This window comes from Eupeodes corollae, chromosome 1 (assembly GCF_945859685.1).
Source record: "Eupeodes corollae chromosome 1, idEupCoro1.1, whole genome shotgun sequence".
Lineage (NCBI taxonomy): Eukaryota > Metazoa > Arthropoda > Insecta > Diptera > Syrphidae > Eupeodes > Eupeodes corollae.
Window position 1 is genome coordinate 213,518,266 of NC_079147.1, and position 72,089 is coordinate 213,590,354.

At 35.7% G+C, this 72,089-nt stretch overlaps 5 protein-coding genes and 1 non-coding gene across 6 annotated transcripts; 2 read left to right on the forward strand and 4 right to left on the reverse strand.

Annotated features, from left to right (window-relative positions):
• Positions 1-5,830: 5,830 nt before the first annotated feature.
• On the reverse strand, positions 5,831-5,902 carry Trnae-cuc (transfer RNA glutamic acid (anticodon CUC)). The gene has a single exon. It is a non-coding gene; the product is annotated as a tRNA-Glu (tRNA).
• Positions 5,903-9,164: 3,262 nt separating this feature from the next.
• LOC129948458 (uncharacterized) lies at positions 9,165-10,094 on the reverse strand. Its single transcript, XM_056059471.1, has one exon. It carries the CDS (start codon positions 10,092-10,094, stop codon positions 9,165-9,167), a length of 930 nt encoding a protein of 309 aa, XP_055915446.1.
• Positions 10,095-12,551: 2,457 nt separating this feature from the next.
• LOC129948470 (uncharacterized) lies at positions 12,552-18,353 on the forward strand. The gene has a single exon (XM_056059481.1). It carries the CDS (start codon positions 12,552-12,554, stop codon positions 18,351-18,353), a length of 5,802 nt encoding a protein of 1,933 aa, XP_055915456.1.
• Positions 18,354-19,518: 1,165 nt separating this feature from the next.
• Positions 19,519-22,943, forward strand: LOC129940798 (uncharacterized). Its single transcript, XM_056049280.1, has 3 exons — positions 19,519-19,871; positions 19,934-20,069; positions 21,957-22,943. Exons 1-3 carry the CDS (start codon positions 19,679-19,681, stop codon positions 22,789-22,791), a joined length of 1,164 nt encoding a protein of 387 aa, XP_055905255.1. The 5' UTR covers positions 19,519-19,678; the 3' UTR covers positions 22,792-22,943.
• Positions 22,944-28,553: 5,610 nt separating this feature from the next.
• LOC129940173 (ras-related protein Rab-9B) lies at positions 28,554-39,861 on the reverse strand. Its single transcript, XM_056048428.1, has 3 exons — positions 39,231-39,861; positions 38,901-39,095; positions 28,554-29,893 (listed from the first exon to the last, which is right to left on the reverse strand). Exons 1-3 carry the CDS (start codon positions 39,420-39,422, stop codon positions 29,564-29,566), a joined length of 717 nt encoding a protein of 238 aa, XP_055904403.1. The 5' UTR covers positions 39,423-39,861; the 3' UTR covers positions 28,554-29,563.
• A 13,254-nt stretch (positions 39,862-53,115) lies between these two features.
• On the reverse strand, positions 53,116-55,662 carry LOC129948478 (uncharacterized protein K02A2.6-like). The gene has a single exon (XM_056059492.1). It carries the CDS (start codon positions 55,660-55,662, stop codon positions 53,116-53,118), a length of 2,547 nt encoding a protein of 848 aa, XP_055915467.1.
• Between the last annotated feature and the right edge of the window lie 16,427 nt (positions 55,663-72,089).

Below are 72,089 nucleotides of genomic sequence, written 5' to 3' on the forward strand. Positions count from 1 at the left end.
AAGTATCCGGATACCCTATCTGTGTGAGATTGAACGCAGCCAATATCTTGCCAGACCGTGCCTATAGGCTCCTTAGGTTGTTCATACTCCGCACAACCTACATCCCATCCCACAAACATCTAAAAAAATCTACTAACTTACTTACTTAAGGTGGCGCTACAGTCCGGGGCGGACCTGGGCCTCAACCAACATGCGTCTCCAGATAGCTCGGTCCCTAGCTAGCTTTCTCCAGTTTCGCACGTCAAGTTGGTTGAGGTCCTCTCCCACCTGGGTGCACCACCTGAGTCCAGGTCCGCCCCGGACTGTAGCGCCACCTTCCTCTACTGCGCCGCCGGCCCTCGGGATTGGATTCGAAGACCTTCCGGGCTGGAGCGTTGATGTCCATCCGCTCTACATGACCTAGCCATCTAAGCCGTTGGACTTTAATTCTGCTAACTAGGTCAGTGTCGCTGTTCGTTGTTATATCTTCTCCTCCATTCTCCATCTATGCGTACGGAACCAAAAATCACCCGAAGAATTTTTCTCTCGAAGCATCCTAAGACGGTCTCATCTTTCTTTGACAGGGTCCAGGCCTCAGCGCCATAAATGAGAACCGGGATGATGAGTGTCTTATAGATGGTGATTTTAGATTCTCGAGAGAGGAATTTACTTCCCAATTGCCTTCTAAGTCCAAAGAAGCAGTGATTTGCAAGAGTTATTCTTCGTTTGATTTCAGCGCTGGTGTCGTTGTCTGTGTTTATAGAGGTGCCTAGGTAGACAAAGTCCTTAACTACCTCAAAGTTATAGCTGTCCATGGTGACGTTTTGTCCAAGACGCGTCGTTCAGTGTCCTTTTTTGATGACAGCATATACTTGGTCTTGCCTTCATTGACCACTAAACCCGTCTTCTTCGCTTCCATCGCAATGCTCAAAAACGCTCCACTGACATCACGCTTTGATTTTCCAATTATGTCAATATCATCTTCGTATCCGAGTAATTGGATGGACCTTTGGAAGATTCTGCCTCTAGTGTTGACGGTTGAGTTTTGCACAATTCTTTCCAGAACGATGTTGAAGAAGTCGCATGACAGTGCATCGCCTTGTCTAAAACCTTTTTTGACATCAAATGCATCGGTAAGATCTTTTCCGACCTTGATATAGCAGCGTGCATTCTCCATCGTCATTCTGCACAAACTGATAAGTTTGACAGGGATGCCAAAACTTGACATTGCTCTGTAGAGCTCTTCCATATAGATGCTGTCATATGCGGCTTTAAAATCGATAAAGAGATGGTGGGTATCGATTTGAAGTTCCTGCGTTTTTTCCAAGATCTGCCGTAGTGTGAATATTTGGTCGATAGTGGACTTTCCTGGTCTGAAGCCACACTGATAAGGACCAGTCAGGTTGTGACGTTCACATAATAGGGCAGAGAGGATCTTATACGCAATGTTAAGGAGACTGATGCTTCTGTAGTTGGCGCAGTGTAGAGGGTCTACTTTCTTATGTATGAGATTCCCCTCATCGGGCATGCTTTCTTCCGACCATATTTTGCAGATGAGTTGGTGCATGCTCCGTACCAAGTCATCGCGTGCTGCTTTGAATAGTTCGGCAGCGATGCCGTCAGCTCCAGCTGCTTTGTTTGACTTCAGTTTAGATAAGCTATCTTCACTTCGTCATGGTCGGGTATGCGGAATTGTTGATCTGCGTCGCCTAGGTTGAGTGGTTCTATCTCCCTTTCAGCAGAATTCAGTTCGTCATCGCCGTTATATAATTTGAAGAAGTGATCTTTCCATATTCTCAGCATCAACTGCGGTTCTACTACAATGTTCCCCTGATCGTCTTTACAGGCTTCGGTTCCTGGCTGGTACCTTGGGAGGTTTTTTTTACCTTTTGGTAAAATTTACGAACCTCATTCCTGCTGTGACATCCCTCTATCTCCTCGATCGCGCGCTTCTCATGCTCTCTTTTTTTTCCATCTAAGAAGCCGGTGTTCCTCTCTCCTCTTCTGCTCGTAGAGCTCGCGAGCAGCTCTAGTCCTTTTCTGCAGCGCCGTTTTATATGCCTTTTGTTTCGCTGCGCGCGCTTGCCAGCGTTCGTCGTCAAACCAGGATTTTCGCTGTGGTGGCCGTGTGAAACCTAGCACTTAAGAGGCGACATCTCTGATGGCTGCAAGGCAATGTTGCCGTCTAACGTCGAATCTTCTCACAGTACTTCCTTGTTTTGGATTGGATCGGGATATCCGTAGCCATACCTTGGCTACAACGAGGTTGAAACTGAAGACTTTTTGCCTGAGTCTAGTTTCAAAAACAAATCCATACCCAAATAGACGCTGTCTTTGTTATCGGTAGCAGTTGCTGTAGTATAGGTATGTATATCGCAGTCTTTTAGTTTGCGTTTGCCCGGTCCATCCCATTGCACTTCTTGGATAGCGGTAATATCTGCCTTGCAGCAGTTTAGGGCTTCCGCTAATTGTTCGGCTGCACATGGTCTGTTAAGGGACCGAACATTCCACGTACATATCTGAAGTTCGTTGTCCTTATTTCGTTTGCGTGGGTTGTTAACAGTGAATCCGTCCGTATCCGAGGCTTGTTGGTGCCTCGCAACTAAAGGTATTTTTTACGTCGCCAGGAAGTTACCCCGACGGCACAACCCCCAACCTGGAGGGCCAGATCCTTAGTATAACTCCAAGGAAGGGGAGCCGGATAAACTGCTCCTTACAGGCCTGGGCTCCGAATATGTCGAAGAAGCCCTAGAAGGTGTTCACTAAGTAGTTCAACCTTACTAGAACTGTAGACGCCACCGTTTTTTCGATCTCGAGAATTCGTCCGCTGCCGCCTGGATAAGGAGAGGTGCCTTAGTGGAATCACCTTTTAAAAAATCTAACTTTTACTCGAAATCTTGTTAACTTCTGTTATTGTTTCCTGCCAATTAAAAATTGAATGACGTGGTTGGCAGAACATCGTCTCATATCCAATATTAATTGAGATTTGTCCCATTATTTGATGATACAAAAAACGATTGCGCGACTCGGCCAATTTCTGTTCTGACACTTTTGACAGATAAAATTAGGTGTTTACTTGGTTTATTGAAAATTGTCTAAATTGTTTTGCGAAAAATATTCCTTTTATTAATTATTTGTGTATTGTGTATGAATCTGTTTTTGTTATTCAATCAGACTTTGGATAAAACCGCATGGACTTTCCATATCTTAGTTATTTTCAAATTCTCAAGATTCAAGGCTACGAATAGCTATCATTGGTTTTCTTCATTGAAAACAAACATTGGAATTTTCTTGACAGGTCGTTTCTGTCATTGAACAAAATTTGATTGAAATCCACCAAACAACTTTTACTGATAAAAATCTGACATTGGAATTGTGTGAAATGAAAAATTTTCCCGGATCGATTTCAATGATAGCTGTATAACTGCACCCCAAGTGTCCCGACTGAAAATAATTTTTTCACGAGATGTCAGCGGGTAAAAAGTGGTATAGGTATTTTTAAAACAATGTAAATAATTTTACCATTTCGTTATTGAATAGTCAAAATTTGTATGAACAATTATTTAAGCAAATCGGATCAAATCTATCCAACTAATTTTCTTGGGAAATAGCTTGGTAAAATTATCCAAACGTCATCGTCTTCAGTATATCGTCATCTTTGCATGTAAAATCTATAAAACTATCATCGGAAGAATCATTTTTTTCATGATAGTACTAATGATTTACTATGTACAACTCCTTCATCTAAATAAAGCAAAGCTATACGGTTCAGAACCATGGACTATGTCAAAAGCGGTTGAAAGCACCTTGGGTCGGTTCGAGAGAAAAGTTCTTCGTGTGTTCTACGGTAACGTATGCAACGGAGGGGAGTGGAGGGGAAGATGGAACGACGAGCTGTACGGGCTATACAGCTACGTAGACTTAGCCAAAAGGGTAAAAGTCCTACGACTAAGATGGCTGGGTCACGTAGAGCGCATGGAAATGCTCCGATCCGGAAAGTCTTCGAATCCATACGCACAGGAGAGCGCAGTAGAGGAAGACCGCGGATCAGGTGGCGCACGCAAATAGACCTCAGCCACTTGGAGCGCGAAACTGGATACATCTAGCTAGATGGAGAAGTTTGTTGGGTAAGGCCCAAGTTCACACAGGACTGTAGCGCTATCTTAAGTAAGTAAGTAAATAAAGCAAAACATCGACCAAGAAGTTTATTGCTTTCAGAACTATGTAATTTAAAAATATAGTTTTATATCGATGTTCTGGTCAGCTTTGTATTGAAGATTATCATCGTGAAACTAAGCTATTCTAAAATTGCATGATCATTTTGTTTCTCTTTACTAAATCTTTTGTTTTAAAACAATTAGCGATTTTGTAAAATCAAATAAGCGAACCACGCTTTTTTTCCAAGTACACAATTCAAAAATAGTAAATCATTAAACGCAATATTCTTATATAATTGAACAAATTGATTTTTGAGCTTATAACTTCTTAAAATATTCTAAAATGAAATTGACTGTGTTTGGATTAATTTTTGTATGATGCTATCAATTAATAAATGTTCCTACACAAATATAGTATTTGATGTTTATTTTTTGACATTTAACAAACAGTAGTCTTTTTTTTGAGCAATTGTTGCTATGTCAAAAAACTAATCAAGGGTCATTTATTGGAAGAATTTGGGAACTATTATTGTAAGAAATGTTTGATATGTCAATTTATCAATATCAAAATTTGAAAAAAATCTATAATTTCAAATCACAAAATAAACAACGAATAAAAAAATTGTTACTGCTCTTTATTTGCTTTAAAATTTTAATGAAAATTGATTAGATAAATAATAAAGTATTTCCTAAATTAAATGTTTATTTTTTTAACAAAAGAATAAAAAGCAAGGAGAGTTGCGGATTGTTACAAATCCTAACTATTTCACAATTCAACAATAAGTTTACCAACGATGTAATGACATCTATCATTACAAATCGTTACAATCTTAACGTTTAGGAAAGACATTAGTTGACGGTTGTAAACAATGGCTGCGTTAAGTCAAAAAAGAAATTTAAAGGTATCCAAGAATTTTTAGTATGTGCTTGAATACTCTTGTTAATTTTCTAATGTTGTTAGTTTATAATCACTTCAAAACAAAAAAATGTGTTCCAACTAAACTGCTTTTTAACTATTTTTAAATTTGTTTTGCGCCCTATTCACCGCCACGAGCCGCCTCTGTTATTTCATCATTTTGATTTCGGAGTCTTTCTCGGTATTATAAGATACGGTACTGATTGAAAACTGATTTAGTAGGTTTTGAATGAAAAGAATAAAAACAAAAACTAGAAAAAAATTGTATTTTATTTCTCAATTCGAAGCGTAAAGCTATAAATGTGTAGTTTCAAAAGATTAAAGTTGTGTTATTAAAAAGGGCATCTAAAACTACAAATGAAATGATTTCATAAATTAAAAGAAAAAACTCTAAAAGTGGTGAACTTTGTTTTTTGAAGAACATCCTACATTTTTCCAATCAATGTCCAGTTTCCAGTATTGCAAAATAAACTCGGTAAGTGAACTTTTATTTACATATGAACATTTTATATTTATTTAAGTCATACAAATATTGAATCGAGGATTCGACCCAAAGCAATATGTTTTGAAATGTCCCATTTCGCGACTTCAGCGCATCTCAAAAGGCAAAAACATGTCTAACTATAAGTTATGTTGAACACAACATTTCTAAATTAGTTTCATCACATCAGGGATCTACCAAAAGTTCGCTTCGAGTGTAATGTTAAGCAGTTTAAGCTTTTAAACCAAGGATTTACTTAATTCTTAGACTAAGTTTTGTGAATAAGACCAAAAAAGTTTCCCGTACCGGGAATCGAACCCGGGCCTTCTGGGTGAGAGCCAGATATCCTAACCACTAGACAATACGGGATTTTACTAACTAAAGGTAATATAACATGATATTCCTTCAGAGCGATACATTCCTATCAACATGCAGTATACGTCATCTTGAACAATATTGTTTGGCAAGTTTTAATTTCTAAAATCTAGTGAGACTTCCATATTCTCTTATATGTGCATACATACATACTTTAATCATTTTCATTTTATATTTTACTGTCAGAAAATATAATACAAAGCTCAGTCCACTTATGGTTATAGAATTCTTATTATTGCTCCTTCAAACCTTCTGGAATCTATCTCAATATTCATAAATTGTTTGAGACCCAAAACAGCAAAACGGTCCATAGGACAAAAGAAACAAACATCATTTATAACTCAACAAAATAGGTACATATATTTTATTTGTATCAAAACATTTTCATTTCAAATCGATTAATTTAACTTGTAGAATTCATTTGGTTCTGGATCATCCATATCATCAAAATAATCCGAATCTTTTGCCCATAATAATCCGAGTTGTTTTGTTACGAACTCACTTTTCCACAAATCAAACAATTCACGTTTGATGATCTCATCCTTCACTGTCCGTATCCAATCATTGTATTCGAATGGATTGAAAAATGCAGCATCAGGACGTTCAACTTCCAAGAACTTCACGGCTAGTAAACGAGATTCAGGTGTTGCATCCGATCCAAATAAGAGATTCCAAATATGTTTATAGAATTTCTGGAATACTTTAGTCCGTTCTTCAAAATCATTGTCCTCAGATAATTCACTCAAACGATCCGACCAGTTTTTTTCGTATTCTTCCGGTGTAAATTGGGCAGTGATTTTGAAGTCATCACATGTCAATGGGGTGGGTTCATCACTTTCTGACATGATTTTTATAATTCTATAATGTTAATATGTTATGAAATTAAATTTTGAAATCCGGCTTCCTCGAAACTCCTTCTAACTTAACCAAAAAGAACAAATAAAAGTAAATAAAAGAATTCTGTTGACATTTCACTGGGTGTGGGTTTTTATAGTGACATCTGTGTGACAAAAAGTCTTTTCTTATAGACTGTTCACATGTCGTATATGTGTATAAATGGCTTAGATAATTATTTAAATTGAACTTTGATGCTTAATGTAAGTGGGGTCTTTTGTTGATACAGATACACAAATTAAAAGTTTCATTTATCTTTCAGCTTCTTTTATAATTTTTCGCGTTTCTTTTGCAATTGTGTAAGTTTTTGAATGTAGTAAAGCCTTAAGGGATGTTTCTTGTTTAAATAATAAATAATCGGCTTTATCACTTACCAACCATATCTACAGTGTTGATGCGGTATCCTTACGGCTAATTTAAGGAAGCTCTTTTAATAATACCAATAATTACTTTTCGATGATTTGTCAATGTCACATCTGGAAAACTGTTTTAAACCAAAACCTAAAAAGTCTATTTATAGTGACATGTGGTTATCACTGAGCTTTTCGTCTATTTAAAGGTTTCAAATAAGCTTCAAGCATAAATTGGAACACCAAAATAGCTGACATTTCTGGACAATCACCCTTCACAGTTGTCTCTTTTTTCAATTGTGGTTTTTAAACGTTGAGATGGTTAAGATTGTAACACAATGATGTCAGAATCACATCGTTCCTAAGCTCATTGCCAAAAAAGTGTCAAATAGTAACGTTTCTTAACAGTCCTCAACTCAGTCTGGGTGACGAAATGTCGAAATGATTTGGAGTATTCTCGATCTGATGCAATAGTTCTATTTTTGTTGTAAAAATGCAGAAGTGAAAATAAAATAATTTGCCAAACTCAATTTTGTATTTACTTCAGTGTTGCAAGCAAACTAAAAACAGAACTTTTACGATCTTTAAAAAAAAAAACCTATTTTTACTAGGCATATTGCCCCAGATCGGGAATACCCCTAAAACTGGACGTACACGAGAGAGCCAAATAGACTCGAGCTGATCCAAAATCGACTGTTTATTTGTGTTATTATACACTCAGACTTTCTGTACGCTGCGTGTTTCGCATATTTTCTTTTGAGCACTCATCCCATCTCGCATTTTTCGGTTTCTTGTTTTTGACACTTCTTTTCCATTTGTTGTTCTCATCTCGATGAAGAAATGTTGTTAGAATCGTAAGACCTTTGTGCTTTACAAATTTCCAAGCAAAAGAAAAAAGTGAATTGGAATAAAATCTGGAGAGAAAATAGATCTGACTTCGGGTCCTTCACTTTTTTGACAAAAGAATTAAAATCGAATGATAAACCATAGTTTTTAAATTATATAAAGAGGAATGAAGAAACTTTTAACCTGCTTTTGTTGTTCATTGAAAACGAAATTAAAAAAGAGGCTGAGATGCGACCAACACTGACATCCTGTGTCTGTCGATTTCTCTTGTTTAAAAGGTTTGTAGATTTTCGTGTTTTGTTAAAAAATTTGTTAATGGAATGATTCTAAGAAATTAAAAAATTAATGACAATATTTTGCATATGATAAAATAGTTTGATTTAAAAATCTGTTTTTTTTGTTTTAACGAGATTTTTTATTATTTTTACCAATTTTAGTAACATTTCTTAAAAGTTTTTATTTCTTATATAAACAAATTTAAATTGGATGAATGAAATTAATTTTAAGTCAATTCAATTCAATTCAATTAAGTAGGAACTTAAAACATCACATTTCATATTGAACTAAATAAATATTTACATACATAAAAAAATGTTCAAAATACTTTTACATGGGAATTTTTTGAAATCATTCTTTAAATTGAAAATGGTTGTAAGAAACACTTATGTGACATAAATTAGAACTCAGAACCGTCTGAACTATCCCAATGAAGAGAGTAGTTATGAAATGACGGTGGGTTGTATGTAACACTTCCAAGAATTTCGATAGAAAATCATACAAAATTCTTAAAAGTGTTACATACAACCCACTGTCATTTCATAACTACTCTCTTCATTGAGATAGGTTAGACGGTTCTGAGTTCTAATTTATGTCACCTAAGTGTTTCTTACAACCATTTTCAATTTAAAGAATGATTTCAAAAAATTCCCATGTAAAAGTATTTTGAACATTTTTTTATGTATGTAAATATTTATTTAGTTCAATATGAAATGTGATGTTTTAAGTTCCTACTTACTTTTTTGTTTGTTTTTTGTTTTTAATGTATGTAAATATGAAATGAAATCAATGATATGTGATGTTTTAAGTTTCTATTTACTTTTATTTTAATTATTTGTTTTTATATTAATAAAAAAATGTATTCAAAGAGTACAAGCAGTTTTTATTCTTTAAATTATGTGTCTATTGATTAAATCTTCCATTAACTGCTGCCGCCTTGAACTGCTTGAAGTTCCTGAATAAGAATCAAGCTCTGGAAAAGATTCATGCTGATGGCTTTCCTCTAACTCATCGTTGTTGTCTACACACATGTTATGTAGTATGCAAGCGCATGCCACTAAGTTCACGACAGAGTTAATATTCGTGTGCTCCGTAAAATGAAGTATTCTTCTAAAACGAGTTTTGAGCAAACCAAAAGTATGCTCAATTACTATTCGCCCAGAAGAATGAATTTCGTTGAATCTGCGTTGAGAATCTGTCATATTCCCATTGTCTTTGAAGGGTGGAATCAGCCATTCAAGACATGGATATGCCGAGTCACCAAGCAGGAATGAGTTGAAAGGAAAACGCTCTTCTGTCCTTTCGAATGAAACTCTATATAAATCCGATCTTCGGAGAAGTCGGCTGTCGTGCAAACTCCCCGGTTCTCCACAAAAGACATTTATAAACTTTTTCTTTGCATTAACAACACCTTGAAGTAAAATGCTGTAATAATGCTTCCTGTTAAAATAATTTTCTTTGTTCAGAACCGGGGCCTTAATTTTTATATGGGATCCGTCTATGCAACCCAAAATTCCTGGCATCTTTGTTTTTTCCTCCATTAAAGCAATATTTTGAGCAATTTCATCCCTGCTTGGCCACTTAACATATTCATGGCCAATGGATATTAGCCACATTGTCACTCTTTGAATAATATGCCATGCTGTGGACTGTGACACGCCAAATAAATTAGACACTTCGCGAAAAGTGTTGGTATTTGCCATGTACCACAAAAATATATATACTTCTTTTTCGGCAGAAGTTTTCGGCAGACCTCTTCTTGGTGTCGAATTGAACCGTGGTAAATGCTTGTACCGATCTGAAATACATTTTAAATACATTAGCTTCTAAACATAAATATATTATTCACTGACTGCATACCTATCAATATGTGGACGGTAGACCTATGAAGTCTGAAGTGTTTTTTAAAGTCTCCATCGGAATAGCTTTGAATTATTTCAAAAAAGTTTTTAATCCTTTGGTGATTTGCAGGAACATTTTCAGAAGTTGTAGAGCTACAACTGGAACTTGAATCATCATCGATAAGATTTAATAGGGATAAAATTGAATTGTTTGATTCTTCGCTTTCATCACTGTCCAATAAAATCTGCAAATTATAAAAGTTTTTAATAGATAAAAGAAATACAAATTAAAATGAATACTTACATCAACCACAGAAGCTTCCATTTTGGGTATTTGTTTATATTTTTTTTGCTTCGAAATGTCACTTTTGAAAGAAAGAATTTGACACTGCTACCAAACTTTAAATAATAAAAAATATGATGATCCAATGCTGTTTTATTATCATGATCTGATCCGGATCAGATCATGGTGATAATAAAACGCGGCTATTGTTTACGTGATATCTAGAAACGACAACAAGACAATATTTTATGTGAGTTTGAAACCATTTTTTTTTTAATTTTTGAGAATCTATTTGAATCGAAGGTAAATTTTTTGTGGGTTTTTATTTTTGTTAAAAACTGTCAATTCTATTTTTCTGAACATTTTATCAATTGTTGAAAACAGTAAATAAGTTAGATGCCATCATCTAAAATGTTTGAAAAGATATTTAAGTCAAAATTAAATGTTTACCAACTTTGAGTAATGTTTTTTTAGGTTTTTATTTTTTATAAAAAAAATCGATTTTTCTCAAAATTGTCCTTAATATCAAAAACGTTATTTTTAGCTCCACGAAATTGTTTCAAAGATGAAACCATTTTTTTCGTTTTTTTCGAGGTAACAAATTTTTTTTCAGTTTTTTGTTTTATAAGAAAACCGTGAGTTGTTTTTTTATTTTCAAAAATATACTTGTTTGGTATCTCGTTACTATATATTATATAAATGTTTATTTAAGTCTATCGTTTTTGGTTCATGAGATATTTAGGGTTAACCAAAATGTTCACCTTTTTTAAACTGCTATGGTAAAAAAAACACCCACGCAATTTTCTTTAGAGCCCTTCCTGCATCTTTCTGCGTTATTATCTGTATACACAAATTTATTTGAAGTCGATATCTCTTCTGGTTCTTCAGCTACAAACGAAGAAAAAAACGTCGCCAACGTACGAAAGTACTGATCTTTTATTTCGACTCTAGGGACCTTGAAACGTCACGAAATGTCAAAATTTTCAATTTGACAAATCAGGCTCATAACAAAACCTTCCTATGTTAAGAAAAAATACAATTTTGCAATTTTGAGAGACGCAATATTCTCAGGTGATAAGTTGGCTGCCACTTTGTTTCAACCGGTGAACGGGTAGTTTAAAATGCAAAGCTTAAACTACCAAGCTAGATTCTCTCAACCATTCCTTCATTTAAATTAATTCGTTTATAAGTTCTTTCCTCCACTTGAAATTGTCCGGTGGCATATTTATTGTTTTCTCGGAAACACTAAAAACAATAATAAAGCAAGGCCAAAAAACAGAGAAACTCAAGAAAGGGAAACGTCACAAACCATCCAAGACAATCCTGATCCCAAAACTGAGCGGGTTGAGACTTTTTAAAGTATTTCTAGTTCACCTACTTTCTCTTTCGCACTTATTTGCGTCTTTCTAAAAACGTCTGAGTGTAATAACACACAAACTAGCCAAGGCTCGACTCTGCCGTGATAATCAACTAGGCAAGTAGTTTCGTCTGTTTACGTATTTGGATCTTGTCCCTTAAGACCGTGTACAAATAGCTCGGAGCCAATTGGATCGGTCCTGTATGTCTAGCTAACATGGAAAATCATTCTGTTTGGCGTAGAAGAATAACATGAACCACAAAATTTCTTTCTACATTAATGAATTTTTTTTTGTTGATTCCTCTATAGAACTAATTATTTGATTTACGATATGATGATCCATTTTTATTAAATTTCTCAAGTAAGGTAAAAGCATTGTCAGAAAAACCTCGACTGAATATAACCACTTAAAATATTCTGCCTGGCTACGGCCAGTATTTGACATTAGTATTAGTTGCCAATTTTTATTTCACTTCCGTTCGCCTCTGCCTTTTTCGATTCCTCACTCATACATCCTTAAATACGTGTCTATTTACATACATACATATGTAATTTTCGGATAACGGACTAAGATTTAGAATTCTGCATTTGAATAACGGCGGCGTCGAAGACAACACGGATTGAGCGAGAACAAACTAAAATTTAAGCCAACTGGCAAAATATCTTTTTTATAAAATTAAATGAATAAAGTATTTTTTGTAAAGTTGTAAGAAGCTCTAAGTTTTATATTTTATTAAGTTGTCTGAAAGTTTGACAACATTCTTAAATTTTAATTAATAAATTCGTGCTCAAAAATATGCCCATCAATAGAACGCCACCGCCTGTGTCTCAAGGAAATGATAATGAGGCAGGCCACCCAATTCAAGATGATGACCAAAACGAGCTGCAACAACACCAGCAGCACAAGGAGCTGCAACAACATCAGCAGAACCAGGAGCTGCAACAACATCAGCCGCAGCAGGAGCAGCAACACCATCAGGCGCCACGAAATAAGACACCAAAGGCCAGAAGGAATCCAGCAAAGTGCAGGATTTGTGGAGAAGGGTATAACCAGGAAATGGTGTTCTGCGACGGGGTATGTAAACATTGGTATCACTATATTTGTGTAGATATAAGTCGTAGTCAGGCAGAAATTATTTCTAAGTGGTTTTGCGAGGAGTGCTCAATATTAAATCTGAGGAAAATTGATGCACTACATATAAAACTAATAAATCAGATGAAGGTAGTAGAAAAAAATGTTCTTGAGAAAAAACGTAAAACAGTTATAAATAATTCTTATAAGAAATGGTTAGGGTTTAAAGAGGATTATATAAATTTGAAAGGATCATTTGTAGATAGCCAGGGTGCTCCGCTTCCTGAGCCCAGGTTAGTTTCTGTTGGTTCGACAGGCTTGCACAATGAATCGGATAGACGTTCAGTGTCCTCCATAAGCAGTTCGTCAACACAAAGAAATTTGCGTTTGAATCTTATTCAACAACGACGTGACATACTAAGGGAACAGCGAGACAATCTACAAAAAGAGCAAGAACTTTTGAAACGCCAAGAAGAACTCATTGACGAAATGTCAGAAAGCGAGGACGATGTGGGATGGATCAATGACGAGGTGCCCATCCGTAGTAGTAGGAACCAAGCTATGAACCCATCGGCACCTGCTTTCAAACCATCATCTACGACTGCATTTAAGCGAATACCTACACCAATGCTGCATCAACCAACCGTATTTGAACTTCCAACACCACTGAGCCAGAGGGAATTGGCTGCCAGGAAGGTTTATAGGGAACTTCCAACCTTTACTGGCAATCCTGAGGAGTGGCCACTCTTCAAGAGAATGTTCGACCAGTCCACTCAAGCTTGTGGGTACAGCATTGACGAAAATCTTATGCGTCTCCAACAAGCGCTAAAAGGAAGGGCACGGAACCTGGTTTCCGGCCAATTAGCAGAGCCATCGTGTGTACCACAAATTATAAAATCTTTAGAAATAGCGTTCGGCCAACCAAACGTAATTTTAGAAAGTCAATTAGAAAAATTCGCTAAACTTTCTGTAGTCAAACCCGATAAATTAGAATCCATCCTAGAGTTTTCCACTGCTGTAACAAATCTCAATGCGGTGATGAAGGCTTCGGGACTCGCGAGCCAGTATGATAACCCACTTCTTCTTAAAGAGTTACTCAAGAAACTTACAAACGATATGAAGATGAAGTGGGCTACGTTCTCAATGGACAGGGAAGTTAAAGGTGTTATTGCGTTCGGTTCCTGGTTAGAGTTGGAAGCAAAAAAGGTGTATGAAGTACTTCCAATTTCTGAGTTAAGTATTAGTAGGAGGGAAGTTGTTCATAACGAAAAGTCGAATAGCAAAAGTAGGGTCAATGTTCACATCCAAGCTAAACCATATTCAACCTGTTTAGTATGTGCAAGCCAATGTAAGAGTCTAGAGGCATGTGATGTTTTTAAACAAATGTCTTCTTTAGCCAGGTGGGAAAAAGTTAAGGAGTTAAGACTCTGTCGCCAGTGTTTGACTGCCCATGCAATTAAATACCCTTTTGTATGTAAGAAGGCAGTCAAATGTAGTTTCACCGGTTGTACGAGAAAACATCATCCGTTAATGCATCAAGATGTCATCAGTACCACACCAATAGTAGTAACATCACAGAACAGTCATACCAATGAGGGTGACTGTTTTCAGTTCCAGTATATACCAGTCACACTTCGTAAGGGTGACAAAAGGGTTACTACATTGGCGTTCCTCGATGGTGGTTCTAGTGGAACAAGAATAGAAGAAAGTGTTGCAAATGAACTGGGATTAAATGGACCTAAAGTTGTATTGCACCTTAAATGGACAGCAGGCGTACGTCGACAGGAGGATTCTACTAAGGTCTCAATGGTAATTTCAGGGGTATACGAAGGTGCCAAGGAATTCGAAATACCTGTTGCTCATACAATAAAGGAGCTAGGTTTACCAAGGCAAACCCTAAAATATGATGACCTTGCCAGAGTACATCCTCATCTACGTGGGCTTCCAGTTAATTCTTATATTCAAGAACAACCAAGGATAATGATAGGCCTAAGCGACTGGCATCTTGCTGTTCCTAGTAGGACTCGACTAGCTGAGTGGAATGATCCTGTGGCAACAAAGTGTAAGCTGGGATGGTCAGTGTTTGGTTCAAGTAGCTCATCCAAAAGCCAGAATATAAATTACCACATTGAAGAGTATTCACATCCAGACGATGAAAACTTGGACGATATGATGAGGCATTTCTTCTCCGTGGATAGTTTGGGAGTAAAAATACCAAAATATGACCTGATATCTAAAGAGGAAAGTCGTGCTAAGATGATAATGGATGAGACAACAAAATTCGATAAAAATCGTTTCGAAACCGGCTTACTTTGGCGCTACGATGATCCTGTACTTCCAGACAGTAGACCCATGGCCAACTTCAGACTTTTGTCACTGAATCGTAGACTGCAGAAGAATCCAAAACTGAAAAGCGATATGCAAAATCAAATCGATGATTACATCAAGAAAGGATACGTCCGTAAGCTGTCCGCTGAAGAGTTACGACAAAACCACAAGCGAATTTGGTATCTTCCATTGTTTCCAGTGGTTAATCCGAACAAGCCTGAAAGATTGAGAGTGGTTTGGGATGCAGCGGCGAAAGTAAATGGAGTATCATTAAACTCACTTTTACTTAAAGGTCCTGATGCGCTTCCATCACTACTAGGCATTCTTATGAGATTCAGGGAAAATGCAGTCGCTATTAGTGGAGACATTTCTGAAATGTTTCATCAGATCAAAATTTTACCTAAAGACCAACATGCCTGCAGATTTTTATGGGATGACGGAAATGGAGAAGCAGTATACATCACACAAGTTATGACATTTGGAGCGACGTGTTCACCAAGTAGCGCTCAGTTTGTCAAAAACCTAAATGCCAAAAAATATGAAAAAGATTATCCAAGAGCAGTTGAAGCGATCATCAAGAACCATTATGTGGACGACTTGCTCGATAGTCTAAGAACACCAGAAGAGGCAATTGCACTAGCCAAAGATGTCAAAATGATTCATAAAGCCGGAGGATTCCACATCAGGAAGTGGAAATCTAACTCAAGAGAAGTGATGGCTGCCTTAGGAGAAGAATCTTCGGAGGTTAGTGACAATTTTGACCTAGATAAGGAAACTGTTTATTATACCGAAAAAGTATTAGGAATGTGGTGGGATACCAAAACTGATTCACTTACATATTCCTTAAAGTTTAACAAAGGCAACAAAGATGTTCTTAGCGGTGATCGTAAACCAACAAAACGAGAAGTATTACGGGTGATGATGTCCATTTTCGATCCTCTCGGCTTGATAGGTCACTTCACCAGCTACTTGAAGGTTCTCATGCAAGAGGTTTGGCGGTCTGGAGTTCATTGGGATGATGAAATTGAAGACGATCATCATGAAAGCTGGCTTCGATGGTTAAATGAATTGAAGCAAGTTGAATCAGTCCTCATCCCAAGATGTTACTTAGCTGAATCAACATGGGATCTCGCAGAAACAGAACTTCACGTCTTTGTCGATGCTAGTAACACCTGCAGTGCTACAGTGGCATACCTTCGCATACAGTCAAAAGATAATATTACTTGTTCATTGCTAGGTTCAAAAACAAAAGTAGCGCCCATTAAACTTATGTCGATTCCACGACTGGAATTAGTTGCTGCATTGATTGGAGCAAGATTCGCCAATAGCATTCGTCAATCTCTAGCAATCCGTATTCATCGCGTGGTGTTCTGGTCGGATTCAGTAACAGTTCTGAGCTGGTTAAGAACCGATGCAAAATCAGTGAAAGGGCAATTCGTAGCCTTCAGAATAGCAGAAGTGCAAGAGATATCTAACATCGCCAACTGGAGATACGTACCGTCAGAAATGAATCCAGCAGATGACGCGACTAAGTGGAAAAAGGGACCATCATTGAACATGACTGATCGTTGGATGCAAGCACCGCAGTTTCTTTATGAATCCGAATTAGAATGGCCTGAAGATATATCTTTACATCAGGAACGCCATCATACAGCTGTCGAAACATTACATCAAACAACAGAGCCAGTGATTTCAATAAAAAGATTTGAGAATTGGAACAAGATGTTAAGAGTTACCGCATTTGTCTGCAGATACATAGATGCCCTAGGTGGTACGACAAGAGGAAACGATTCCTTTTCATCACAAGAGTATCAGCGAGCAGAACGTGTGATTTTCAGAATAATTCAACTTGAGGGATTGTCTTCCGAAGTTAATTATCTTTCAAAGCCAGAAAACCTCATATCAAAAAAGAAACGTCCCCATAGTGCCAGTAACATATTCTCAATGAAACCATATTTGGATGAGAATAGAGTGATAAGATCACTAAGCCGTATAGACAACGCAAGTTGTTTAAGCTTTAACTCGAGGCGGCCAATAATTCTTCCACATGATCATCATGGGACGCTGCTGCTGGTACGAAACTATCACGAAATATTCCGTCATATTAATCATGAAACGGTGGTGAATCAATTAAGAAAAAAGTACTATATTCCGAGAATACGACAGGTTTTAAAACGAGCTAGAAAACTTTGTAACCGTTGCAAGATAAGAATGGCCAATTCTACTCCACCTGAAATGGCGGTTTTACCAGAAGTACGAGTTGAAGCATTTACACCTCCCTTTTCTAACACTGCAGTGGACTATGGAGGCCCATTTGAAATAGTAAATAGCCGAAAAGTAGAAAAGAGGTGGATCTGTCTATTTACATGTCTGGTAACTAGAGCTATCCATATCGAAATTGCCTACAGTTGCAGCGCTGACTCATTTATACTTTGCTACAGGAACTTTTTATGTCGAAGAGGGTCAGTGAGAAAAATGTTTAGCGACCGAGGCACCAACTTTATCGGAGCTGAAAAATTACTAAAAACTAGCTTAAAATCAGTCGATCATCAACTTATTGCGGAAAAGTTTGTGAATTCAGAACTGGAATGGCATTTTCATCCTCCAGCATCACCTCACATGAATGGATGTTGTGAAAGGCTTATAAAATCTGTTAAGATCGCCTTATACGCGGTGAGCAACGTCACATCATATAAACCTAACGATGAGCTTTTTCGTAGTTTTTTGATGGAGGTTGAGGACATGATCAACTCTCGGCCACTAACCTATCTACCACTCGACAGCGAACAGTCCGAAGCCATAACACCTAACCATTTTCTTCGTCAGTCACCTGGAGGGATGATACCACTTGGCAACTTCAATGATGATACAAAGCTACTTAAATCAAATCTGCTTATGTCACAGCTTCACGCGAGACATTTTTGGAAACGTTGGATCGCCGAGTATCTACCTACACTAACTAGGCGAGAAAAGTGGGACATGCAGACTGAACCATTAGCAGTTGGAGACATCGTACTAATAATTGATGAAAGGAGCCCTCGCAACCAATGGCAAAAGGGAAGAATCATAAAAGTCAACGCCACTAAAGACGGTCAGGTACGCAGTGCAACCGTACAAACTGAATCCGGAATCTACCAAAGACCTTCAGTAAAGCTTGCTAAGTTGAATATATCAGCGAAGGAAGAGGTACATTTGTGAGAAGCCTAGAGAAATGTACCGAGGGGGAGAATGTCAGAAAAACCTCGACTGAATATAACCACTTAAAATATTCTGCCTGGCTACGGCCAGTATTTGACATTAGTATTAGTTGCCAATTTTTATTTCACTTCCGTTCGCCTCTGCCTTTTTCGATTCCTCACTCATACATCCTTAAATACGTGTCTATTTACATACATACATATGTAATTTTCGGATAACGGACTAAGATTTAGAATTCTGCATTTGAATAACGGCGGCGTCGAAGACAACACGGATTGAGCGAGAACAAACTAAAATTTAAGCCAACTGGCAAAATATCTTTTTTATAAAATTAAATGAATAAAGTATTTTTTGTAAAGTTGTAAGAAGCTCTAAGTTTTATATTTTATTAAGTTGTCTGAAAGTTTGACAACAAGCATCTTTAATTACTCTTGCGCAATTCATTGTTCGGTTTAAAGGTGTAAAAATAACGTTTTCAATTATGATATTTGTAGTTTGACAGATGAATAATTTATAACAATTAGCAACCATGACACTTGAATTTTGATTTTTTTTTTGGTTTTCATCATTGAAAACAAACATTGAAATTTGTTTGACAGGTCGTTTATAGCTATCCTTAAAAATTTCTGTCATTGATACAAATTTCCTGGTTGTAATCCACCAAAAAATTTTTACTGACAGAAATCTGTCATTGAAATTGTGTGAAATTGGAACGCAAATAAGTGGAACGATTCGTTCAGGAAAATGAATTTCCGTCCGGAAAATAGAAAAATACATTTTTAGTGGAAAATAAATGCTTAAGTACACTCTTTGTTTCTCAAAAAAAATTGGTATGTGATTTCCGATCGATCAGTATATAATTTTTATTTCTAATCAAAGAGAAACACCGTCAAATATCGATTTAAAAATGTTTCCGGATCAATTTCAATGATAGGTACAACTGGCGCCTAAGGTCCAGTGTCCGAATCTATCAGTTTTTTAAGATACGAAAAAAACACATAAGAATAAATCATTATCCACCGCTAATCTGGATCCAAAATATTTTTGAACAGAAAACGAAATCACATTCATACAGTTTGAGAACAACTGGTTTCTTATTTCTGCTGAAAAATAAAACAAACGTCAAATCGTTCCTTCAAACAACGTCAAATTTTTCGATTTGCAATTTTCGTGTTTCTTGTATATTTTCTCTCTTGCTTGAAATTGCTTCCAATTTTGTTTGTTTGTTTGAAATTGAATGAAATCTATCATAACACTAGTTCTAGATCTTGAACTGAATTCAGTATCAGTTAAAAATTTAAAAAATACAAATTGATTCGACTAAAATGAATGATACCTCCATGAATGAAATTCGCGTACATCCATCGCATTCTCGATGGCTTACCGAAGAAGTATTCAATCTAATCGACCTGGTGAGGCGAGATGAGGCAATCTATAATCCACGACATAAATACTATTTTTGCCGGCCTTACGTTGAAAATTTTTGGCGTGAAATTGATTTACGATTGAGGAAGAATTGTATTTATTTATCATAATCATGTAAATTCTAGGCATAGTAATTTTATTGTTCCTCTTTTTAGCTGGTGCAAGTTTGGCAAAATGGACAAATCTTAGAATATCCTTTCGGCGGGAATATGCAAACTTTCAAGAAGAAAAAGTACCACCTTGTTGGTCGTATTTTGATAGAATGCTATTTTTACATCCTTATTTGCGCAAGTAAGTTTGAATGTTAAATTTTATTACATGATGATTAACTGAGAAACTTTCTATATCCTTCTGCTATTTAAACACTTCTCCTTTATTACTCTAACATTGAATTTTAGGCAGGCTTCTCAATCAATGAAAAGGAATCGACTGTTAGGATTTTAGATCGAGAACTTCTCGAGCTAAGATGATAGTTGATTGTCAATTTGTTAATGGTCGCTTAAACTATTTCTCTCTACTTTTCTCCATGCATATGATTGATTGAGAAAGTTTCGGCTGTGTTGATAAGGTGGAAAATGGAATAGAGCACCATTCCTAGTCTGGATTTCTTTCCGACACAATTTGGTGTCGGAACAAATGTAGACTACAAAAGGGTAGACAATTGTTTTGATTTTCTCTCAATTCATCCAAAAACTGCATTATCCTATTAAGTAATTGAGTTTATATACCAGCAGAATTCCAGTTTTCCATCAAATAACACACCAAGAAGAGGCTTATCATTTACGAGATAAAAACCAGGATCAGACATAAGGGACTTTATTTGCAGTCAACTACATTCTTTGAACGCAAAATTAGACCAAGATAGCTTGTTGTCATTTATTTCAAACATGAACCCCTACTTCACTTTCTTTTACCTGTTGATTGTTCGGAAAGCATTAAAAATATTATCAACAAAAAAATCTTACCCAAGGTACAATTCCAAAAAAAAGTTGTATTTGGTATTGTTAGTTTTCCTCTTCTTCTTTAAATTAAATAATGTAGTAAATAAATAAATCAAAGAGTTATAAGTTCAGCTTTTAGTTAAATGTTAAATGATCAGCTTATATTCTGACATAAATAGACTTGACTTGAAAGTTAGAGAGTTTTTTCTTGCCTGACTTTCCACTCAACTTTTCAATGAAGTTGCCTTAATTGGAAGGTACATTTTTGCCAGATGACCAATCACATACTAGAAACTTGCCTTTCCTCCAAGTCCCTTATGTCGCTTGAACCTGCCCAATGATACTCCGTCAAACAAGTAAATAAAAGGAATTACAGAAAGCTTTCTCTTAAAGCTCATAGCTTTACATTTATCGACATTAAGAAGCATACAGTTACGAACACACCAATCAAAAAACGAGCTAAGATCACATTGGCTATTTTTTCCAAACACAATTTTTAATATTCTAACATCGTCTACATAAATTATGCACATAGAGTGCTTCAACATAGACGGTACATCGTTTATAAATAAAATGAAGAGAATAGGACCTATATGACTACCTTGTGGAATTCCTAAGTTAAAATTAAACTTGTTTGATTTACAACCATTGAAGGGAACAGAGTATAATTATCGAATAAATAAAATTGATTTATCTCTCAAACTCATCTTTCCTCATTAAAAAAACTCAACAAAAAAAGTTCGTCAAAATTGTTTCAAACTAAGAGTAATATGCCATTTCATCTCTCTTGGTGTATTTTAGTGTTAATGCTTTAAGAAGAGTAGCTTAGCTGTGCTAGTTACTGTTCGAGTGTTAAATGGAATATAAGGGAGCTTTTGGCAAAAGTTAGAAATGAAAATTCCACAGACCTTTCCTAACTCTAATTGAGCTAAGGTCAACTAGATATTGTATTCCCAATAATCAAAATTATGTATATCATATTTTATATGCATAAAGAAGCTCCTAAAAAGTTTGCAACAGCGAAACAAGCCGTTGCAAATGCCTGCTAAGACGGAATTTTAACATTCCGGTTTCATCAAACTAAACTTAAAACATGACCTGGCATTGTGTAGATAATACGCTAAATCCGCCTAAACAGGATTTTGCCCTCTCAATAATTATGAGATTATTCTTAAGATATATTAGGAAAAAAGAACTTGATTTCTCCTCTTTTTTTTTGACAATTTAATTATTCTAGTAAGAAGTCTTCAGAGCCCAAAGGCCTTGATTCGCATCTTCAAGAAGCTCTTGCCCAAATAAACGGTCTAAGCTATAAATCTCAACAGCAACTAACATCAAATAGCGAAAGTCCTGTAAATGAATATGTGGACCAGTATTTTTCGTATTGTGAAGACGACCCACAACCTTCGCCTGACAACATAGACGATATAATCGAAGAAGAAACCCCACCGGTCACAAATAATTCTTTTATAACCGATATAAAATCAGAGAGCGAAAATGAAAGCGAGGAAAAGGATGGTAAAGTACAAACTCCTCGAGACAGAGATAAAGAAAGAGATCGAGAACGAGATCATGAAGAATTCAAGGATATAATTATTGAAATATCTGATGACACAGAACCATTACCATCGCAAAACGAATTGAATCGATTGAGTCCTCAAAATGATTGTGGTCCAATTAGAAACCTGCTAAAGCGTCCAAGAAATGAAGTGAACAATACCACTACCCCAGTTTCATCAAATAATGTTTCGTTGGTGAGACCTTTGACTTTGGCAGCGGTTACGTCGACGGCGACATCAAATCAACCCGAACTTAGTATGTTTACCCAGGCCATTATCAATAGTACATCACATGCAAATAGTTCTTCGAATCGTCTTGAACAAGGAAGTCCTGTTGCTACTGCTACTGTATCATCAATTCGACGAAATGATTTCTGTGAATGTAAAACCGATTCAGATGCAATGTTCCTTATGAGTTTGTTGCCAGACATAAGAAAATTAAATGGACGTGATCGTGGTAAAATCAAAATTGCATTTCAAAATATTGTGCAGGAATTTTTGTATCCCGACTAAGGACTGGTTCAAAATTCTGTAGGTTTAAGATAAAACTAAAGCTATAAGCTGAATACTATTTTACGCGTCTTAATTACTAAATTATTATAAATGTGCAATGCTTACATAATTCATAGACAAAATATATAATTATAAAATTTAAAAAAACAGAATGTTTGTTTCTTTTTTTGGAGAAGGTAATAAAATTGTATTCACAGTGCTGCTAAAATCATTCCAAATTTTTTTATTGGGCAGGTTCAGACAACATAAGGGACTTCATTTACAGCTAACTGCATTCTTTGAACGTACCTAAACCTTCACCAAGGCAACTAGTTAATTTTCAAGTGTGATAAATTTCAAACTTGGAACTTTACTGCAATAACTTCTACCTTCAGCACGTCGTACAAAAACTACTTAAAACATTATTGTCTAGAACGCACTCCTTAAGCAAGTTACAAGCCCATTACGAATTGTATTTTGTATTGTAAAGAAATATTACTTATTTCTTTACCAAATTGACAAGGAACTCTTTTATAGAAAAGATTGAATTAAGTTGTGTAGAAAATTAATAAATTCCAATGTTTAAAATTTTAAAGATCAGTATCCAAAAAAATAGATCTTGGGTTCAATCCTTGCCTGTGCTGTCTATCCTTGTACGGGTCTCTTTTAAAGAATTGACAGATAATCTAAGAGTAATGTTTGTCATGAAAAGAGCTTTTAAATTAACCGTTCGGGTTCGGCATGTAGGTCGCCTTCATTCCTTACATTACTCGCACACAGGAGTGGTTGAGCATTGTAAGTCACTAGGCCCTGGTTCTCTACAAGCTCTTGGGTCTCCTAATGTTTATTTATTCTTCGTCGTTGTATTTTAAAAAAGTTAAATTTAAATGCTCAACAATTTTTTTAAGGATTAATGGGTGTCATCACAGCCGGCAAGGTGTTGTTATGGTTTTTGGCAATATTGTAATTCTGATCGATTAAATTAGAGTGTTCACCATCAAGAATGACGGCAAATGCATACAATAGTCCGGAAGACGACCATCGGATTACCTAAATCATCACATAAGTTGATATGCAGTCCCTGGCCATATTATGAGACGCACTTTAGATTTTATGCAAAATTGTAATTCCCAGCCCAGACCTATAAGGAGCAGTTTTATCCGGCTCCCCATCCTTGAAGTTATACTTAGGATCTGGCCCTCCAGGTTGGGGGTTGTCCCTTCGGGGTGACTTCCTGGTCACGTAAAAGCCTCATAGTTGCGAAGCACCAAAAAGCCTCGGATACGGACGGATTTACTGTTGACAAACTACGTAAACGAATTAAGGACAAAGAACTTCGGATATGCACGTGGAATGTTAGGTCCCTTAACAGACCACGTGCGGCCGAAGAATTAGCAGAGGCCCTATACTGCGATAAAGCAGACATCACCGCCACCCAGGAAATACGATGGGATGGTCCGGGCAAAAAGAGGATGAAAAACTGCGATACTTACTATGGTGACTGCTACCACGAAAAACAACAGCGCTTATTTGGATGCGGCTTCGTCATTGGAGCCAGGCTTAGGCAAGAAGTCTGATATGCCTGATATGCGCACACGCCCCACAGAAGACAAAGACGACAACACCAAAGATATGTTCTTCGAGCTCTTAGACAAAACATATGAGCAGTGTCCTAGCTACGATATTAAAATTGTCCTGGGCGATTTTAATGCCAAGCTAGGGAGGGAAGACATCTTTGGTGGAATAATCGGGAAGACATCTTTGGTGGAATAATCGGGAAGAACAGCCTGCACGACAACACTTCTGACAACGGATTCAGGCTCATAGATTTTGTTGCGGGGCGAAACGTCATGGTAGTCAGTACGCGTTCTCCATACATCAACATTCACAAAAGAACTTGGAGTTCCCCAGATCTATCTACCGTCAACCAGAATGACCATATTGCGATCAACGCCAGACACGCTTCCAGCAACATGGATGTCCGAACTTTCCGAGGAGCTAACATTGAATAAGACCACTACCTCGTTGTAGCCAAGGTAGCACTTCGGGTTTCCAGACCCAAGGCAAAACAGGGAGGTGCTGGAAGAAGGAACGACGTCGAACGGCTATAATCGCAAGAAATCGCCAAATCCTTTTCCGGTCGAGTTACAAGTAACCTCTCTCGAAGTTCTCTACCGCCAACACAATGTATCGAAAACCAGTGGGAACGTTGCGAAGATGCAATCAGATAAGCCGCCTCTGATGTGCTGGGTTTCAAGCAGCCACCAACAAGGAACCCTTGGTTTGATAAGGAATGTCGGCAAGCAAATGCAGCCAAACAACAGGCACGCAAAGCGGCGCTGCATAAAAGGACGAGAGCTGTTCATGAGCTCTATGAGCAGAAAAAGCACTGACTTCTCAGAAGGAAAAGGAGAGAGCATGAGAAGCGTGCGGTTGAAGATGTGGGGTTAAAAGCAGGAATGAAGTTCGAAAGTTTTATGAACTGGTGAAACGAAATTCACAGGTACATAAACCTAGAACCGAAGGCTGCAAAGACGGAAGTGGAAACATCATAGTGGAACCGCAGTCAATGCTGAGAATATGGAAGGACCATATGCAGACTGTATAACGGACCGAACCGAATTCCGCTGTCAGACAGGATGATCCATTCAACTAAGCTGAAGTATAATAAAGCCGCTGGAGCGGATAGCTTGAATGCCGAGTTCTTTAAAGCAGCTGGAGATAAGTTGGTTAGGAGCAAGCACCAACTTATCTGTAAGATAAGGTCGGAAAAAAGCATGCCCGATGAATGGAACCTCAGTATTGTTTGCCCGATCCTGAAAAAAAGGAGACCCTTTAAACTGCACCAACTAAGAGGAATCAGTCTACTTAACATCGTCTATAAAATATTCTCTGCCGTAATATGTTAACGTCTAAAGGCCATTGGCAACAACCTGATAGGTCCTTATCAGTGTGGTTTTAGACCAGGTAAGTCCACAGTCGATCAAATATTCACATTATAGCAGATCCTGGAAAAAACAAAAGAACACCAAATCAAAACCCACCATCTTTTCATCGATTTCAAGGCCGCATATGACAGCATCTACAGGAACAAGCTGTATAGAACCATGTCTAGTTTTGGCATCCCAAACTCGTCCGTTTGTGCAGAATGACCTTGGAGAATTCATGCTGCTCCATAAAGGTTGGAAACAACTTAACAAAACCTTCCGATGTGGCGCGCACATGTGGAAAGTGACCTCACCCAACTTGGAGCGCGAAACTGGAGACATCTAGCTAGGGCCCAGCTAGATGGAGAAGTTTATTGGGTGAGGCCCTAGTTCACACAGGACTGTAGTGCCACCTTAATTAAGTAAGTAACTAAAATTTCTTGTTATTTTCGGAATCTCTAAAGATATTTTAAAAGAGACCACGATACAAATTATAAAATAGGTTTTGTCCACAGTTGGGTGGTCATGGTATGAGGATGTGTTGTAGCTTCTGGTGATCAGTACTAACATTTTGTGGAGGGTAAAATGTATCAAAAAGCTAACATCAATATTTTGAAACAAGGTTGTTGGCCAATGTCAGTAAACTCGAAATACAAGACAATTTCTTCTTCTAACAGTACAATTCGCATATAATGGATGAACTTTGAAGTCGAGTTACTCAAAAGAACTGTAGAAACATTGAGCACCTTAACACGGGCTTTCAAGAAGAATGGCACAGAATAAGTTCTGACGTATGTATATAAATACATATAATAAATACTTGCCCCTCTCTTCAATACCTCGATACCTTGAAAAAGCGATTAAATCGAAAGAATGCGCAACTAAGTACTACATATTAAGTGTCCGATTGTATGTGAAGTGTTAAATTATAGAATTGTTTTTGTTTTTAAATGTCATATAAAATGGTTATGTTTTACACTCTCCATACATTTACTGGAAGAAAATGGTCATATTAGGGCGACATAAGGGACTTAAAAGTAAGTCAAGTTTCTATTATCTGATTGGCCAGATGCCAAAAAATTGCTTTCCAATTAAGGCAACTTTATTGGAAACTTGACTGGAAAGTTAGCCAAGAAAAATCTCCTAACTAACAAGTCAAGTCTACTTATGCCAACATGACAGTTGATAATATTTTTTCATTCAACTGAAAGTTGAACTTTGGTACTTCATGATTTATTTATATCCTGCTTATTTTCATTTCATGTTTTATTTATAAATTGGTAAGGGAATAAGTAATATTTATTTAAAGGACAAAATACGAGTCGAGATGGACTTACCTTAGGAGTTTTATAGATGTTTTTAATAGTTTCTGCTCGGGCAACTGAAAGTAGAGGTTGGTGAAGTAAAATTCCGAATTCGAAATTTATGACACTTTACCGACTACTTAGTTGCCTTGTTCCAAATGTAAGTTCAAAGAAAGTAGTTGACTGCAAATGAAGTCCCTTATGTTGTCTGAACCTGCCCAATGCATTGTGAAAATGTATATTTTATGTGTCCGACTAGTTGTGGGAGCTACTGTATTTCGAATACGAAAAGTTTTGCCCGCTGATGCTAAAACTATTGGTCGAGAGAACAAATCAGATAATAAACGCTTGTCCGACCATTTAAAACAAAAAAAACATGATTTTGATTGATTCTTGAAATAAAACTACTTTATAACTTTTTGTGTTTTGGTATTTTCAAGTACTCGAAACGATTAAAGAACCCAAAACTCCAACTTCAGTATAATGTACTAAAAATGTCCGTTACTCTTACTTACTATTTTGGAAAATCTAGACGTTAAAATTAGTTTTCTTAGTAGAGATGAAAATCCAAAGTCAGGTTGAATAAAAAGAATTTTTTATTATTGCTTACCATTCGCCTATCGACAAACTTTTATTTGAATAAAAAAACTCGACACTGTTTTAGTTTTTTTTTTATTTAAAAAAAATTGAATAGACATAAAATACATTTTAGATATATTTTTTAGTTTCATTAAAAAGTATTATGTTTATGCAAATTAAAAAAAAACATATAATATAAAATACATTCATACTTCTAATATATAAATTAGTACTTGTACATAATATAAATTTATTATACAAAAGAATTTTACTTAATTCGTTTGTTCTGATAATTTCTCAAAAAATCAGTTTTTTGTTTTCTAATATTTATGTATAAAGAAATGCTTTATCATTTAGCAAAAAGAAAAGTAAAATAGCTACCATTTTAAAGTCTTATTCAATTTAGACAAAAATATAAAAACTAATGTTTGCAAATTTGTAAAAATGTAATTCAACAATTTTAAGCACCAAGCTAAATAATTTTAAAAAAGCTTTACTCATCCGACAGATTTTACTTTGTTTTAAAATTTTCTTAGAAACCACTTCAAATACTTTCGTCGGGCTTAGTAGTCAAGTCAACAAAACAGCTTACCTGTTGAAAATTTCTTTGGTTTATTCGTTAAGTTTCTTTATTGCTGAGCCAATTCTTTGCAGGTTTTGTAGTTATTGTTCTTTTTAATTTGTTACAGTTTTGATCTTTCTTAAAAGAACTTTATCCATTTTTTGATGTTTACTTTACAATTCTGAGATCTCACGATATTTTGCTAAGCAGCGGAAACAAACCAAATCCTGTATATCGCGTCTAAAGCTTTTTACAATTCTGTATTTCTTTCTATTCTTTTCCAATTTATTCATCAAACTAAAAAATATTATTTGTCTAAAATCTTAAATTTAGAACATTTCTACGTTTTTTTTGTTTAATTGTTTAATTTACAATAAAAAGCAACTATTTGTTTTTATTTTTTATTATAACATTTATATTTTCATTGTGCTTTATTTTTGTTAGTGCTTTGTTTTGTGTAGTTTTTAGTTTTTGTATTTTATTTGCTAAGCAACAAAATTCAGTTTTTCTTTGTTTGGTTTTATTACCAAGTTTAGATTAATAATATTATTTTTGTTTTTAACAAAAGAAGGCACAAATAACAAACACAAAAATTCTTTGGATTTTGGATTCAATACTGTAATTATTTGAAAATCTCAGAATAGATCTTTGGGGTGAGACAGTTTAAACAATGTTAAAACGAAAAAAAGAAAGATTTTAAAAGTTTTAAGAGTGATGGACCGTAGAACTTCTGCTCTTGAAGCTAACTTTTTTTGTTAAATGCTTTAATCTATAAAAATTGATTTACAATAAGACTTTTGGAGAACATTCACTGAACACGTGAATATGTGTGAATATTTTCTAGCTTTAAAAATTCTTGTAAACAATAATTGATTCATATCAAAGAAAGAAAATCCTCCATCAATAAAACCCCTTATCACTTAAAAAAGAAGCTCTACTTTTTTAGCCTCAATTTGTTGAGCTCAGTGACCGTCCACTTTTTGATTATTGATCTACAAAAATTTAATCAAAATCAAAAGTTGCTTAAGCAAAGCATTTGTTTATTGTAATTGATTATGAAAGAGTTTTGTAAACGGTGGTAGTGGTGATAGTAGTATGGTATATAATTTAATAGTGAGGGTTGTAGAAATAGGGTAAAGTAGTTTATAAAAAAATACAAATATTTTTTGGTTTTCAAATTCCAACATTTTTGTTTGTTAAGTTTTTTTTTTAATGTCACATCATATCATCAATGAGTACTTTCAGTTATTCTTAACTTAACTGAATTTATTTCTTATAAATCCTTCAATCCACTCATATCGTTGTATTTATAAAGAATTTTAAATAATTATTTTTTTTGTTATATAAAATATTCTTTCATTAGTTTTTCTTTTTGTTTTTGTGTGTCTATTATTTAATAATATAAATTTTGTTTTTATGTATTAATTTCTTTGCCTTGTTCTAGGTGAATTTCTATTTGATGATGATGATGTATTTTTTTCAGCATCACCTAATACAGCTGAACTACAACAAAATCGACTTGTTGGTAATCTTATAGCTCTGGTTAAGTCAATTGTATCGCCATTCTGACGCATTTCACGTTCTGTTGCTTTTTCTAATTTTTGCCAATGTCTAACGGCCAATGTAAATGCTTCAGTTACATTTGTTGCTGTTTTCGATGATGTTTCAATAAGGCTGGCAATTTTATATTCATTACACCATTCTTCAACTTCTTCAGCAGTTACTTGTCGACTTTGTTCTTCCATATCGTTCTAAAACAAAAACCAAGAATTAGAATTTTCATTTAAAAGATAAAAACAAGCCTAAAAATGTTCTATAAAGAGACACCCGCTTAAACCATATTTTTGTCGCGTATTTAAAAAGCAAAACCCAATATTAGCTGATGATAACTTGTGGATATAATTTCCTTAGGGAATTTTTTCAGTCTTCGAAAATAAAATTACTCGAAAGAAATGATAACTTTTCATTAAAATTACAAGTATTGAGTAATTGCCCTTTTTCCATTACAATCGAATTAAAATGTAATTGAAAAACCTTTTAATTATCAGTATAATTATAATTGAAAAAAATAACTTACTAATTAGCTACATGCAATTGAAAACTGAAGTGGGTTTATTCATGTTCTTGAGGGAGAGCACTTTTAAATTCATAGTCAAGATAGTTGATTTTTTTTTATTAATTTGAAGCAATACACATAAAAGAACTTGACATTTCAGGAAATTATTTAGAATATTATGAAATGTTACTGACGAAAATAATATTTAATTACATTTTTCGCACATATACAGATATGGACATTAAAATAGAAACACCAAACAGAGTTTTAAAAATTCAATTTTTTATTGATTTAAGAAGATTTTTTTTTTTCAAGTTTGGTTTTCATTTTCTTATTTTTTTTTCAAACTAAAATTACCCATTATTTATACGAAAATTATATCTTAAAATATTTTAAATTCATAAATGTAAAAAAGGAACACATTTCGTGAACAAATTAAATTAAATGCAAAGCTATTCTGGATATTAAAATTATTATTTTTTATATCTGGTAGTTTGGCCCTTAGCTTTAATTACAGTGTGACATCTGCTAATCAAATGGGGTGCCTTACAACTCTCAACCATTCCTGTGTGCGAGTGCTGTTGTCAGGAATGGAAGGGACCTACAATTTTAGGACGAATCCGAACGGCTAGTTTGAGAAAGCACTTTTTCATGACAAGAATTACTCTTGAAGGATTTGTCAATTCCTCGCAAGAGGCATTACCCGCGAAAATTATTTTTTTTAAATTAAGGTGGCACAGGCAGGGATTGAACCCAAGACCCCTTGCATGACAGTCCAATCCATCTGCTAATCATTGAGTCAAATAATCGGCGGCAACTGTCAATTGAAATATTGTACCATTCCTGTTGAACCATCCTTCACAGTTCAGCTTTATTTTTTGTTAAATATTTCCCAACCGCGCATTTAAAATCACACCCAAAATGTTCTATGGGATTTAAGTCAGGCGATTGGGAAGGCCATTCCAATACGCTGATTTTTTGTTTTTTAAAATACTTTCTAGCAGATTCGGTTGTGTGCTTAGGGTCGTTGTCCTGCTGTAGAACATATTTGAGAGGCATGTTCTCGTCGCATAAGGCAGCATCGAATCCTTCATGATATTCACCTTTAAATTTTGATGCATTTTGCCTTCAATCAAATGTATTGCTCAAACGCCATACCCAAAGTATAGAACTGCCGCCAAAACTCTTGACCGTTTTCTAGATGTTTTTGGGATTTAGTTCTTTCAAACGGTTTGTCTGTCATCACTTCCGAACAAATTTATCTTTGTTTCGTCCATCCACAAAACATTTGTTTTCATTAGAACATTCTTGCGATCCTTCTAAGCAAATTAGCTTTAACAAGTCTTCTACCAACAGTGCTGGAAGTTATTTGAAGCTGTAGTTTGCTTTTTTTCCCTTGAAGATTTGTAAGGATCTTTTTTTAGGCGCAAATTATCTTTCAGTCTTCTTTTGGGGTTGTTTTGGTTGGTTTTCCAAGCTGTTTTTTGGCTCTCAGTAGTCAAATTGCTTTTGCAAACAACTTGGAAGATCTGCTCATTATCTATGAATTTTCCACAAAGATTTTCCCTCATATCGTTATACTAAAATGACAGCTTTATCTTCTAGGGAACAATGCTTACCGCGAACCATGTTTTCTTAGAATTTATTGTAATATTATTATTTAAATTTACTTCCTTATGAACTTATTGTTTTATAAAAGTAAACAAAAATTGTAAAAACTAATATTTTTTAAATAGTTAAATATTTAGATCTGTATGTGTTTCTATTTTAATGTCCACCAAAAACACAGTCTTAACTAAGGAACGGTTCATCTTCAAAAAATCAATAAACTAAAAAAAATTAAACCCATGTTATTTTGCATAAGAGTATCTAACTTCTTTTTTTTTTGATAAAGGTAGAAACTACTTCAGATGCATTATGTTGTTTTAATTTGGTTTTACTCTTAGCAACTGTCTCTGTGTCTATTTTAATGTCCATATCTGTATTTCAAAAGTTTCATAAATCAAAAACACATTTTTTCAAATTATGCCTGATATAAATTGTCGATTTTAGATGTAAACTTAAAATCCAATGTGCTTTGACAGAAATTAACTATTTTTAGTTGTGATGCGGTTCTTGTTGTAACAGTTGTGCAAAAAATATCAAAAACGTGTTCTAATTTGAATTCTAACGTTTAAGTGGTAACATTTTCTGTGGAAATAATTTTGTTTCATTTTGAGTTGTGATTTTTAAGTTTTATTGAAGGCAAGTTCAGACGACATAATGGACTTGAAGTTAAGGCAAGTTTCTAGTATCTGACTGGGCAAATGCCAAGAAATGGGCAAGTTCAGACAATGCAGTAAATGAAGTTGTGCAGAAAATAAAAAAATTATAGAGTAATACAGTTCAGCTTTTAGTTTAATGAAAAAATATGGTTAACTGTCATTTTGACAAAACTAGAACTTGTCTAACATTCAATTCCCTTATGTCGTTTGAAACTTCTCAAAGTCCCTTCGATTAAGGCAACCTAATTGGCTGCGGTCAATCTAGTGTCGGATAGGGTATCTTGGGTAGGTGGATTTTTAGATACCTTATTGAACGAGTGGGATAGCTGTACAAAATAAAAACAACTAAGATAAAACATTTACCAACCATTGTTAAAATGAATTATTTCAGATACCGTGTTTAGGAAAACTACACAACGAAATACAAATATTCCAGACTCAAATGGAACTGTATGCAACTGCCTTTAGTTGGAGTTCGAGAAATTCTTATTCCATGGTTTAGTTTTCCTAAACACGGGAGCTGAAATAACTAATTTTTTTTATAAATACGGGTGTTGATGTTGATTCAACTGGTTTGTCGTACGATGATGAATTGATAGGTGCGTAACAATTTGATAAATAAGACATAACCTTAATCTGTAATCTATATAAAATTTCCTGTTAGCTCAATTGGAATTCTATATGATTAATAATTTACTTGCGAAATCTCCGCTTTTAAGCGATTTATGTTTAACAGAAAACTATCCTAACAGAAACGAGAACTATTATGAAGTGACAATACCTAGATATCATTTCCGAATGAGCAGAAGTTGCTTTGCGGTAAGATTTTGATTTGGTTTGTTCACAGTAGATAAAATTTTAGCTTAATGGTGTGCCCAACGCAAGAACTTTTGTTGCATGATATATCCGTTTGGTTATCCAACGCTTATTTAAAAACCATTCAAGGGGCACCATTAACTAGAATAGCCAATAAAATGTGAACAAACTAGTCTTGATATCTATAATGAATTGCTTGTTAACGATTTCAAATTATTAGGATCTCTTGCACAAAGTGCAGCAAAATAAAAGAACTTTTAACTTGCAGAAAAAAATGTTGTTTTTTGTTTGGATCTTGAGTAAGCAAGAAAGTTTCTTATCAGCTGGAGACAGGTTCAATTTAGCTAAGAGTTCTGCTTATTTTGCATTCATCGAAATTATCCAAGTGGTATGTTCAACATCCTCAAATACAACTTCAACTAACATTTTGTTTTGTTTACCAACAAATACAAAAAGCTGAAATTAATTTTCAAGTTTCTTGAAATTCAACCATGTGTTGAATCAGCTGTTCTGTCAGATACCTACATACCCCAGAAATTCTTGGATACCTTTGGATTTCTTTTTTAACATCTCAGCTGTTTTTGATCAGCTATTATTTTACACGTAGAACACTAGCAAAAAGGTATCCGGATACCCTATCTGTCCTGGAAACTCCTGGATAACAAAAGTATTCATTTTTATACAGATGGATCCAAGACAAATGAGGGAGTTGGTAGTGGTGTGTACTCAGAAAAGCTTAATCTAAGCATCTCATTCCGTCTCCCTAATCATTGTAGCGTTTTCCAAGCTTGGCTAAGAGAAAACGTGCTATCAACTTCTGATATCCGTATCTTCTCTGAGAGTCAGGCGGCTATTAAATATCTTGACGGTGTCTCAATCAAATCTCAAACAGCCCTCGACTGTCGATATTCTCTTATGGAGATGGCGCAGCAATTTAACATTCACCTATGTTGGGTGTCGGGCCACAGAGACATCGCGGGAAATTGTATAGCCGATGAACTCGCTAAAAATGGAACCGTCATTCCTATTTCACCTGAAAGAGGAGATAGGTATACCGATAGCTATACATGTAAACTCATTTTAAAAGAAACAGTTTTGCGATAGCAAATTCTAGGTGGCACAATTTACCAACATGTGCAGCAACAAAACTGATATGGCTTTTATTGGACCTAAAGCGCTTTATTTGTTATCTTAAAGTAGACTTCATATTAGCTTCCTAGTAGGTGTCCTTACGGGACACTGTCTTATAGGCAGAAATACGACTTAGTGTATGCTCAAATTACTTCTGCAGGAGCTGTATGGACGAAGAAGAAGAGGAAACAATCTCTCACCTTCTTTGCACTTGCCCTGCTCTTTCACTAAGACGCTATCTTCATCTGGGAGACTACTCCTTTGATAATCCAGTGAACTAGCTTTAAAGACGATATCAAATATCTTCTTCGTTTTATAAAAAGCTAACAATGGTTCGTCTAGTAGGAAGTAATTCTCTAGATTCATGTGGTATCACAATGGCCTTTTCTTTTGGCCTAAGTGTGTGGATTCTGAATCCGCAGCCACTTTAACCTAACTTAACCAAGGCCAAACAAAAATATTACATAGTTTACCAATACACAGTACATAGTGATGAAAGTGAATTCAAAATAATGTAAAAATAGCACAACTACGAGACCTAAATTTTTTTGTAATATGAATCTCTTGCCAACCTTTAACTACTTTAGTAGTGTATTTTGGCTTATATACCGCTTTCAGAGGTATTCTAACATAGGAACGAGATCCTTAGAACTTTGCTCCATTTCTCTGCTGCCTTGCAAATACTAAACACTTTTTAGCATGTTTTGGAGTTAAAAGCGTTACTTTTATGTTACTGATAAGTTTTGTTCCCTCAATCGGTGGAGATCGATTTCCACGTAATTTGAAATATTCAGCTCTTTCTTGGGTTCAGTGGCAGGCTTAAAGGGATTGGTATGGCTTCATCGGAGAAAGCGACTAATGAGAGATTTCGTCATAACTGGTTTTCATCTACGACTTTCAGTTTTAGTGTGTATGTTAATAAATTTCGAATCTTTGTTGAAACAATCAATAACATGTCGAACTTTTGCATAACTTTTACCTTCCGAGATCATATTTTTAATAAATTCAGGCTTTTTGGTTAATGCTTTTCACGGCCCATTGTCTTTGAAAAACTGTAAATTGTATGTTTTAAATGAAGAAACCAATTAAACATGAACAAATTTAAACACTTCACCGAAAATATTTTTCTATTCACTCACATAAAGAGGTACAAATTAAACCTGCACCAGTGGTGCTATTTTTTGTACTAATACTGTATGTGTCATCATGAAAAATAAAGAAACGATTTTCTGTCAAACAAAAATGTAGACTTAATTGTAATTTAAAAATAAGTCGGACAAACGAACAGAATTTATTATAAGAAATTTTTATCAAATCAAACCAAAATACTACGATCATTGAAGTTACAACTCAACATTCTATTTAAAGGTAAACAATAAGTTTATTTAACCAGATTTTCGGATCGAAGTTTGAACATTAAATTTTATGTTCCGAAAAAGGACCAATGCGATCTTTTCGAATCACTCAAAGGGTTAACCTTTAAACTCTTCAAATATAAATGTGAAATACATATATCAAAATCGAATGATAATTGCAGAAGAAATTGCAATAAATAATATGTTTAAATTGAATGTTGAAAATAATTACAAAGGTTTTCACGTTAATTCGAAAGAAATTTGGCATAAACGTTTAGGACATACAACGAATGCTAATATCGAAAATCTTGCTTTAAAAAATTCGTATGAAGTAGAAATTATCAGAACATCAAAAGATAAGAAATGCGTTTCGTGCATACAAGGAAAACAAGCAAAATTACCCTTTACAAAATCTAAGAGTGTTACAGCTGAAATACTAGAATTAGTTCATACAGACGTTTGTGGTCCAATGGAACAAAAATCAATGGAAGGTGCGCTTTATTTTGTTTTGTTTTTGGATGATTTTTTGTTTATATGATGAAGCATAAATCTGAAGTTTCAAATATTTTCAAGAAATCAAGGAAATAAAAGGGATATGCGTACAAAGTGGTATAATTCATCAAACTTCAGCACCACAGCAAAATGGTAAGGCTGAACGGATGAATGAATCTTGTTAAAAAGGCACGATCTTTAATAACATATGCAAATTTAAAAAAAATATACTGGGCAGAGGCAACTAATCTGCGTACCTCTTGAACAAAACACCTTTAAAGCATTTAAAAAATAGTTTACCAGAAGTGATATGGACCGGAATTAAACAGAATTTGAAATATTTAAGGGTATTTGCATGTGTAGCAATGGCTTTAGTACCAAAAGAAAAGCGTGAGAAGTGGGATTTGAGTCAGGAAAATGTATGATGTAAGGATACTGTGAAAATACCAAAGCTTACAGACATATCCATTTATAAGAAAAATAGTCATCAGACGAAAATTAATATTTCTAGAAGATCAAATGTATTTTTCAATTAATAAAGAAAAGAGAATAATGAGTCATATAATCGGGATTTAGTGAAGATATGTGTGCTAAGAAATCCTGTTATTCCAAACTTGAAAGAAGAAGATGAACTATCAAAAATTGAATCGGATAACAACGAAAAAGAAAATCAAATTCTTAAACGATCAACTAGAATTCGTATATCAGGTGGTATGACGGATTATGTACCATTTTTAGCAAATCAGAATGTTGAAAACCTACGTACAAATTACGATAAAGCAATTTCCAGTCTTAACAGAGAAAAATGGATGGAAGCTAATGAAGAGGAACATAAATCATTAATTGAGAACAATACATGGAAGATCGTTCATTTACCTAAAGGTAAGGAAACTTTAACTACTAATTGGATTTGTACTATTAAACGCAATGAAAAAGGGAATATATTAAGATATAAGGCAAGATTAGTTGCCATGGGTTGTGCGCAATGAAACGGTAGACTGTCAAGAAACATATTCATCTGTGATGCGATATAGTTCGTTGAGATATCTTTTAGCTCAAGCTTTGAAATTTAAAATGCATATCGACAATTTCGATTCCACCACAGCGTTTTTATAGGCGATCTTAACGATGAAATATATTGAAAACAGACCAATGTATATACATTTTAAATAATGATCCAACAAAAATGCTTATTTTAACGGTATATGTAGATGATTTGTTAATTTTTTGGACAAACGAAAATATACGAAATTCTTTGATAAATCATCTTAAGAAAATTTTTAAAATGAAGGAACTTGGAGAAGCAAAATCATTTTTGGGGTTTTTGATTTCAATAAATCGGAAACAATATATTTGAAAATTGTTAGATTAATTTGGTATGACAAATTGTAATCCAGTTTCTTTTTCAATGGATGTGAATGTTTAATTGTCAAAAGAGTCCGTCGAAAGATAAATTTTAGATGACAAAATTTCCCTATCAAGAGCTTATTGGGAGTTTATTATTTGCATCTCAGTTAACGCTGCCAGATAAAAGCTATGCAGTGAATAATTTGAGCATATTTTACAACAATCCTTGGCATGAATACTGGTTAGCGGCAAAAAGAATTCTGAGATACTTGAAGTGGACAATGGACTTAAAATTAACTTACAAGAATAATGAATTTGAAGATTCGAAAGTAAAAGGCTATTGCGATATATATTTTTAAAATGGCGCTATTTTCTGGGGATCAAAAAAGGAAATAACAACTGCACTGTTTACCTGCTTAGCAGAAATCAAGTCTATGAAGCTCTATGCATCAAAGGATTGGAACAAGAAATTTTTAATAAACAAATCGAAGAAAAAGATATATGTAAACATATAGCGACACTATAGTTAAAAATAAAATCATCCTTAAAACTATTTCTTCAGATAAAATGATTGCTTACATTTTAACAAAACCTTTCCCTGTAGTTACAATTAAAATATTAAATTCATTAATGGGACTTTGTTAATATATAGAATTTTAGTGGCGACGTTGAAATTGAAAATTAAATATACTTGTTTTTTTTTTTCGTTTATAATAGTTTGCTATGTATGTACCTTGAATTATTTTGTTTTTAATTTCTAACTTCTATATTATTATCCTTGAATATCTTAAACACAAAGGACGTGTTTTTCATCAAGTTTAATAATCTAAATTCTTCAATTACATTTTAAAGCAATTGAAAAATTGTATGGAGATTTTATATACAAGTAATTTTAATTGAATTTTCTTATAATCATCCCAACTCTACACTAGGTTCTTAATTTCCGATATTATAAATTCAAATTTCAAATTCTAAGATCCCAATATGAGAAAAACTTAGAGGTAAATGTTTAATTTGATTGACCATCGAGTACCTATGCACTCATTAGTTCATTGCTTTTGAAGTTTAAAACTTATCAATTTTCATAAAAACTGCAAACTGTCTTTTATCTCCTCGCCACACCGACACCGATAACGACAGACCACGTTTGAGGCCACGATACAAATTTGTATTGGTAATCTAAACTAAACTATTGATCGCTGCTGCGTAAATAGCTACAGTGACGTCATTTTTGATAGTACAACCTACCTACGTTCTCTGTATTGCTATTGCACACGTAGTTGAATAAAAGATTTACCTTATTTCCCACAACAATAAAGGGAAACTGGTCCGCATTGACATCAGCATAACGCAGGAATTCATCTCGCCACAACTTAAGCCCCTTAAAGCTGTCGCGGTCGTTGACAGCATAGCACAATAAACAAACATCCGATCCTCGATAGAATGGTGTTCGTAGAGCCCTAAATCGCTCTTGCCCAGCAGTGTCCCAGATCTAGAATTTTACAAGAACAACAAATATTAAAATTCACCCCCGCCATCTCGAACTAATTGCTCCCAATTGATTGATGAACACAGAAAAGGTCAGCTGAACACTTTGTGTGACTGTATCATTGTTTGTTTGACTAACCTGCAAAGTGTATTTCTCGCCATCGACTTCGATGTCTTTGTTCATGAACTCAACGCCAATGGTGTGAAAATTATTTTCCTCATAGCGATTGGATACGAATCGGTTCATGAGACAGCTTTTGCCTACACCTCCATCGCCTAGGATCACAACCTTCAGGAGGATGGTTTTATTGGGTGGTCGCATGTTCGTCATATTGCCGCTGGAAATGCTATCACTACTGCTGTTGTTTTCATAAATTTCAAACAGTCTGCTTGTCCTAGTCGATTGCTGATTTTTTTTTCGCTTATTGCTGGATTGCTGGATGACCTGGAAGCTAGTCGAAGTTTTTCTGATTTTATTTCTCTTTCACCAGCTAATTGAAATTAATTAGCAAATTTTATGTTTTTCTGATGAAAATGTTAGACTTTTCTTTGTGTTCTGATATCACGGAACTATGTTAATGGAAATTGGAAAACTTTAGAGGATATTTATTCTTTTCGAATATAGACTTTTGGGGGTGAGAAAAAAAAGAACCTTTTGTGATTTGCCTTGTTTCTTTTAATAAACAGAAACACAACAGTGAAAGAGAGCTAAGCTAGAACGAACGCAAGCAAACAACAAAAAATCGACGTTGATCTGTTTTGTGTGGCTGTGGGGTTGAAAAATAAAAATTCCAAAACAGACTTGAGATTGACGTTTCCTCTTTTTCTTTCTGTCAGCTGCTGTCAATTGCTGGCAAATGTCGAATACTTGGGCTTTGTTCACAATAGAGAGACGGGGATGTTATAAATTATTGAATTGTTTTATAAATTGTAAACACTACTATTTCGATTTCTGTGTGGCATTGACAGCTTTTTTGGGCCAGTGATAGTTTTCATGGCTCAACTTTCCATTACCGCAGCACGAATTTCGACTCGCGGTTTTTTTTATTCGATAGATATGTGCAAATAAATAATAACTATAGCAATTTTAGAGCGAGGAAACGTTTATTTCTATTTTTAATTAATTTTTAAAGTTCACTTTTTTCCATACAAAACACTCAAAAATGGTTGATTTTGACATTTCTTCCCTGTTTTTTGTTCAGTGTTGCCACACTTGTTTTTTTTACTTGGTAAATTCTTTTATTTTAGTGCTCAAATGGAAAAGTACTTTGCATATACCCAAACTCGCACCCACCCCAAATCCTATAGTGACCCCAAGCAGGGGGTCATACCTAGCTGTTAGTACGTCGTGCTATCAATTAAAAAAAACTTGTTTTAGGCTCAAAAAATGCAATACAAAAAAAGTAGGGTTAAGTCCGAAAAAGAAAATATTTTTTTTTATGACTTAAAGTTGTTTCCTCGCCCTAATATTTAAAACATGTTCTATTGAGACCCCTACCTAACTGTACAAACAAAATCAGAAGGAAATTCGTGCTGCGGTAATGGAAAGTCGCCCCGTTTTCATCATTGGAGTTAATCATTGAAATTGTTGACCATTCAAACTACCAATATCAAATTTTTTAAACTCCAAATCGCAGAATAAAAAACGAAACAAAATGAGAAATTTAATGAAGGAAATAAAAAAGAATTAAATATTTAAGTTCTTCCGAAAGAAAATATTTGAAAAATTGATTCCAGAGTGTTGACAGCAAACACAAACATTTTGTTTATATATGTATCTGAAAATACAAACGTTTCTGAGATCTAAGAATATACATATTTCTTGAAAGTTTAAATTTCTGACATTGAACAAAAATTCCGAATAAAAGCTATTGAATTTTTTGACATAATACAATCAGCTGGGACTCATTCATCCATTTCTTTAACCTTATCTTAAAATTCGTTTAAAACTCTCTAGAAGGGTGAAATCCGCTAAAAAAAGGTTACCTTAAGTGTTCAGTTATGTCAACTAGGTCCCTAGCTTAGCTAGCTGTCTCCAGTTTTACACGCCAAGTTTTTTGACGTCTTCACCCACCTGCATGCACCACCTGAGTTGCGGTCTTCCTCTTCTGCGCCGCCGTCCCTCGGGATTGGAATCGAAGACCTTCCGGGTTCGAGCGTTGATATCCGCTCTACATGACCCAGCCATCTAAGTCGTAGGATTTTAATTCTGTTTACTAGGTCAGTGTCGCTGTACAGTCCGTACAGTTCGTCGTTATGTATATCTTTGCCTCCATTCTCTATCTATGCAGACTGGACCAAAATCACACGAAGAATTTTTCTCTCGAAGCATACTAAGACACTCTTAGCATATATAATACGCTTGATAGAACAAATGTTTCATACCGCTGACACTCTTATCATTGGGCAGGTTCGAACAACATAAGTGACTTTATTTGTAGTCCACTCCATTGTTTGAACGCACATTTTGATCAAGGGAGCTAAATAGTTTTTCAAGTGTCATAAATGTAAAACTCAGAACTTTACTTCACTAATTTCTTCCTCAAGTCCATCGTAGAAAAACTACCAAAGACGTGATTGTCAATAAAACACTCCTCAGATAAGCTACAAGTCCATCACGATTTGTATTGTGTATTGTAAAGAAATATTACTTATTGCTTTTCCAACTTTACAAGGAAAAAAATAATTATGCAATAAAGTTCAGTTTTCAGTCAAATGAAAAAAAAAACAATTGATTTTCATTTTGAAATAAGCAGACTTGACTAGATTGTTAGGGAGACTTTTTTTAATAACTTTCCAATCTATTTTCCAATTAATTTGTCTTAATTGGGAAAGCAATTTTTGGCCTAATTCGCGTAACTTTCAAGTCTCTTATATTGTTTGAACCTGCCCATTGCTAAAGAATTAGAATTCCCGGGAGGGCAATTACAGCTATCATTGGTTTTTATTATTAAAAACAATCATTGGAATTTTGTAATAGGCCGTTTATTGCTATAATGGCAAATTTTTGTCATTAAAAAGCTACCTTTTTAAAATCTTTACCTAAACTACTTTGTAAAAATTAATTTTTGGAAAATCTTAAATTTATCACTTTCGTTGTTTCAAAAATACTTTTTGGAGTTAATTTTTACTGTCAATGTTGAATCCGACCTTTCATCATAACTTTCTGCTCAAATTTTAAAAACTTCCGTTTTCAAAGTTATTTTCATATTTTGCAATATACAGGGTTATCCATTTTGCAGTTTCAAAAGTAAACGTAAGTAAAACACATATAAAATATTTTTTTTCATGATATTTTTTTATTATAAAGTTTAATTTTTGACTTTATATGTGAATCACTACAATTTTAATTTTCGACCCATTTTTGACGCATACATATTGTGTGATATCTCATCCATAACTTGACAAATGTTACTTTTTAAGTGCTCAAGACTTAATAGTTTATCCGCATAAACGTGGTATTTCGCGTTGTTTCACAAAAAAGTCCAGCAGTGTCAAATCGCATGATCCTGGTGGCACAGTTGATATCGCCACGACGAGAAATTACGGCGAAGAAATATCTCTGACAATAAAACCATAGTTTTGTGGCATGTTGCACCGTCTTATTGAAACCACATATTCTCCAAGTCATATTCTTCAATATCATGCTTAAAAAGTCGTTCCATCGTGGTTTTCGAAAATGTAAGATCCTCCGGACCAAAGAGCGCACCAAACAGTGACTTTTTGTGGATGAATGATTTTCAGAACCCCAAATACGATAATTTTGTTTATTAACATACCCACCGATACCTAGTGAGAAATGTGCTTCGTCGCTGAAGAAAATTTTGTTCGAAAAATCGGCGTCCACCTTCTATGTGCGTCAAGGAATAAGGCAAGGAGATGTCTTGTTACCAATTCTTGCTGGCGATGTGATGACTGCCACAGTGTGGGTACAAATGAAAGGCACGGTATCCAATGGAGTCTGTTTGACAAGCTTAGCCACATAGATTAAGCTGACGATATATGTCTTAAATCAGATGTGCCATACGCTCTAATTGAATGGAGAGGTGGCTGGCTTAAGTATTAACACAAATTAGACCAAAGTAATGACCTCGGGCCAAAGCACACAAGTTATCCAACGTCAAATCAGTGCTGTTACATGCTTCTGAAACATGGAAATGCTCTGCCAACATCTCGAGCAGACCACAAGCTTTCGTTAATCGTTGTCTGCGCTCTATTCTGAAGATCCCGTGGCGGCAAACCATATCTAAAGTTGAGCTGTGGAATAGGACTGGACAGAAAAAATTGGACGTAGACATCATGAAACGGAAATGGCGTTGGATAGGCCATACACTGAGGAAACCTGACGACAATATAGCAAAACAATCCGTCCAATGGAATCCCCAGGGTAATAGACGCGTTTGAAGACCAAAGATAACTTGAAGGTCATCACTCATCAGTTTGAAGGAGGCTCGGTCTCAAGTATTCAATCGTGGCCATAGCTGAGGTCAGTTGCGGTGAATCGCGATAGGTGGAAGGATCTTGTTGCTGCCCTATGCTCCATGGGGAGTTCAAGCGCTGCTGTACTTACAGCGACAACATATATAAGCGGTATTTTTAGTGATACGAGCGAAACGATGATGACTTGTGTCTAACAATATCTGTAACCAATCTAATCTCTTCAAATTTCTTCACAATAACCATAATCTCCTCTTAAAGCAGAATCACCATTTTAGTAAGTTTTAACAATCTTTATGCGCTGTGCCCTAGTTAAGTGATCCGTTTTCATAATTTCAGACTTTCAACTGAAAAAAAAAATTGGTTTAAGAACTTAGTTTGACAGACCTAAACTTTTGAAACTGCAAAATGGAAAAGCAGCTATATATAGCAATAAATTATTTTATTTATTATTTATGATATGATTTATTAATGTATTCTGTTTTTTTTACTTGTTTGGAGTTTCAATAAATTATATGATGAACATGCGGAAATCGAGTTCTGCTTTTGTTGTTCTCTATAATGAAAGCTTAAGAGCGGAATTTTACAAAAATACAGTGTTTTTAGATAATATTTTGCTCATACAGCATTTTAAGGAGAAGAATTTTGAGATACAGTATTTTGGCAACACAGTATTTTGAGATATAGTATTTTAACCATACAGTATTATGAATATACACTATGATACAGAATTTTAACCATACAGGGTTTTAAAATACAGCCTTTCGACCCGCTCTCCTCGGAATGATTTCAATGATAGATAAAACTGGTCCCTGAAACACTGTTTGATAGGTGTCGAGTTTATTAACCCTGTGATTTATGTGACCTTCTGATTTTTAAAATGATCAAGACATAAAATCAAAACATCAAAAAAATTAAATTTACCTAAGCTACTTGTCAGAGAAATCTATATGAAGTTTTAGAAAAACGCGAATCTATCGCTTTCGTGGTTTTAAAAAAATACTTTTTAGAATTAATTATTATATAAAAAACTTCATATTGTACCCTTGTACCGTAGCTAGGCTAGAAACAACCAAAGGAAGTTTCTGGCTGGTGTCGGCGTATCTTGGGCATGACCACGTTGGCCCTCTCCCTGAAAAAACCCTGGAGAAAGTCGTCGCTGAAGCGGAAAGGCAAAGGATCCGCCTAATTATTGGGAGCGATGCTAACGCTCATCATACTGTATGGGGCAGTACGAATATCAAGGACAGAGTTGAGTCTCTTTTTCCAAAGAACACTCGTTCTCTGATCATAGATATATCCAGTTCAATATAAATGTGGATGATAACCCGAGTCCATTGACTTTTCGAAACTATCGGAAAACTGACTGGGCTTCATACAGGAACTCATTACAGAGTTTACTATAGAACCTGGACTATATAGTCCTTCCTCTAACGCTAATAAACTTGACAACAAAGTCAATCACCTTACCTCAGCTATGAACAGATCGCTAGAAATTGCTTGTCCACTTGTACACATAAGAGGAAAGAGGAAACCACAATAATGGGCCTCAGAGCTTGACTCGCTCAGGAAGGAATGCAGGAAACTTTTCAACCGGGCCAAAGCTGCAAGACTAGCCTCTGATTGGGACTCCTACAAAGAATCCCTAAGAATCTACAAGAAGGCACTAAGGAAATCCAAGCGATCTTCTTGGCGGTCCTTCTGTGCCATGATAGAAGAAACTTCTAAAGCCTCTAGATTACGGAAAATTCTTTCAACTAATCCAGCTATGCCAAGCTGCTTGAAAAATACAGACGGCTCCTGGACAAATTCAAGTAATGAATCGCTGAACTTACTATTGGACACTCACTTTCCTGGCAGTTCTCTTACCGAAACTTGCAACAGTTATATACGTTCAAATTCAAATATAACATATCCACAAGGTCTGATCACAAAGGATAAGCTACAATGGGCTTTCAACAGCTTCAAACCATTTAAAACTGCAGGACCAGATGGAATAATACCAGCCGAATTACAAAAGACTTCTGATATAATTGCACCAATCCTTGAGGCAATTTTTACCAGCTGTCTTTACCTGGTCCATGTCAATCCTAAAAATCTACGACCTTTAAGTCCATCTTCATTCCTTCTTAAGACCTTCTAAAGATTGATTAATATCCATTTAAGGGCACGTATCTATACAAGACTTCTGTCTTCGTCTCAACATGCCTGCTATAAAGGTAAATCGGTGCAAACAGCGTTACACACTTTAGTACGCACCATCGAATAGTCTCTACAAACTCTATAACAGTCCATAACTGTCGATAATCTCTAATGGAGATGGCGCAACAGTTTAATATTCACCTTTGCTGGGTGCCGGGCGATAGAGACATTCCAGGTAACTGTAAGGCAGATGAACTCGCCAGGAACGGTACACTACAGCCCATCCTACCACGTTTGGCAAGTACTGGCATACCAATCGCTACTTGAAAACTGTTGCTAATGCAAACGCTGCGAGAAGGGCAGGCACCAAGTGGAACAACATCACCACGTGTCAAGCCACAAAAAACATCTGGCCAACACTGGATTTAAAACGTTCAAGGTGCTTGCTCCCTCTAAGCAGATCGCATATAAGCTCGATAATAGTTGTCATAGTAGTACCCGTGGCATGATGGTTAGTGCGTTGGACTGTCATGCCAGAGGTCTTGGGTTCGATCCCTGCCTATGCCATCTAAAGTCTTTTCACGGGTACTGCCTCTTGCGAGGAATTGACAAATTCTCCGAGAGTAACTCTTGTCATGAAAAAGTGCTTTCTCGAATTAGCCGTTCGGAATCGGCATATAAACTGTAGGTCCCCTCCATTCCTGACAACATTACTCGCACACAGGAATGGTTGAGAGTTGTAAGTCACTAGGCCCTGGTTCTTCATGGACTGTTGCGCCACCCAATTTATTTATTTTTAATAGTTGTCATAACCGGACACTGTCTAATAGGAAAGCACGCCACGAGACTAGGCGTATCCTCAAATGACTTTTGCAGAAGCTGTATGGACGAGGAAGAGGAAGAAACGGTTCTTCATCTTCTCTGCACATGCCCTGCTCTAGCTCGAAAACGCAAGAATTACCTAGGAGTATTCTTCTTTAACGATCTAAACGATCTAAATCATATCGGTATAATCAGCCTCTTACGTTTCGTAAGGGACTCAAGCTGGTTGAGCTTAGGAGGAGCCTCAAGATTCATGTGGTATCACAATGGGCCATTAAACTGGCCTAAGTGTGTCCGTTTCCATCTTGGACAGCCACTATAACCTAACCTAACCTAACCCTTGTTTAGGGGACATATACTTAACAAAAACAAACATTACTTTTAAACCGTTTTAATTTTTTTTACGTTAAAACTATGTTAGCATACTTAAATACTTCAGCGTTTGTTTAAGAATTATGTTTGTGTGAAGTGAATTCCAACAACATTTTTTTTTATTTTATGAATTACTATAACGATTTCAACAAAACATTGAAGCCTTGGATTGAGAAAACTATAAAGAATTATATTAAAACAAAAAACAACTTCATGAGTAATCGAATTTTTAAGAGTAATGTCTCAAAAACCTAACGTGGTTTAAATTAAGGTCATACAAACCCATCAGAAAAATGCAATTTCACTACCCGTGTATGAATACTACCGTTAAAAGTTAAAGTAGAATCTTACTACGGGCAGGTTTTTGACATTTATACGAGTCTCAAATGAATTTTATGTTATTTTGTTCTGAAATGTTAGTACGATTGATATTACATTTGTATCTCGATGGCTGTGTTCGTTCAGTAGTTGTGCGTTGGAAATCATGTGTTTTCCATTGGGGACAAAACCAATCTGTTACTGTTGATATTATTTAGTTTTGTTAATGAAAATGAACTAACAGGACTTATTTTGCAAGAGAAAACAATAGAAAAGATAATTAAGTTTTGCTATGTATCCACCAAAGGTTTATCTCAGTTTAGATTTAATAAATCTTTTTGGTGTTTCCACCGCATAAGAAGATTTAAAAATGATTAAATTTGACAGCACTTTCTAAAATGCAAATGGTGTTTCGATGATGAAGTGCAAGTGAGATAGTTTGATTCGTGTTAAACAATGAAGAACTGAATAGTTCAGCTCCATATAAGAATATGCCACCTACTCAATGTGCAATTTTTTTTTAATTTGATTAAAACAAAACTATATTTTTTGTACACAAACATGCAAATAAACAGACATCTGTGAAACCAACTCCTAGACACAGGGTTTTCTTCACAAATGTTGACTGGACTCCGATCCCCGACCGGTATCGAGTCAAATCAAGCTCATTTCAACTCCATTCAGGTATATAAAGATTTGAGGAGAGCTTCAAGCTCACTTTAAGACCACATGTTAATGTAGTAGTCTACGAACAAACCTCCTTCTTGAAGCTTTTATTGTATGTCAAAGATGCAATTGTTAAGTGAACTTTTTTTATAGGATCTCAATTTCCAGATGTTTTCTTACCATTTCTTCTCGAAAATTGTCCATTTTGTTAGTTTTTTTTGGTGAAGTTAATTTTAGCCTTTGATTTTCACAAAACTTTCTTGTGTTTGTGTTTTTTTTTATTATCATTCTGACAGGTCTTCTTGTACAAATTTTTAAATACAAAATCTGATTACTTGGGAATTTTCTACTATGCTATTTATAGAATCCCAAAAAAACACGGGTATTATTAGGAACAAAACTATGTACATATGTCGATAATTATCAAAATACCTGACCTCTACATAACCGTGTATAAAAGAATGCTACGAATTTAATTTGAATCTAAAAATCAGCATCTTACCTTGTACAAATCTGGTTTGGACTCTTGGTCAATTTTGGGGAGGGATATTTGAGCCTACTTAATTTCAGAATTTTTGATAACAAAAAACCGTTGTTAAAACAGAAGAAAGTGCATCACGATAAATGAGTATTAATTTGTCCCGCTAATAAATTATCCCCACCTTGCCATCAAAATAATAAAATGATTGATTTTATTTGAAGAAATCAATATTAAACCAAAGGAAATGTTTTTATTTTCGTTGTTTATTTGATCTTTAAATGCTTTTGGAGAGAAATTTTCGTGTGCCAGACCAGACCAGGCCAGGCCAAGACACTTTCATTTTGAAATTAGATTGAACAGAATTCCATCTTATAGCGCCACAAATGGTATACAACTACAACATGCCTGCGATAAATGATATATGAAGACAGATTTAAGCGTTGAGAGCGCGTACAATGATTAATGATTACATTTTTCTGGGAAACTCATATCATAACCTGTACTGCACAATGCACCTATTACATAGATATGGATGGCTAAATGGAAACCTATAACACTTCGACTTCCAGTATGATTTTATTTAGGATGTTGCTAACAGTAGCACAAACAAAAACTATGAGTACACGATTTTGTTTGCTTGCTTCCATTTTCGGTTAACTAATTGAAAATCAAGATTATTATTGTTGTGATTACTTTTTGAGATATTTTTATTTGATAGTAATTGCGATTGCTGCAAGTTTATTATTTTATTATTATTATTGTCGCGTCACGAAGTCATATAGCATGGAATGGCATGTTGATGTTGAGTACCTAGATATTTAGTAGTTGGAAAATTTATTTGACATTTTTCTTAAAAAGTGAAAAGAAAATCCCATTTTTACTTTTTAGGTAAGTTTTCATTCGCATATTCAGGTAAAAGTGAGAAGTGTCACGATTTTTAGAAACTATTTGAACTAAATGAGTTCTCATTGAAAATGTGAAAATATAGTTTATGACTTTTTCATTCTGAAGATTATGAAGTTTTTCTTAAATTTTAAGCTTGAATTTTTAGGGGCTAGTTATAGCCGTGATTGAAATCAATCCCGAACATTTATGAATTTAAAAAAATTCAAATTCATTTTAGAACCATTTTTTGCTGAAGGAAGTTCATTTTTCTGAAGAGCTAATTTCCTTTAAAAAACACACTTAAAAAGGTATAAATCTTCCGTAGCTTGGTTTTCCTAAAACTAAAGCGAACAGATGATTCATAAATTATGCGTAAGATTTTTCTTAAAATTATGATATTTTCCGTAAAAACTCAGTATTTAATTCTCTGTATGCGTGTAAACAAGCCTAATTAAAATTCACATCTATTCGTCGACATTACAAATACAACAATGTAAAGAAATGAGAAACACAAATACGTGATAAATTTAATTTTTTCGATATCAAAACTCATACTTTTTTTATTTTGAGAAAAAATAACAGCTGCTAATGACCGATTTGCCATTTTAGAAATGTCATATTAAAAGTGTCATTCAAAGCAATCTCGAAGCAGGTCCAACGTAACGCAGACTGAAGCTGAAGCGTGTTTGTGTTTCAGCCATTATATCTTCATGTAGAGTGTTTTTGGTTCTGATTTGTGGTTCAATTTTATACAATTATAATGACACATTTCTGTCAGAAAAAAAAACCGGTAGATTTTAATAGTGACATTTATTTTCAATGATATCTTTAAGCGGCCTGTCAAAAAAATTCCTTAAGAATTTTAGGGCGGTCTATACGCAAGTCAAATAATGCTTGCCAAGCATGTGTAAGTTATAGTGAAAAAGTACCACTCTGTGTATGCTTGAAGAAAAATCTAAATCTTTTGATTGGATGGATGACAAATTTTATTCTTGAACTTGTAGAAAACTATCGTTGCCTGCCGGTTTTATGGAATAACCAAGAAATACAACAAAAGTGTTTTGAAATATTATGACAAATATTAAGAAGCAACGAAAGAGGAATTTTGCCAACAAATTAATAATGAAACAAATGTCATTAGTTTGTCCAATAATTCTAAGCTATCTTTTGTTGTAGTTGCTAGGTTTCAGAGTAGAGTACGGCCCGTCACCATTATATATTGTTACGCCCGACGGAGCTCGCATCTGCTGAAGAGAAAGAATGCTTTTACAGTTAACTTGGAGCCGTCGACAACAACACACCCCGAAGAGATATTATTTTGGTTATGGAAGACCTCAATGCTAAAGTTGGCAGTAACAACAACGAGCTAAGGGATGTGATGGGTGTTGATAATGGTGAGCGGTTCATTGACTTCTGTAACGCCAATAGCCTTTTGATTGATGGCACTGTGTTTGAACACAAACTCTGTCGTGAAATTAGCTAGTTGTCGACGGACAGGCAAGCGTCTTTCAACCAAATTGACCACTTCGGATATACGAAACAAAAGAGGCGCCGATATGGGACTTGCCCGTGACCACCACTTAATGATTGCTATGCTAAGATTGCGTACAGCTAAAGTTCAAAGATCCAACGGAATAACACGAGCCCCTAAATTCAAAATCGCCAGACTAAAGGATCCCACGACCCGTCAATAATTCAGGGACTACCTATCTCACGAAATCAGAACAATCAGCAGCAAAGTACATGACGACATCGAACACCAATAAAATGCTGTGAAAAATGTTTTCATTAAAGATTCTGACAGAATAGTCGGCCAAAAAGAAAAAAGCAACACAACCTGGCTTTCAGAAGAATCTTGGGCAAGGATCATAGAACGCAAACAGTTAAGGGCACGAATAACTGAGTTGCAGTCCTCATACCACATGAAAAGGGAGAGGTTCACTGCAGTGTGCGCCGCCACTCCGTGACAAGCGTAGCAACATCAACGCATTGGCGCAAGAAGCAGAAGATGCTATAAACACCGACAGTACAACCGTTTACAAAATAACGAAAAAGCTAACCAGTGCTTGAAAAAAACGTGCAGCCGATGCCTTCTGAACCGTCCGAACAAAATATATCCCAGAATCATCGTCGCACTGAAAGCATTTAAGAACAACAAATCCCGCAGAACTTTTACAAGCAGCGCCAACGTTATCCGCTTATAAAAGAAGCCTGGACTACAAGGCTGTATTCTGTCGCCAATATTGTTTTTGTTGGTGATAAGTGATGTATTGCGCTCAGTGCCGTCAGGTAGCGGAGGGATCTAATGGACTTTGACATCCTATTTAAGGCACTTGGATTACGCGGAGGATGTTTGCTTACTCTATCATAGAATCATTGATCTCCACCAAATGACAACAAGTGTAGAGAAAGAAGCAGAAGTCGTAGGGCTGAAAGTATATTCCAGGAAAACAAAAATGATCAACCTCGGAACCCGACCATCCTCTTAAATGAATATTTCCTCGCAACCGGTAGAAAAAGTGGAGATCCTTTAATACCTTAGAAATATCGTCTTCATCGAAGGCGGAACCGAGCAAGACGTCCCCTGCTGTATCAGCAAAACAAAAGCTGCGTTCGCAGGCCAAGCAATGCAGTGAAATCCCGCTCACACAAGAAGGAAGAAGGGCTGGAAGACCGAGAAGCACATGGCGCAGGACACTCGAGAAGGAATCAGCTTCACTAGGCTAGAGTTAAAGGGAACTGAAACACATCGCCAGAAACCGCACACAATGGCGCGTAGGCGTAGTAGAGGCCCTATGCCCTTTAAGATGTTCCCAACGGACTTAGAAGGTCTGAGGGCCTAACTTAGTAAGTAAGTTTTGTTGCAGCAGCAAAAAATAAATCAAACGTCTTTCTTTCTCAAAAAAAAAATTTAATTATTGAAAGCCTCATGCATGACGCGTGTATATGCAATGTCAAACATAATTTACTAACACAACCTCCCATGCTTGTTGGGAATTTGACGTGTTTATAGACCGCCTTAAGGGTTTTCCAATGAGATATTTCAGCTGCCATATTTTGAAATTTGACAATTTAAAACTTCTCTATTTATAAAAATAAAACCATTCACGTTTTAAAGCTTTGCAACTGTTAAAATTCAATACAGAACTAGGAAATTTGCAGTGACGCAAAACTAAAGACCTTTTGAGTCGCCTTAAAGCACTTGTAGCCGTGTCAGCCATTTTGCTAGACCAAAGGTCTGTTCTTTTTCTTCCTTTGGTTAACTGTTGTTAACAATCGTTAATATTTCTCGTTTATTTATTCCAAAATAAAAATAATATGACATTATCACATCTTGCCTTAAATAATTGTTGAAGTGTCAAATAGTTAAGATTTGTAACACAACTCAGAGTTAAAAGTGTTACACTGTCAAATTGAAAGAAAATAGTGATTTAAAAGCAACTCGCCTTCTAATTCTAATGACGATTTCTTATTTCTTTGCTTTTTATCGTGCTTTTTAATCAACTTAAATATTTGCTTCTCGATGCATTTCATTTCAAAATTTGTCTTCGGTATTCATATAGGGGTCTATAGTTACAAAATCATTTAGTTTATTTTTGATAGTGGTACTTTCACAAGTCAACATTTTCTGAAAATTGTTGTTTTTTAAAATTGTAGATAATTGTCCTTCAGGGCTAAATCATCAATAAAGAAAAAAGCTCGGATATTTCTGTGTTATTCTGGTTAACTGCTTGACAAGAATCATCTTGCTCATCAGAAACTATTGTATTTATTGGCATTTCATAACTGACAAAATATGCTGTTAATATGGTGTGACTTATATACCTATGTACATAGAAATAATATAATATTGTATTGTAGTTGTAGGTGTTGCCAATGTCTTCCGACACATCCCCCTTTTTCAGTATTGATAACAATCGACAGGTTTCACTAGCCGGCCGTATCGAGTCAGGTAGCCTTGGTTATCGGTACTTCTACTTGTAGGCCCAGAAGACGAAGGAATCGATGGTGACGATAATGGCGATTGAGTTGACGATGCTGACGCGTACGATGGTACTGATGATTGTGAAGGTGACGAAGAGGGTGTTGAGAATTGCGTTGATGTGATCGGCGATGATGTCTTCTCTGGCGACGAAGCTGATGGCAATTTCATTGGAGTTGTGATGTCTGGAATATCATTTTCTGTTTCATCGATTATCTCTCCTGCTCGGTGAGCTCGAGTTAGATGAAAGCTGTTACGACGTAGTTTTCCTGTCGGAGTTTCGATGATGTAAGAACGAGGGTGCTTGGTCTTCTCACGAACTGTAGCCCACACTCGTTTATCTCGTACCCAAACTAATTCTCCGGGAATAAGATCATGTTTCTGCACGGCACGATGTCTGTTGTTAAAGTTTAGTGTTTGTTTTTCTATTCTATCATCCTCCTTTCTTTTTAAGTCATTGTAATCGACTGCTTTTGACTCGTAGCGTTTTGGCACCATAGGTAGTGTTGATCTGATGCGGCGGCCCATCAAAAGTTCTGCTGGGCTGTAGCCGTTGGATAAAGGGCTTGCACGATATTCCAACAAGGCTTTGTATGGATCGGCGTTTTTCTTGAGCTGTAGTTTGGCAATTTTTACTGCAGCCTCTATGAATCCGTTGCTTTGTGGAAAGTGGGGACTGGATGTGACATGATGAAATCCATAATCCCTTGCAAATTTGGAGAACTCTGAGGTGTGAACTGATTCAAATTGGGTTCCGTTGTCACTTCTCACCAGTTCGGGTACACCAAAGCGTGCAAAGATCGATTTGCAATGGTTAATGACCACACCAGCCGTCAATCTTTCGAGTAACGCTACCTCGAAAAATCTAGAAAAGAAATCAGAAATGATCAAGTACCAGCGCCCTTGGCATTTGAAAAGATCCATAGCTACCTTTTGCCATGGACGTGTTGGAAAGTCCGATGGCATTAATTTTTCTCTAACTCCTTTTGTTTCTTGGATGCAAACACTGCATCTGTTGATCATCTCAGCAATGTCTGTAGAAAGGCCTGGCCACCAGACAGATTCACGAGCTCTTGCTCGACACTTTGTTATTCCTTGATGGCCAGCATGAAGTCTTCCGAGAATGTCTTGTCGCATCGATGCAGGTATGATGAGACGGCAGCCACGCATAAGCAAACCGTTCTCGTTGGCAATTTCGTCTCTAACTGCAAAGTACGGTTGCAAAATATTGGGTAGTTTGTTTTTTTCTGGCCACCCATTCAATGTATAGGAGGCGATTTTGCTAAGAGTTAAATCGCGCTGCTGTTCGGTCCAGATTTCTTCTATTTTCAAATCAGATGCAGGAATGTGCGCGATCACCAGGTTTACGTGTGCGAAAATTTCTTCTTCAAGCTTGTTTTCGCTATCTTTCACATGCAAAGGCTGGCGGCTAAGTGCATCTGCTGCTATCAGATCCTTACCTGGAGTGTAGAAGATTGAGAAATCATAGCGCATCATTCGCATTCTCAAACGCTGTAGTCGTGGTGTTAAATCGTCCAGATTCTTTGTTGTGAAGATTGGCACAAGCGGTTTGTGGTCGGTCTCCAGATGAAACCGGATGCCAATAACAAAATCCTGGAATCGCTCACAAGCCCACGTGAGAGCCAAGGCCTCTTTCTCGATTTGGGCATAGCGCTTCTCGCACTCGGTCAGTGTCCTGGAAGCATAAGAGATTGGTTTTAACTTACCATCGAGTTGCCGTTGACGAATGACAGCACCGATACCATATGACGAACTGTCAGCTGAAATGACAGTCTCTTTGTTGCTGTCATATATTGCAAGCACGGGCTCGCTGGTCAGGATTTTCTTCACTTCCTCGAACGCCCTCTCCTGCGTTAACCCCCAAGTGAATGTTCGTTCCTTCTTAAGCAGTTCGTTGAGAGGTTGCCATACGTCCGATAGTCTTGGTGTAAATTTTCCAAGATAATTAATAAGTCCAATCACAATGCGAACTTCATGCACGTTTTTCGGTCGTTCCATGTTGATGATAGCTGTAATACGATCGCCATCTGGGTGCACGCCATCTTCATCGAGAATGTGCCCGAGGAACTTGATGCGTTGAACCCCAAACTGACATTTAGCATCATTGAGTGTGACCCCTGAGGTTTGAAGACGTTGTAGTACTAGACGAAGTCTTTTGTCGTGTTCGTTAACTGAGCTGCCCCAGACAAGAATATCGTCCATTTGACAAAGGATTCCTTCCAACCCACGGACTATGCTGGACATTCTCTTCTGATAGTGTTCTGGAGCAGAAGTTATACCGAATGGAAGACGGTTGTAACAAAACCTCCCGAAGGGTGTGATGAATGTAGTTAGTAGTTTTGACTCTTCGGTGAGTTTTATTTGCCAAAACCCACTGTTGGCATCTAGCTTGCTGAAAATTTTTGCTCCTGTCAGCTGTCCTAGGGTGTGCTCGACAGAAGGCATAGGATGACGCTCCCTTTTAACGAATTTATTGAGCCGTGTCAGGTCAACGCAGACGGGGATGTCTCAATTCTTCTTGGAAGTGATGACCATCGGAGCGCACCAGTCGGTTGGCTTATCTACCGGTTCGATCACCCCTTGAAGCACCATGTCGTCCAATTGCTTCTTCAGATTACTTAGAAGCGGAATTAGCACGCGCCTAGGTGTGTGAATAGCGAATGGAACGGCACCATCTTCCAGTTTGATGTCGTATGGCTCGTTTATTGTACCTAGTCCACTGAAAAGTTTGGCGAACTCTTGTTTAGGTTGCAATTTTGTTTGATTTTCCACGTGGTTGATGCGTCTGACTAGCCCAAGGTCTTCGCAAGCTGATAGACCCAAAAGAGGCTGTGCCAAGCCCTTTACAACATAGATTGTCTCAAACTTTCGCTCCTGTAAATAGACTAACTCACCTCGGAACATACCCTTTGTTTGAAGTTTATTTTTACTTGGACCGCAAAGCACTTGGTCCGCAGGAAGGAGTGAAGTCATCTTGAATTTTTGTTGAAAAATGTCAAATGGAATTGTTGTAACGTCAGCTCCAGGATCCAACTTCCACGTGATGATTACTTCATTCACAGCTACCTCAGCTGACCATCTTTTGCTGCGATTTTTGGCATCGTTGAATGTTACATTGGCTGACACAGCTTGTTTGTTGCAGTTGTTACAGGTTTCACCTTTAGCTGGACAGTCATTCTTCTTGTGTCTGGTCTTACCTGCGCACCACCTACATCGCCATGCACGAATATCTTGACGTTTACTGTCACTGGAACTTGTTTTTGAATGTCGATCGTAGCTTGATTTAGATTTTGATGCGACAAAATCGACAGCTTTTCCCTGACTGTCTCCCGCAAGGTCACGCAGCTGCCGCTTGACGGCTTCGCTTTGTCTCGCATGTTGAACGGCTTTCTCGAGCGTTAGAGCATTGTCCATCTGCAGTTTTTCAGATAGTTTGTGGTCTCTTACTCCAACTACAATGCGGTCACGTATTAGTTCGGCCAATGCGTAAAGCGAAGTGATAAATGTGTCCACCGGCTCACCTTCTTCTTGTTTCCTTGAATTGAACATGGCGCGTTCATAAATGACATTACGGCAGATAACAAAATAATTGTCAAACTTCTCCATAACCAATAAAAACTTCTTCGAGTCACCATCGGTTAATCCAAAGGAAAGTAGAATGTCTTCTGCCTGGCTTCCCATGATGTATATGAATGTGTTGACTTGTTCTTCATCTGTTTTGCCGCTCAACCCAGATGCCCGCATAAATCTTTCAAAGCGTCTTCTCCATTTTGGCCACTCCGAAGGCGTAGAAAATGTAAAGGACTCGGGGCACTGTACCTGAAATTGTCCAAAAGTTGGAATAGCTGGTGATGCTCCTCCTGCTGTGGATAGCATTATCAATAAATTTTTTCTTCTTCTCTACAGACAGGGATAGAGAAAAAAAATTAATTAAAGTAGAAGTCGAACAAAAAAGAAAAGATTTTAGTTGCGATTAAAACAAAAAAAAAGCACCGCTGCCACCATGTGTTATTCTGGTTAACTGCTTGACAAGAATCATCTTGCTTATCAGAAACTATTGTATTTATTGGCATTTCATAACTGACAAAATATGCTGTTAATATGGTGTGACTTATATACCTATGTACATAGAAATAATATAATATTGTATTGTAGTTGTAGGTGTTGCCAATGTCTTCCGACACAATTTCCTCCTGAACTTCTGTTTCAATTATTCAACAAATTAAATTATTTTCTGACCATTTTAAAATTCCTTACCGTTTTTAAAAATGGAATTTTTATTCTTTTTAGAGCAACGTTTAAAGAAGTTGTTTATTTGTACTTTCAGTTTAAAAGCCAAAACAATAAAATCAATACTACTTCTTTTATTTAAAGACATCTTGAATTCTAGTTCCTGTTTCATAAAATACTCGTACATGTCTGATTTTTTCTTTCATACAAATTTGTATGTTCTATTCTGATCTACCCAAATAAATAACAGGTGGCAATATACCTATACCTAACCTGCTGCATTGAGTAAGCGTGTTTTCAAAAAAATAAAGACTCTTAATTAACCTTATAAATACTACACATCAAAAGTAACATTGACTGGAACCGTTGCAGATTCTCTTATACCCAAAATACCCCTATAATTATTGTCATTTTGAAAATTTTGACGAATTAGCGAAAATGTTCTTTGCCCTGGAACACAGGGAGTAATCAGAATTTCAACAATCACTCTCAGTATAGGAACATTCTTCCTGTTTCGAGTTTGATTGCAAAAAAGAAATAAACACCAATAACGGTTGTAACTTTTCAGCTTTTAAGGTTTATGTTTACGAAAACAGTTTAATATAATTAAGGAGTATGTTGCTTTTGGGTTGATTTTCGATTCAGTGTGTGTTTTGTGTGCGTAGAGTCCTCCAAAACCATGTAACGTGGTGATTGAAATGAAGATATTTAAATTTACCTCGGGCTGATTGGTACGTTCGTTTAATTCATATTTTTTTTTTTAAATTAGAGTCTGTAAAATTTTAAAAATATTTAAGGAATACAAAACTGGTTCAGGTACATTTCAGTTTGATGAGTATTTTGTGGTTTTTTTTTTTGGCGTTTCATATAACAGAATAACTTCCGGTAAAAACAAGAACAAATGTAATTTTTTTTCGACAGAAATGATAAAAGGCTTCTAAGCCATATTTTAAACAAAATGTATGGTTTAGAAGCCATGCCTTTGTCTAAATTTTCGAAAAAGCATATGTATATTATAGGTCTGGAGTTATGGGAACCACTAGGTAAACGGATTTTGGACGCCAGACTCTGGAGTAGAATACGTAATGTCACCACCATACGGTGATACTCTTAAACGGAACTATAAAACAATCTGCATGGAGACATCATAATATTCATAGAAGTTTTGAATCCTCATACGAAATCCTTTAGGAAAATATCAAAGATATTAAGCAATTAAAAGTTCACTTTATAGCTGCTCGAAGAAAAAGAGAAACGAGCTAGAAACCACATATCGCATGAAGATAAAAGATGCTCATTTAACAAAAGACGTGATAAGCGTGATAAAAAGCAAATAGCAGAACCCGCTATAGGATAACCAACAAACTTTCTGGTGTTCAGAATTGAAGAACAACAAAGCAGTTTGACGGCACTTCCATGGGTCTCTGAACACTTTCCCGAAGAGTGGAAAAAGGGAATGATTGTCAAGCTCCCATAGAGAAGATACCTTTCCATTTGCGTTTTTCCTACAGTCGTCAAAATGGTAGTGAAAATCGTCTTGGAACCGATAAGAGAACTCTTCTGCATTGATCACATCGACACCTTACGGATCTTCAATACTGACTCGTAGAATATCGATCACCACTTCTCTTTATCGATTTCGAGAAGTTTATCGACAGTTTCAACAGGGAGATTATATTTCTTGCCTCGGAGATAAGCTCTTTACAAAAGCTGGGTTAATTTAATAGCCTCTAACGGACACTTGTCCAGCTTGACAGTTTTAAACAATTGTTTCTCCAACAATTCTATGAAACACTACCATTGCTGAAATATTGTTTAACAATGCGAAGACACTTAGATATCTGGTCTTTTAATTTCAAGGTTTAAATATTTAAATTTCGTTAATAACCAAAGAAACGTTACAAATTTGAAAAAAGAACATATCTATAAGGTTTGTTCAATTCATTAAAATAAAAAGAAGCAACAACAACAACAGCTAAAAATTGCTTCCGTAATGTACGGCACATATCCAAACAATGACCTCTAATGCCATCTGTAACTTATCATCAATTTATTAACCAACTTTATGGATAAATATTTTCCAATTATCGGATTGCCAAAGGAACAGCGGTAGGTCATCTTCGAACTCTCTTTAGTCCATTCCACAGTCCAACTCCAGTCGGCATTGCCGCATTGGCATCGGCAGTTGCCGTCACCACATGTAGCACTGGCTGTGTCCATTTGTACGGTTCCAAAAATATTTATGGCCAAGCGCATCACGTGTGGCTGGGACAAAACAAATCAATAGCATTAGCCAGAATTGACCACCTCAACACATATTACATGCTATGCACCCCAGAGCCCAGAGCATAGAGCCAGCGAGCGCGAGGTAGATGGCATATAGGTAGAATAAAGCTGCTGGCTGACTGGAACTGGATGGTGCTGGGAACACAGCAGAGTCATCCAGTCAACTTATATGATTCGGTCGTTTTCAACATTCGCGTCGCTGCGCTGGAGCGCGAAATGACAAATGCTCAGTGATAGCAGAATAGTTTTGCCATGATGATGATGATGATGATGATAGGATGGCAATGACGTTGCTCCTTTTGCGCCGAATACAGTACCGGTTTGGAGTTCGGGTGTTACATCAGAGTTTACTTTGATGGTTGGTTGGTTGCTTGTACTTGTGCTAGTGCTTGAGCTTGTGCACGCACCCTACAGCGAAATTGGTGCGATTAATTATGGAGCCGTTATGGGGAAGACCCCTTGGCGTTGTGCTGTGATCCGTGTCTAGAATTTATCTCCCCTCTCTTCTTCTTCTTCTTTTTCTTCTTCGATTTCTCGATGGATGGAGTCTTGAATTCAATGTGAAGTGTACCATATTTGGTTTGGCAGCAGCAAGGGAACTTCTTCTTCCTCTTTTTCTTCTGTTTTTAGCATAATATTCCCAGTTTGGTGTTGTTAGTTGTTAATTTATGCAAGAAATAGTGTTGAGACTTAAGTTAAATGCACTTGGCACTGGAATGTGGCATGGAAATATTGAAAATATAATGCTTATAAAACCTATAGATATGTGGGTAAAATAGTTCGGTTTTAAATGGTTATCTTGAAATACGAATTAAATACCGCTGGTCTTGGAAGAAAAGGAGAACCACTAATAGGTTAGTAGGTAAATGGGAAATATTCAAGAGGGCAATAATGTGATATGTGTGCGTTGCGTATAAGGCTATAATAGTTTAAAGGGGATTTAATAGTAAGTTTAATGGATATGTGGAAAAGTGAGGATTTTGTGACTCAATTTTTAAATGATTCTCAATCTATTTTGATAGCGTGAAAGAAGCTATTTTACCTTCTGGGCTTGTCATTTTTTGGCATAAATAAGATTGCTTTCTCATTTTTTCGTCTTAACTTATTAGCGAGAAATGTACGATTTTTGAAAACCAAAAGTGCTTACTTAATATTTGGGCTACTTTCGTATGGGTCCATGAATTATTTGATTATGCTGAATATCAATCACTTTATTAACAACTTTTTTTTGATAAATTAAGTAACAAAATTGATCAAATAATATTATAAATTTATTGCAAGAATATCGAATTGCAAACTGTAATTTTTGACAGGTCGGGTATTTTAACATAGAAAATATTTATGTATGTTAAATTTTGTATCATTTAGAATATAAAAAAGATATGTGGACACTTTCGTTCATGAGAAAATTATGTTAATTTTTCGCCATCTTTATTAAAGTTTTTCATCACTTAACATTCAAAAGTGGTGCCTTTTGCGACTTGTATTGAACTAATTTTGTCAAATAAGGTCCCAAAAAAAGAGATTTGTTTTTATACTATTTTGAAAAAAAATAACTTTGTATTCAAATAAAAATATGAAATTTTTCATTCTAAATATTCAATTGTAAATTCGGCAAGCAGCTGCCTTAAACTGTGCGTACAAAATTTCATACAAAAAACCTCCTTAGAATTGTAAAAATTAAAAATCTTGACCCGTGTCAACTCTTTCGCCTCATCTTCCTCCTCATACAAATCCAATCGAAATCGTTGGCTTATGAAAAAGAAAGGAGATAATAGAAGGAACCTGAATAAAACAACAACAATTACTTGTGAGTGCTTAGAAAAATGCTAATCGGTTCCGTATAGTTCGATAGAACGAGAAAACCTGTAATTGGCTTACAACTTTCATGTGGGTGCGGTGGCGTAGTGCGTAGTGCACTAGCTCCTCACACGCTAGATCGCTTGTTCAAGCCCAGCTCCGGCAAAAGTTCTTCAAAAATTAAATTGAACGTAAAACGATTAAGCACCACTAAAGGAGTCTGATGATCGGGTTGCTCCCCGTGAAATAGCTGTAACTCCAGCCTATGAAGTTGGTGGTAGCACACACAAGTTGTTGTTGTTTCATTCTAAATATTCAAAAATATGAAATATTGAGAAAATAAAATATCAAAAGAAATGGTTTGAGTATTTGAAGAAATTAATTGAATGAAGCCATTGTTTTCGGTAAGTTATTTTCCCGAGATGTCATATACGTCTTCCAAAGTTGATCCCGAAAGTTTAAAACTCTTCGCCTATGTTTTCCTCTGACAGCAAACGCGCATCCAAATAAACGCTTCCTGCCATTGAGTAAGCAGCCTACTGCCTGGTACATTCCATGGTAGTGCTGTCACATCAGCTTTGATTGGGCATCGACAAGCTAATCTGCTTTGCGCGGCCTATCGTGTATCGTTGTCCGTTTTTAGTTTGAGTGGGGGGGGGGGGGGGGCTTTCAACATTATCAGACTATTCATCCGAGGCTATTACTTGTTTTTCATCACACATCAGTTTTTTTTTCATCGCCGGCTTATGAGGACTGTGTATGACTTACAGATCATTAGAGATTAGATTTAGAAGATTTTTCTTTTGGTTGGTTTAGTAATAGTAACAAAAATAGCATTCTTTCATGCCAAGTAAAAATACAAAACAAAACAAGAGATTTGTGCGTTTAAACATCGTTAAAACTATAGCCTTAACCACTTTATCAACAACATCTTTGTCTCTTTCTACTCTATTATATATATATACAGTGGCTCACAGCTTATTTGATACAGTGGTTAGAACAAAATGAAATCTAATGCATTACCAAATTTTATAACAGCACATACAAACATTTCACTTAGGCTTATAGATCAATACTCGAAGTATAATTTTGCATTAAATGGGTCCCAAAATATTCTACATACTTACTCCTTTAACTACAAAAAGTAGCATTTGATCAAAAAACACCTCACAGCATAACTGACACACCTAATTTAGCCTACCTTTACTTTTTATTTACCCGCAATTGGTTGTTGTTTTTTTTTATTATTTTTGTTGCTATGGTTATTTGAAACAATTTTGTAGAAAAACGAATTGGTTATTCAGCATTATAAAACCGAAAAACCTATCCGCAACATTGCCAAATGTGTTGACCTTAGCCCAACGGTGCAACATACAGTGGAGCGGTTCATTCATGAAAATTGCATCAAGGACAAAGGAAGAAATCCATCAAACAAAATTTTCAATCCTGCTGATGAACGATTTATCATAAGAAAAATTAAAGCAAACCCAAAATTATTGGTTCCAAAACTTCCCATAAAGAATAGGGGAAATCTTGTAGCGCTGAAACCATCCATCGTGTGCTTGGCGACCATGATTTCAATGGGAGATTTGCTCGAAAAAAACCCTTAATCAGCAAATCACCAAAGACAAAAGTTTCTGGGATTCAGTTATCTTAACAAATGAGTCCAAATTTAACATTTTTGGCTCCGATGGGATGTCCTAGCGGAAGCTAAATAAATAAAATAAATTAAACAGTCCGAAGAGAACCAGGGCTTAGTGACTTACAACTCTCAACCATTTCTGTGTGCGAGTAATTACAGAGATGGAGGGGACCTACAGTTTATATACCGAATCCGAACGGCTAATTTGAGAAAACACTTTTTCATGACAATATTTACTCTTGGAGAATTTATCAATTCCCCGCAAGAAGCAGTACCAGTGAATCAAACTTTAAGTGATACAGGCAGGTCACCTGACTTTAATGTCATTGAAAACTCATGGAAATTATTGGACATTCGAAAAAACAAGATTTCGAACAAGAACGAACTGAAAAAAATAATCTTAGAAGAATGGGGGAAAATAACACCGGAAGTGACCCGTGAAGTGCATTTCGTTTTCTCTCAAGTATAGTTGAAAATTTGTTGGTATCGTTCTTAGCGTCTATGCAATTCCGATATATATTTTAAATTAAGCACTGTATCAAATAAGCTGTGAGCCACTGTATATAATTAAGGCTTGAACAGTAATCATTTTATTGATATAAAAGTCTTAGAGCCGTTTGAGTTTGTTTAAGTGTTAATCGTTGACTAGTATTGCAAACAAAATATGCGATTCACCATTCCGTCATTTCGCAAATAATATGCCGATTTCGCAATTCAGGTTACTTGGAAACCAAAAATCCCTATTCTAAAATCACAATCATCCAAAACACAAGGCTTTTGTGAAATTAAATCAATGTTTTGAAGTGGCCAGCTCAGTCACCTAATCTTAATTGTAGATCATCGGATTCAAGGGAGTAGCCTCAAACAGAAATAGCATGGAATAGTATCTCTCAGGAAATCATAAGGAACTTAATCTCGTCCTTTTCTAGTAGATGTGAAGCAGTTATAAAAAATAATGGTTACGCAACGAAATATTCAAAAACAAGAACTTTAAAGAACAGAATTTATTTACGTCCTATAGTTTTGTCGTTAGTATTTTCAATAAATCGGTCAATCTTTTGTTAAACTCCAAACCCGTGATTTTCGTTGTTTAGTTTTGCGTTTTTTCGAAGTTGCGTCGATGCTGAACTAGTAATAATTTTTACTGTGCGTCCGTCGATAGAAATTTGAAGTTGCGTTGTTTAGGGTTCTAGCCCTAAATTTTGTTCTTTAATTAAATTTTTTTTTCATTTATTTTTAAAAGATGGCCATGTCAAATTATACGACATGCCATCAAAACTCACTGATTTCCTTTCTATCTAAAAAGAGTTTTGGAAGAAGTTCAATATTATGAAAGCCATACAAAATTATTTTCGATTCATGGAAGGAGTTTAAACCATATTGCATGAATGGTGTTGGCCGCAAAATTTGGCCTGAATGTGTTCACAAAATATGTGCAGCAGAAGTTGACGGTACACCAGCTGTTCTTAATAAAGTCTCTAATTTAGCTAGAGAGTCTAAGGAAGGTACTTACTTTGCACAACCGGGAATCTAATGAAGAACTATTGCAATTGGAATTTTAATTTGCTAATGAAGAACATAACAAATTTCGAAAGCGATGTGTCTGATTGACGAAGCTATGGAGATTTTTTTAAAAAACGATCCTGACAATGGAAAAACTTTTAAAGTGACTCAAGCTGTAGCTTCAAATATCAATTACTACAAGGAAACATATTTGTTAAATAAAAAAAGATGTTCAGCTCCGCTGAATTTTCGTTACTGTGGAACCTATTTTTAACCCTTATATGGCTTCCTATACGTCTTCCTTTGGTCCTTTTTAATTTGCTCGGTGTTTTTTTTTGAAACGTAACCATGACGCAAAGTTAGTTATTGGTGTATTTTTTTTACAGTGTAAGTATACATCTATTTTGTTTGTAGTTCAAGAACCAAAGTAACATAAGCTGACTTAATAAAATTCATTCAAGTTTTGAAACTTATTAAAACTAACTGTAACAAAATGATATTATAAAGTACGATTGTTTTGTCTGAAACTGTACATCAACCCTCCTGTTTATAAAATTTCCTATAGCTTTTAAAAATTATTGGTTAAAATGCAAGGGATATTGAGACTAACTATAGCAAGCTTGAAACATACAAATTAATTTTGAACTTTAAAAAAAATTTGCTTGCGGGTATTCCCTAAAGGATACGCTAGTTTTAAATAAATTGTAAATGGAAGTTTAATGAGACCATCTTTTTCTATAATTTTCCTATCTCTGTCGATATATAAGGTTAGGTTGAAGTGGCTGTCCAAGATGGAAATGGACACACTTAGGCCAGTTTAATGGCCCATTGTAATACCACATGATTCTTGAGGTTTCCTTGAGTCCCTTACGAAACGTGAGAGGCTGATTATGCTGATATGATTTAGATCGTTTAGATCGTTAAAGAAGAATTTTCCTAGGTAATTCTTGCATTTACGAGCCAGAGCAGGGCATGTACAGAGAAGATGAAGAACTGTTTCCTCCTCTTCCTCGTCCATACAGCTTCTGCAAAAGTCATTTAGGAATACGTCTAGTCGCGTGGCGTGCTTTCCAATTAGACCGTGTCCAGTTATGACACCTAATATCGAGCTAATACGCGATCTGCTTAGAGATAGCAAACACCTTGATCGCTTTAAATCAAGTGTCGGCCAGATGTTTTTTGTGACCTGACACGTGGTGATGTTGTTCCACATGGTGTTTGCCTTTTTCATATCGTCTTGCATTAGAAACAGTTTACAAGTAGCGATTGGTATGGCAATATTTGCCAAACGTGGTAGGATGGTCTGCACTGTACCGTTATTAGCGAGTTCATCTGCCTTACAGTTACCTGGAATGTCTCTATGGCCCGGCACCCAGCAGAGGTGAATATTAAACTGTTGTGCTGATCGACAGTTGTAGACTGTTAGAGTTTGTAGAGACAGAGTCTAGAGATTTTATAGCGGCCTGACTATTTGAGAAAATACGGATATCAGATATTGATACCACGTTTCCCTTAAGCCCAGGACAAGACTTATTTTATCGCCAAAAGTTCCGCCTGGAACACGCTACAATGATTTTGAAGGCGGGATTATAGACTTAATTTCAGTCGTTCAGAGTACACACCTCCACCAACTCCTTCTTTTGTTTTTGAACCATCTGTGCAAAAATATATTGACTTGTCTTCCAGGAATGCCCTATTCTCCATGAAAGATCTGGGAGGTATAGAAATCTCCAAATTTCCGTCGAATTGCAGTTGGGTGAAGGTGTAGTCTGTGTGCTTTGGAATTGATTCTAAATACCTATAAGAATGCGAAAAAGCTTTGAGGCGAATATCAGTGCTTTGCAGCTATTTGTTTGCTAAATACATCAAGAGGTGTTAGGTGGAGTAAGATGTCCAGTGCCTCAGATGGGATCGTTCGAAGCGATGCACTTATACATAGGCAAGCTGGACTTAATTTAATTTGTAACTTTCTCTAAAGCAGTCCGCCATACTGCCACACCGTACATTAAAATCGGTTTATTCTGGGTTGTAAGCCCCATTTATTACCAATAGCTTTTTTTGCAAGAAAAGAGAGATACAGTAGCTTTTTTGAATCATTGCGTTTCCAATTTAGTTTTTTTTTATCTGAAACAAGACCCAGGTATTTAGCCTCGTCCAAGAATTTTAATTGGATTCCTTTAATATAGGGAGTGTTGACAAATAGAACCCGTGGCGTGATGATTAGTGCGTTGGACTGTCATGCAAGGGGTCTTGGGTTCAATCCCTCCCTGTGCCACCTTAATTAAAAAAAAAAAATAATTTTCGCAGGAACACCACCTTGCGATGCCCCTCTACTAACGAATCGTCTGGCAGAAGAGTAGCCCAATTTTGAGTTTCCTTTTTAATAAAAATCGCACCTACGTACGTTCCTAAACGCATCTGATGATCATCAACCGTCGACGTTGCATCCGAGTATTCTGTCTAGCTATACTTTGAACCTGCTTTATTTGAAAAGAAATTGAAAGTTTACATGAAAGTCACCTTGAGCTCTTGAAAAGGGCCGCCTTTAGCCATTTATCATACTCGATTCATTTAAAATGCAACGCACACAGCAAATGGGCACATTCAGACAAGTACGTGATTTTTAGTCACCAACTTAACTTTTATTCCAGCTGTTGATACAGTTAAAGAATTGGAAAATGCAGATCAGATTCTTAGAAACCGATTGCACCCAAGGAAGTGAGTTGCACCTTCAATGTGCTAGGTTAATATATATTTATTCTTTTAAACAACAAATTGAAAATATGTCTTTCTTCTTTTAATTTAAATCCCCAAGTTTTAAATTTTTAAAGGTTGATACCCCAAATTATATTGTACTTAATTAATACTCGTCTTATCTTCAACTCACTACAAGTTCCACACTTTGGTATCTCTTTCTCTATAGATACCCTGTAACAGTACAAAGTAATATATTTCTTGGTAAGTATTTAAAAATTCATTACCACTTTAAGGCCTTTATACACACAATTTCAACGCGACCGGTATTGTGGGCAGACGAAACAAAAAAAATGAGTAGGCATAAGGAAACTATACCTATACCCAGAACCGAGAACCCAAAACCACTTACCGTTATTATCATAAAAATGTTAATGCATTTCATTGACTTCATCACATAGCATCGGTTTGAGGCTTCTTCGTTTGGTATTCGTATTCGTATCTATATTTATGTACATACATTTGATGGTTTCGCTGCAACGCGTAAGACTTTATGCGCATCGGGGTCGTAAGTTCAGTTGGTCGGAATAATTTCATACCAAGTGATTATTGAAGAAAAAAACAAAAATTAAATAAATAAAAACCCAAGTAAACCAAAGCTAATGTGATGCGCTTCGCCTCAAATCATTCCCAATTTTTATTCACTACTTGATAACTTACTTACTTAATTAAAGTAAAATGAAAAATAAAACTAAACCAAACAAACTCAAAAACGGGATTCAAGTCGTGTTTTTAAAAGTCTAAATATGTTTATTCAATTTTATTCTGGTCTTTTCCAACATTTTAACTTAAAGCCACACAAATTTATTCATCCCACAATATGGCACGAAAATCCAGAGATTTGATGTTAGGTTGGAACTTCTTTCTTTAGGTACGACGACGAGTATGTGTAGAAGAAGACTGACCATAATGATCGGTTTACTGGAAAGTCTGCACGCAATTTGTGGATTAATTATAAATATTATTAAACTTGAATTTGGTCTAATTATTATTTTTTGTGAGATAAGAAATGTAAGTAGTACCTATTCACATATGTATGGCCAAAAAATTAAGTATTCTCTTTGAAAAAGACCGTTTTGTCCAGACCTATGTTTTTATGCTTCGATTCAGTGAAGCTTAAATAGAGTTTTTCGGTTGGTTAGACGCACGATTGCGTTATTTTTATTTGTATCTCTATCGGTTTTTTTCTGTTTTTTCTAAAAATAAATGTGAATTTTGCGTGATTGTACATTTTGTGATGCATTACATGTTTGATAGGAATGAACTTTATTGCATTCAAGATAAAGAAACTTCAATTAATCAAAAGGTTATTAGCTCAATGTAGCCCACTTATTATTTTGCTGACGAAAAAGATGGTGCAAGTATTCGGTGTCGTCCTCATTGTCCTTGTAGCTAAGACCATTGAATTCAATTATCATTGGCGTTCACAATCTTGTTAACATGTTTGATGGGAACAAACTGTATTGGATTCCAGAGAAAGAATCTTCAATTAATCAAAAGGTTATTAGCTCAATGTAGCCCACTTATTATTTTGCTGACGAAAAAAGATGGCGCAACTATTCGGTGTCGTTCTCATTGTCCTTGCAGCTAAGACCATTGAATTCAATTATCATTGACGTTCACAATCTTGTTAACATGTATGATGGGAATAAACTGTATTGGATTCCAGAGAAAGAATCTTCAATTAATCAAAAGGTTATTGGCTCAATGTAGCCCACTTATTATTTTGCTGACGAAAAAAGATGGCGCAACTATTCGGTGTCGTTCTCATTGTCCTTGCAGCTAAGACCATTGAATTCAATTATCATTGACGTTCACAATCTTGTTAACATGTATGATGGGAATAAACTGTATTGGATTCCAGAGAAAGAATCTTCAATTAATCAAAAGGTTATTGGCTCAATGTAGCCCACTTATTATTTTGCTGACGAAAAAAGATGGGGCAACTATTCGGTGTCGTCCTCATTGTCCTTGCAGCTAAGACCATTGAATTTAATTATCATTGACGTTCATAATCTTGTTAACATGTATGATGGGAATAAACTGTATTGGATTCCAGAGAAATAATCTTCAATTAATCAAAAGGTTTTTAGCTCAATGTAGCCCACTTATTATTTTGCTGACGAAAAAAGATGGCGCAACTATTCAGTGTCGTTCTCATTGTCCTTGCAGCTAAGACCATTGAATTCAATTATCATTGACGTTCACAATCTTGTTAACATGTATGATGGGAATAAACTGTATTGGATTCCAGAGAAAGAATCTTCAATTAATCAAAAGGTTATTAGCTCAATGTAGCCCACTTATTATTTTGCTGACGAAAAAAGATGGCGCAACTATTCGGTGTCGTCCTCATTGTCCTTGCAGCTAAGACCATTGAATTCAAATATCATTGACGTTCATAATCTTGTTAACATGTTTGATGGAAATAAACTGTATTGATTAGATTAGATAAGATTGGTTTTTTTTTAAATAACGTAAATTACAATTTTTTAAAAAGTTTATAAACAAAAAGCATGGTTTTACTGCCGTCTGCCTAGTTGACAAATCATAAAAAAGATAACATAGCTCAATAATATTTTTAAAACTTTCATCTTCTTCTATAGAGAAGAGTTAGGCTGTAGAATTGATATAATTTTTTAACTTCCATATTGTTAAGCAATAGTATAACTTGATTTTGACTGTATTGGATTCAAGAGAAAGAAACGTCATTTAATCAAAGGGTTATTAGCTCAAAGAAGCTCACTCAGGATTTTACTGACAGCACAAAATGGTCTGATTTCTGCTATATCGCCTGTGTACCTGATTTGTGCCATAGTACAAGTTTTTCTGTCAAATTTGGCAATTGACGATCTAACAGAATTGCTCAATTTAAGTCATGAGCAAAAGTAACTGAAATTCATAAAACCTCAAATTTGATCTTCTTACATTGCTAAAACTTTTGATCATTTAGCGTTTTTCTTTTTTAGTTCAGAGCTGAGCACTGAGCAGAGTCTGAGTAAACAGAGTAGAGTAGAGTTCTGAGCAAATTATGTTTAGAGCTCTCTGATTTAATTATGAAACAACTTGAGCACTAAACTGTCATGATTTGAAATGTCAAATGACAGACTATCAAACGTAAATATTTGTTATTTAACAAAATTAAGACTAGTTAGAAAAGTAAGCTTACTGAGCGCGCTCTGAACATGTTCCGAACTAAAAAAGAAACACGAGTTTGAAGCTCTGACCGATCAGAGCTAGAAAAGAAAAACAATTATTTTTTTTGACAGCTCGAGCTCTGCTCTGAACTAAAAATGAAAAACGGCGACTGTAACTTTTTTTTAGGTCGTATTTTTTTTGTAAAAGACATGACTAAATAGTTTGATCTAAAATTGGGCACATTTGATTATAAATCATTTCAATACTCCATTTTATGTGTTTGATTGGATTGCACATATTTTTCTACATTCAATATTATACCGTAAGGCTGAGGCTAAAGAAATAATTATAGGTTAAGTTGGTATGTTAAGCCTATGTGTCACATTTGTCATAACTTTTATTTAGCTTGTTAGAAAAGAATCAAAATGCCTTACCTTAAAATGTCGAGTTATCTAATACGGTCTTGACCGCTTTGAATTTAATTTGTGAACGCACCCTTTCACACTAGACATCGACATGTCATTGTCAATTTATTAAATTCAATATTTTCATTACTGTATATTATACGAATGGATACGCAGACAGCAGCTTTAAGGGCTTTAAATCCAATGTTCGGTCTTAATTCTCGCCAGGCAAACATTTATCGTGTGATGTTGCCCTGCGACTGAGAAAACAAATTGATTGGTGGGAGTGTTAATATTATATCTGTCATTCAGGTGTCTATAGCAAACGATCCAAATCAGTCAATTCCACAGCGTCTTCAAGAATTTGGTATCGCCCAGGATCTTGGTGTTACACCCATATAATATCAAGCTTTCTGAAAAATTGAAGGCAATGGACTATTTCAAGCGAGCGACCTAAGTTCTCTGATTAGGCAAGTTTTAAATTTCTTTATTGGGCAACATTTGATGTCAGTTAAGCATTCAGATTTGGTTCAGTTATAATAGGTTTTGACAACCAAGATTGTGATCATTTACGAGTTAGTAAGGTCGTTATAATGAACTTAATATGATTCACCGATTTGGGCCAAAACTAAGTTCGTTAACTTTAAACAAATCTTTTTGGCTTGTTAGATGGAAAAACGTTTCGCAAAATCAAAGCAAAAATAAAATCATTTAGAAGAAATGGCTTTGCTTAGTTGAGCCTTAAAGCTTCTCCTTCTTTTACCAAAAATGCCAACTTCATTCAAAGCAATACAATTAAATAATTACTACATCACACACATCATATCGTCTAACCTTAGATTGTCAAATAAATTGCCAACCATTAAGTTTACATAACCTAAAACTGTCAAACAAACGTCACTTGTTTGGATTATTTTTTGTTACGCTATAAATGGTCGTATGGAGGCTCTTCGATCGCAGGTGGCTTCTTAAATTGCATAATCCAATTATTGTCGTCAGCGAAAGTGAAGAAAAAAAAATCATCGTCTAAATATCAGTCACCGCATTGCCTCCAATAATTGGCGTGATTTAACGATGCCCAACAATCCACTACACATGATGTATATGACGTGATG

What these genes read in the sequence shown, in the direction of transcription:
- LOC129948458 (XM_056059471.1), bottom strand. Translation starts at nt 10,094, where the DNA reads ATGTATTTAAAATGTATTTCAGATCGGTACAAGCATTTACCACGGTTC.
- LOC129948470 (XM_056059481.1), top strand. Translation starts at nt 12,552, where the DNA reads ATGCCCATCAATAGAACGCCACCGCCTGTGTCTCAAGGAAATGATAAT.
- LOC129940798 (XM_056049280.1), top strand. Translation starts at nt 19,679, where the DNA reads ATGAATGATACCTCCATGAATGAAATTCGCGTACATCCATCGCATTCT. An exon ending in TTTACGATTGAGGAAGAATT is followed by an intron (nt 19,872 to 19,933) that starts GTATTTATTTAT and finishes TCCTCTTTTTAG; the next exon opens with CTGGTGCAAGTTTGGCAAAA. An exon ending in TTACATCCTTATTTGCGCAA is followed by an intron (nt 20,070 to 21,956) that starts GTAAGTTTGAAT and finishes TAATTATTCTAG; the next exon opens with TAAGAAGTCTTCAGAGCCCA.
- LOC129940173 (XM_056048428.1), bottom strand. Translation starts at nt 39,422, where the DNA reads ATGACGAACATGCGACCACCCAATAAAACCATCCTCCTGAAGGTTGTG. An exon ending in GCGAGAAATACACTTTGCAG is followed by an intron (nt 39,096 to 39,230) that starts GTTAGTCAAACA and finishes GTAAAATTCTAG; the next exon opens with ATCTGGGACACTGCTGGGCA. An exon ending in TTATTGTTGTGGGAAATAAG is followed by an intron (nt 29,894 to 38,900) that starts GTAAATCTTTTA and finishes TTTTTGTTTTAG; the next exon opens with AACGATATGGAAGAACAAAG.
- LOC129948478 (XM_056059492.1), bottom strand. Translation starts at nt 55,662, where the DNA reads ATGCCTTCTGTCGAGCACACCCTAGGACAGCTGACAGGAGCAAAAATT.